The following is a 72,089-nucleotide window of genomic DNA, read 5'->3' as shown; positions in this document are numbered from 1 at the left end:
TCCCATCTGTGCTGCAAATGAGATTATAGCTCATATAGAAGTATACCTGGCCACAGGAGCAAATGTCTCCTCATAGTCTATTCCCTCCTTCTGAGAGAACTCCTTGGCCACAAACCTCACCTTATATTTCTCGATGCTACCATCTGCACCATGCTTTATCTTGAAGATCCAGCGCGATCCAACTACTGCTCTATTAGTTGGTCTAGGCACTACCTCCCATACATCATTTTGCATTATTGAGTTATATTCCTCAACCATAGCATCTCGCCATACCTGATGCTTTGTAGCTTCCTGATAGCTGGAAGGTTCACTATCTACCAACTGGCTGACTAATGCCACATAGTCATTGAACTTGGCTCGTTGTCTCCTCTGTCTTGTACTCTTCCTAGGAGCTCCCACAGACTCCTGAGTATCCCTTTGTATGTCTTGAACCTCATGGTTCCTACTGCCAACTGTAGAGGATGAAATATCAACCTCTATATCATCTAGATGCATATCCTACTACACCAGTTGCTCCATACTCTGTGAATCTTCACTACCTGAGTCTATGCTTGTACTAGTTACTGTACTTGAGCTTTGTTGTCCTTGACTTGGACTTGGAGCTTTCGTTGGCTGCTCACTCCGATCATCTGCTGGCAAATCTCTGGATCTTCTAAACGCCTTGTCCTCCATGAACTTGACATCGCGTCTGACAATAATTCTTCTGGTCCCTAGAATGAACATCCTATATGCCTTTGAAGTTTCACTATACCCAACAAAGTACCCCTTCTCTGCAGTCTGATCTAACTTGGTACGTGTGTCTCCAGGAATAAGGCAATATGCCAAACTCCCAAATATCCTAAAGTGACCAACATCTGGCTTCTTCCCCGTGAAAGCCTCCTCTGGTGTCATTTTCCCTAGTACCTTGTGTGGAACCCTATTCTGAATGTAGACTGCTGTACTACACGCTTCTGCCCATAAGTAGCGGGGCATGTCCTGGTCATGTAGCATAGCCCTTGCTGCCTCCGAAATAGAATGGTTCTTCCTCTCAGCAACTCGATTCTGCTGTGGATTGTAAGGAACAGTCCACTCTCTCTTGATTCCTTCTCTGGTACAAAAATCTTGGAAGTCATTTCCTTTGTACTCGCCTCCATTGTCTGACCGAAGAACCTTTATCTTCCTTCCTGTTGAGTTCTCCACAAGAGCCTTGAACTCTTGGAAGCGACTGAAAACCTCATCCTTGGTCTTCAAGAAGTATATCCAGGTCTTTCTAGAGAAATCATCAATAAAGGTAACATAATACTCATATCCTCTGAGAGACTTTGTCGACATTGGTCCACATACATCTGAATGTACTAGATCAAGAACACCCGTAGATCTGGTGTCACTCCTTGGAAAAGATGCTTTTGCAAACTTTCCCAACACACATCCCTTACATACATCATCATGCTCTGTGCTCACCTCTGGAACACCTGTCACCGTCTCACAAAGCAATCTAAGTGCTCCATGATGAATATGGCCCATCCTCCTATGCCATAGCTCTCCAAGATCTCTAGCGTTACTGCTTCTCATGAGTGCCTTAGGAGTATCAAACTGTAACCTATAAAGGCGACCACTCCTAACTCCAATAGATATAGGTGATTTCCAATCTTTATGCTTAATCAAAACATGCATCCCTCTAAAGAGAACATTATACCCTTTATCTTGAAGGACAGATACAGAAACCAAATTCATACCTAAGCCTGGCACATGCAACACATCATGAAGAGGAATTACCTTTCCATTCTCCCTCTGAAGCTGAACAGTCCCTTTCCCAACTGAGTTGAGCTTGGACAAGTTCCCCATAGAGATCTGGATTCTGGTGTTCTCCTCCTTGTAGCTGGAGAAGTATTCTTGAACTCCTGTCATATGAAATGACGCCCCACTGTCTATATACCAGACACTCTGTGAGGTTGAGCTAATCATACAAGCTATGAGTGCAAACTCATCCTCCAATCTACTAGAGAGCTCCTCTGCACTTGCTGAAGCTGCCACTTGGTTCTTTCCGTTCTTATCTTTCTTCCTTTGTGGGCAATCGCTGACATAGTGGCCAAACTCGTGACAACCAAAGCACTTGACCTTAGATAGGTCCTTCTTCTTCTTTTCAATTTGTGAATTTGCTCCTTTGCTAGATCCCTTCTTTGTTTTCCCCTTTCCCGCTAGGGCAACATTTTCTTGTTCTACCTCACTTTTCTGACTCTTATTGTTGGCTCCATTGACAAGGCTTAGTCTAAGCTCCTCCTGAGTGAAATCACTCCAAAGTCGATCCCAACTTGGTAAGGTGTCTCGTCCATTAATAACTTGAACAAAGACATCCCATTGCTTAGTAAACCCATTTAGGGCTATTCTTACTAGCTCGTCTTCATTTGGCTTATCTCCAACAGCTGCTAACTCGTCCTTGACAAGTCTAAGCCTGGTGAGGTAACTTGTAACATCTTCTCCCTTGTTCATCCGGGTATTCCTCAATTTTTCTCTGAGAATCAGCTTCCGGTTAGTGGTAGAATTCTGGTACAGATTCAGAATGGCGTCCTACATCTTCTTCGCTATATCTAACTCTGCGATATGTGGAACAACATGGTCCTTGACACCATCAAGGATTATCCTCCTCGCCTTGGCATCATCCTTCTTGTATGCTGCAAGTTGTACTGGATCTGTAGGTACAGCTACAGTACTGGTAACATATTCCTTGATACCATTCTCTTCCAACAATAAAGAAATTCTGGCTTTCCTGACACCAAAATTTGAGGCACCATCCAATATGTCCTGATCTCTCAAACCTGCTGAGGCCATCTCAAAGAAATAAAGGAAAACAATAACTCGAAAGAGGTCAAACTCAAATTTCTTTCCTTTGCTTAGGGTAAACCTTTTCTACCCTCAACAAAGCTCTGATACCATGTAGAAATTCTATTGCAGTCACTGATTATTAATCTCCTATCTCATAAAAATTATTTAACTGCTGAAAATAAATTTACAACTGAATATCAAAAAATAGCACAACTGCAACTTCACTAAAAATACGGAAAGAAATAAGCAACACAAGGACACAATATTTTTGGACAATCGTCCCTGGAAAAACCCCTAAGGGAAAACCAGTTCTACAGATGGAAAATATATTAATCTTCAGCAATATAAGAATTACAAAAGAATTCCTTGCCTCTTACTGGCAGAACTCCGACAAACTCCTAATATCTCCTGTTGATATCCTCCACTGCTATATCAACGCTATCACTGCGCCTCTTGCTAACACTGCAAGACTATTTGCTATCACTACAAATTCTTCTCAAGACTTCTTATTTTCCAAATGACCCATGACCCCTTTTTATACTACTCTATTGGAAAACCAACGGCCGAGATTAATTCAAACCAACGGCTGAGATTAAGACAACTCAATTAACCAATACCTAATTTTGGCTATGAGGTGTCACCTAAAAGAGCCACTATTAAATAACAATTGTTATTATCCTAACAACACTTGTTTGACAAAAACAACCATTTTCTAATTCTAGGTCAGGACGAACAGCTGTCCAAAACTACCCATAACTAATGCTGTTATTTCTGGGTAAGGATGAACAGCTGTCCAAGCTACCCATAATTAACATCAACATATTAAACGTTAATATGCATTAGATTGCACTTATTACTGGACGAATTGGTGCTCTAATAACCATTCGCCTAGACTTGTAAAAGTATAAAATATAAAATAAGTAAATAAATAAATAAAGTATTATTATTATTATTATTATTATTATTTGTCATGAATATTTGTTTGTAAAAGTAGTTAAATATATTATCATATGGTTGATAAGCATATAAGTTGTAAGAAAATATATATTTGTTTTTATAATATTTATTATTTGATTGAAAGGGTTATAATTATCTATATTTATCAATTATTGGAAGAATTTTTGTGCTATATCATATATAAATTAATGTCAATAAGATTAGATTAATATTCACTAATTTTAGATTGAAAAACCAACTGTTATTAAAAAATTTGTTTTAAGTTTTCTATTAGTATAAAATAGGTTTTGAAGGGGCCCTGAAACCCTTACAGTCACAGAACTACCATCGATTAATGGACTAGACTACTTGTAGCAAACAACAAATTTTAGAAAGGACCTAAAACCTTCTTGACTTACGGGCATCGAGAACGCAAAACTTAAAGATTGCACAAAGAATAAACAACAATACCGAGTAGCCACAAATAGTCAAACACCAGCCAAACTTCAAGATTGAAACATTACCAAACAAGCTGGCCCAAGAAGAGGGTTTAAATCAGCAAACAATAGACCTCAACAAACAAAAAGCAAGGGTTTTTTCAGGAACCCTCAGCCTACAAGAAGGGTTTTCCTAGGCTCCCATAACCTATAATAGAAACTCCATGCCACAAAAAACCATGAAGCGTAAGCCTAACCAAAAACAAACACTGACCAAACTAGGCCCTTGAAAACTGCTAGCATCCTACCAGTCCCCAAAATAAAAAAAAATAGGGGTTTTCCAGGCTCCCTCAACCTCGGGAGTGAGTTTTGCAAGTCTCCAACAAATTGTCAAGGCCCATACAACAACATCTCTTCCTGAAAGAATAATCTAGGACACATGGACACATGGTTTTAACAAGGCTCCCTTAACCTTAAATTTGAAGAAAAATAGTACTATGAAAATAATACCCTCCATTCTCTCCACCTTAATAGGAGAGTAAGGAAGGAAATCTGCATGAAGACCAGTCTTCACTCCTAAATAGTTAAGAGACAACACATCAACAACTTTCCAACAACCATTTTCAGTCTCAATCACAACATCCACCTTATCCTCAATAGAAGATAGGTCATCTCCAACACTATCCATCTTCACCTCTAAAGAAGATAGGGCCACCTCTTTAGGAAAAGATAGAGAAAACCAAAGAAAAAAGGACAAGTCAACCCAAGGGCCAACATGAATAGAAATAATCAAAACTGCCCATATAAAGGATGCACCAAATAGCACCCAGGGGACCACAACAAAGGTCTAACCTATATCAGAGAAAAGGTTACCATCCTCCGTGAAGCACATCAAGACCATAATCCTCAAAAAAAAAAAGACCTCAAAAAAAATAGGGCCACACAACCAGGTCGACAACATCTCCCAAAGTGATGGTAGAATTAGCAAAATAAACCCCAGACATAGCCCACCTGCTTTGCCCACGAACCAAGCCATCCATATGGAAGAAAATCGGGCTGAATAAGAGTGTGTTCGCAAAAGGAGAGCCACCATAGGTAACCCTAGTTGAGGAAATAATAGATGCCCTGAACATAGAAAGGAGACAAGAAAGAGAGCCCTCGCTAGTGAAGGAAAAAATGGAGCAGAGAAAGGGAAAGGGGAAGACCTCAACACATTCCCCACAACCCTCAACCCCATCAGAAACTTCGACAACCCCTTCACCAACAACATCCTTCTGAGCCCTAGCCCAAGGCACCCCCATCCAAACACTCCAACTGATGAAATGGCTAGACCGTAGAGCGCAACCCAAAATCCAAGCAAAACCCAAGGGAAATGATCCAACCATCATCATTATCATCGACTTCATCATCTCCGCCATCAAAATCCCCTTAAACCCTCTCTCCCGCCTCACCTTCCGCTCTCCTCATTTCAAAAATATTCTCATGCGTAAAAATAGTTTTATGTTATTCTTAAATAAATTAGAAATAATGTTCTTAGGAAATTTTTTATATTTTATTATAGAAATCATTATTGAATGTTCTACTACGTGAAAATTGATGTTGTGGGTCCATGGGATATGGTTTCATCGTGTTATACCCCTCATGGTATTGGTTCCATGTCCTTAGGCTATACAAACCAACCACATGATTGATATATTTTCACAGGTTTAGCAAGTAGGGAAGTTGATGCAGTCAAGGTAGGGAGATCCAATGAAGGACAACCCATCCTTGTAGCCTCACACAAAGACCATGCAAAATATACCGGTAATAGGTAATACAATGCTAGAAATAGAAAAAATAACAACCGGTAACAACACATAATACATAACTGATAAACAATATAAACAATATTTATAATAGGTTGAAGAATGACATATGCCACATGCTAGAGTGTAGCCAAAGATTACAAAACAATTCTTACAACTTAGATCTATGATCCACAGATCATCCTCTCAATAAATCATCATCTGGTAACAGCTTCCATTATTCTACACTGATCCAGACCTCAGCCATCCCAACTTCAGTCTCCTCAGACTAGAATATTACCAGAAACAATATACAAATCTAAGATCCACACATCTTCTGCTCGACAAATAGATCTTGGGTAAGAGTGTGCACTATTCTGCACTGATCCGAACTTCAACCATCCTGGCTTCCATCTCCCTAGACCAGAATCTCTCTGAAAACTACATCTTGGTCGATCTCGAACTTCAGTCTTTTATCTTCTATCTTCCCTCTTCTCAAATGATTCCTAAACTTCCATTTATACCATCCGCAAATAATAATAACTTGATCAAGTTGGCCCAAAGACCAATAAGTTTATGTAACGTGTAAACAATATAAAGTTGGCTCAAATCAATAAGAACAACATCCAATGCACAAAATATCACGTGGTTCTCCAGGAACATTGAAAAAGACATAAGAAACATAAATCAATGATCTGCAAGTCACGAGGATAAACTGCAACCCGATCCAAGCTCACTCAACATACTGCAAGACTAACCAGTAAGAACATATCAACCGAGCCAATACCAGAATCGACATCTCACCGGATTTAAATCTAAATGCCATGAAACTTGAACACAACAAAGACCACAAACTCAAGGGAATAAACCCCAAACCACAATGCTAAACTCTCAAACAAGAAGAAATGCCATGATCACCAAGCAATTCCACTGCTAACCACCCAATCAGCAAGAACTACACCGGTGCTCCTGCATCAAAAGTTTAATGCTGATATTTGTTATGAGTTAAATTTCATACATGGTCCTTGCAAATATTCAATGTAAAAAAATTATTAAGAATACTAGTTGTGAAATTTAATTGCATTATGATCATAAGTTGTGTCCTTATAAAGGATAAGCCCTGTCATAAAGATATAGACTAACTATATAGTGGAATAAATGGAATCATGTTGTAAATGTACATAGATAAAAGTGGATGGGACTATTTGATAAATGGGTCATAAGAGTAGTTAGATGAGTATCACACAACATGAAAATTGGAGAAAGAATTCATCACCCAAAATATAGAGAATAATACACAAAATAAACCACTAAATAGGATAGTATGAGAGGTATGAAAGATCTATTGTTAAAAAAAAACAACTATTTTCTTAAGGTACACCTTACTTATTATATTTTTACATGAAACATGATAGCATGATCAATGTTCTTTTCCACATGCATAACATAATTTCACTTATTCTATAGAATAATCAAACAAATTGAACAAATCCTATGTAGATTTACTCTAAACAAGCATTTATTTTAGCATAAGTGTCTATTCATTCGCATCATTAGGATAACAACACATTGCACACATATCAATCCAGAAGGACACCGTTGTCTAACCAAGTAACTAATAAGAAAATAGAATGATGGTATTAAGTCCACATGCATTGGGAGGGACCTTCCGTGCAAGTCCACAAGTTGCATACCTCTTATTTGTGTAAGAGGATTACCTTCCAAGAGATAGCCATCAATAATCACTAGGAAGGCTAGTTGATCATAGTTTTCCATACAACCCAAACTTAGTGCCATCCTCAAACTTTTCTTTGTTTCTTCTTCCTTATATAAGCTAAGACAAGGTCATCTTTCTCAAACTTTATGAGGAATCCCATCACAACAAAATGCCAACATTCAAAAACATGAAGGTCCTAGCTTAGTCACGAAGAGATAATAATATATAAAAATAAAATAATTTCAATTTTACTAATACAGTAAATAAATGTGCATAATGTAAATATTAAATAAAATTTAAGTGCAAGCATCATGTGAAAGAGTAAATTCACAAATAATATCTCAACTAATTTATATAAGATAAAATAAAAATTATTGGCCCACACAAGCAAGATAAAAAAATTACAAATAACCAAAAATAAAGTTCACAATCCCCAAAATTGCACGCATTACATAACTATGTCACTACCATCTAGCCGCCAGATAAGGAAGGATGGAAGTCACATCCATGATAATCACAATATTCAAAGTATATATACATTTATTGTATGAACACACAAATCTCTACATGGAATGGTAATGTGCCTATTTAAGAGGACAGAAATAGGCCACACACCACAAAACATAATTATAATAGTTCATTGTGTTTCCATTTGTTGTAGACACATGCCAAAACCCCACATGGCATGAAAATACACTTCATCAAAAATGGTAGTCTAGGTTGTATATTGGATAGCGAGGTGCCTCAAAAAAGAGAAACACCTAGCCACATGCTACATATCAACGTTTCTTGCAAAAAATGGGATTTTCATGCCATATTTCATAGTTAGAGGTTGACATGGCAAGGAAAATTCATACGCTACTAAACATATCCTAACATAGAAAACATAAGGTCATCTCTATAGATACACAAGTGTCCCCAGACCACTTTACAAATAATTGAAAAAGTATTAAAAAACAACTACCATCAAGAACACATTATTATTGTGTAGACTATGTGTGACATGACATCTATTTACATTAGGAAAAAATATATGCAAAATTAGAAATCATCATAGCATGGTATAATTACCATATCTAGAATAAAGATATATAAGAAATCAATGTAAGAGAAAACTTGTATTAAGAATCAAATAATAAATTCTAATAGTAAAATAAATAAAAAAATAGGATCTAATGGCATAATGAAATACCTAATGGTCAATTCTATAAGAAGTAGAGGGTTCCCTCTCTTACAAATGTATATGTGACAAGGATACTCCATGAAAATGTCTCAATATATCACCATAGCTTCCCAATTTTTTCCTCTTTTATTTAATTCCACACATATTGATTTGCTCCACAACAAGGTTGGCTTGTGATATGGTAAAAAACAAAGGAAAAACAAATGCATAGTTGCACCATACTTGTAGGTAAATGATCTATGAATCCGCTTGATTGCTACCAAGTGGGATTCTCTTGGGATTTTCAGGAATCGTGCAGCAATTCCCACTGCATGTGCAATGTTTGGTTTGCTATGTACTGCATAGTGCAATTTACCAGTCATTAATCGGTATTCCTTCTCATTCACCAACCCTGAGTCATCCTCTTTGGATAATTTGCAACTGGTCACCATTGGTGTACTAACTAGTTTGCTTTCTTCTATGCCAAAGGTCTTCAACACCTCTTTGACATATTTGGACTGACTGATAAAGATTCCATCTTTCATTTGTTGAATCTGTAGTCCAATGAATAACTTAATCTCCCCTATAAGTGACATCTCAAACTCCTTTTTCATCTCATCTGCAAAATCATGAATCATCTTGTCATCTCCTCCAAAGATTATGTCATCAACAAATACCTCACAGATCAAAATCTGATCTCCTTCTGACTTCAAGTAGATATTACTATCCTCACTTGTTCTCTCAAATCCAATCTTCACAAGATGGGAGTGCAAGCATTCATACCATGCTCTAGGTGCTTGCTTTAGTCCATACAAGGCCTTATGTAGCCTACACACCATGTCACTGTCTTCTGATATGACAAACCCATTTGGTTGATCTATAGACACCTCCTCTTCTAGTATTCCATTCAGGAATGCAGACTTTACATCCATTTGATATACTTTGAATCCTTTGAATGCTGCATATGCAAGAAGCATATGAACTCCTTCCAATTTGGCTACTGGAGCAAAGGTCTCTCCATAGTCTTCTCCTTCTTCTTGGGCATATCCTTTACACACCAATCTGGCTTTGTTTCTAGCCACTGATACATCTTCATTCAGCTTATTTCTGAAAACCCATTTGGTGCCAATGACATTTTTATGCTCCGGTCTAGGTACCAAAGACCATGTACCATTCTTTTCTATCTAGTCAAGTTCCTCTTCCATTGCCTTGATCCAGTCTTCATCTTTATGTGCCTCTCTGAATGTTTTAGGCTCAAATTCAGAGATCGTGCAAGAGTTTTCTCTGATCTTTCTTCTTGTAAGAATTCCTACATCCTTGTCTCCTATGATCTGCTTTGGATCATGATTTAGCTTTACATACCTAGGAATGATCTCTTTCCTCTTTCTTTTCTTCTTCATCCTCATCTTCATTAGCATCAGCATCCACAGGTGTAGGAGCACTATTACTGGTGCTTGACTGTTTTGCAACCGGTTCCCAGAAGGTTACTACTAGTTCATCTCCTACTTGCTCACTGTCGCTTTCCTCAAATTTCTCAGAGGTTTCATCAATTCTAACATTGATGCTTTCAACAATTCTCTGAGTCCTATTGTTGAAACATTTGAGAGCTTTTCTCTTTGTGGAATACCCTAGGGACATTCCCTCATCACATTTAGCATCAAACTTGCTCTGATGTTCACTCCTCTTGATATAATGTTTACTACCAAACACTCTGAAGTAGCTTACCACTGGTGTCTTACTAGTCCACTACTCATAAAGTGTTTTGTCCTTACCCTTTTTGATGAGTACCCAGTTCATTGTGTAGACTGCAGTGCTCACCGCTTCTCTCCAAAAGGTGTGAGCAACCTTTCCTTGGATCAACATAGTTCTAGCTTCTTCAACCACAGTCTGGTTGTTTCTCTCTGCTAGGCCATTCTGCTATGGAGTTCGGGGGGTAGACAATTGCATGTTGATGCCATTCTCTTCACAGTATTTCTTGAATTCACCGAAAGTGAATTCTCCTCCTCGATCAGTTCTTAAGCACTTAATCCTCTTACCACTTTCTTTTTATACAAGTGCTCTGAAAGCTTTGAAATTTCCAAAAGATTCATATTTGTCCTTCAAGAATGTGACCCACACCATTCTTGAGCAATCATCAGTAAGAATCATAAAATACCTATCTCCCTACACACTCTTAGTTTTCATAGGACCACACAAATCAGTATGCACAAGATAAAGTAAATTGTCTGCAGTGAAAGGTTTACCTTTGAAGGTTGAGGAAGACATTTTCCCCAGTTGACACTCTTTGCACAAAGGATTTTCCAGTTTGCTCAGCATAGGCAATCCTCTAACTGCCTTGCTCTTACTGGCCTTCACAATATTGTCAAAGTTTACATGGCAAAGTCTCCTATGCCATATCCAACTATCCTCAAACTTAGCCATAAGACATGTTCTGACATTAGCATTTAGCTGAAATAGGTTACCTTTGGTCTGCATACCGGTAGCCATCAGTTCACCATTCTTTCCCTTGATTTTGCACACTCCATTTCTGAATTCCAGAGTGAGTCCATTATCATTTGGTTGAGCAACACTCAAAAGGTTATGCCTGAGACCTTCTACCCAATACACATTACCGGCACTGCTTCTTCCATTCAACGAGATGGACCCTCTGCCTTTTACCATACATGGTGCATCATTACTAAAATGAACCACACCACCATCATAGTCTTCCAGAGATAGAAACTTACTCTGGTCACCAGTCATATGGTGAGATTAGCCACTATCAATAATCCACTCATTGGAATTATCAAAGCAGGAAACAAGAGCCTTCTTGTCTGACACATCTTCCTTGACCGCTACAAACACAATATCTTCATTTTCTTCATCTTCTAATTCCTCATTAGTGACACCTTCATCAACTGCTACAAAATAGTTTCTCTGGTTTCCTCCTTTGAACTTCTTGAACCTCTCTGGTTTATCCTTGTTGTCACCATTAGGTCAGTTTACAACAATATGTCCTATCCGGTTACAAGAAAAGAATTTCAAAGGAAGCTTACCTCTATATTTACTGGTTCCCTTGGGAAGTCTCTTGTCAAGAAGAGCTTCAAATTCCATCAGGATCTCCTCATCATCCATTTCTCTACTTTGTCTTGGTTCACCATTGGTACTAGCTTCTTTGCCTTTTCTAGATGGTGTAGCAGATGCTCTGAAGGCTGATTCAGTCTTCTAAATATTGCCATCATAATTATTTAGCTCATAAGTTGTTAACTTTGCAATGATGGAGTCTAGGGATACCTTTGTCTTGTCTATAGACCTCAACTCCTGAATAACAACAACCCTTGTTGCATAGACTGGTAATAAGGATCTCAAAACTTTGCTAACAACAGTGGAATCTTCCAGTTTACCACTTGCACTCTTGATATCTCCAACAATATTTTTGATTCTTATTCCATATTGTTGAATGGTCTCTCCTTCAACCATCCACATGTCTTCAAACTTTCCCCTAAGGCTTTCTTCCTTAGCTTGTTTCACATGCTCATCACCACCATAGATATTCTCAAGGGCATCCCATACTTCTTTGGGATTCTCTTTGTCGTGAACATCAATAAACTCAATGTCAAATAAACTGCTAATTAGGGCTTCCATGACTTGCCCATTCTCCTGAATCTCTCTCTTTTGATCATTGGTGAAAGTATCTGTAGGGATAACATAAGCATTCTCAACATAGCTCCAATGTTGAGCACCCATGCTTCTGATGTATATCTTCATTCCGTCCTTCCATATTTTAAAGTTGTCTTTGTTGAACTTTGGACCTTCCCTCTTCATCATTAGAGTAGGATCTTTACCTCAAGTGGTTAAGCTTACAACATAGAGGACCTAGAGGATGCTCTGATACCAATTGATGAATCAATGATGAACCGTTAGTACCAAACCAATACTGTGAGGGGGGATGAATCAGTACTGATAAAAACACTTATCCTTGAACTGGTTAGACTGATAACCCTGCACTTTGACTGGAAAGCAATAACACCGGTCTAAACCAGATTACTACCGGTTAAGCACAGTGAAAGACATAAACTAGTAACTCAGCTTTTCACACAATCGAACATCTTATTTCCACTTCACTTATATGCATACACTAGTAATACATCAACTGAAATGTAAAGACTTACTGGTTCAACATGCTTTACCGCTTTATAGAGAATAATAAAGCATCACACATAACACACATTATTTTCACATGGAAAGCCAACTAGGAAAAATAACGGTGGGGATGAATACCCACAAGCTGTTCTTTGAACCCTTTTGAAGTCTGCTTTATTAGGAGCCTAGTCCGATTAAAGACTTTACAAAAGGTTTTGTTAGGAACCGATCCTGCTAGGGATCACCCAGTTAAGGGATGGCTAACATACCCGGTTAAGGGTTAAACCCTATTAAAGGTTACCTTGTTAGAGGATTTTAAGAACTCAATTATTTTGAATCACCCTGTAAAAGTATTTATAGCAAGCTAGTTAAAGCTACCCTCTTAAGGGATTTTCCAACTGTTGAAGTGGTTAGAGGTCAACAAGTATTACAATGATCTAGTAACAACACTCAATGGCAATGCAGATCCGCTTTAGTCCCTTCCTTCTACACTCACACTCTATAGGTATCTATTCTAATATTTGGTCTGGCAAGAATCACGTATCCTTTCACTTAGATACACACACAATAATTGCCAACAACTTCAACATGAAAAACAACATCGATCTTATAGGAAACAAATAGGCCAGTAGCATAAACCCTAAAACCTAAACATTTAGGTTAAGTAAATCAGTCGGTTCAATCCCGACCGTTGATCATATTGCATTGCTTAGAACAGTCTTGAATAGATCTCAAGATGTCCTCCAATTGTTGTTCTTCATCGCTTCTTGGAGGCTAATAACCCATCACACATTCTCCACAGTTTACAAAGACTTTGCACATTCTCGAGGTAGATAGGATCAATCTCCTTCATGCAAGATCCTTCACGCACACAAGGCTGACGTGGCAACACAATTTTTTCTTCATTACAATTCTAACTCATCACATGATGTCATCTGTTGAATCGTACAAGCATAGAACACTTCAACCGGAAACCCATAAGATAAGACTACCAACCGGTAGTCATACCATATGAAACCTTGATACAAAACATTCCATATACCGGTTCACATTCCAACATATTAGTTTACTTGGACAAACATACTGCTTTACTTTTTCACATATACCGGTTCATATTTCAACATACCAGTTCACTTGGACAGCCATACTGCTTCACTTTTTCACATATACCGATTCTCTTGTAAGTGCTTACTTCACTATACCGGTTCACTCTTCATCATATTGACATCAATGACAACATACAATATCATCATGTCAACATACTCTGCACATATGCCAACACTAAATACATCATCCATGGATAGGTACATGAATCAAGTACAAGATATTTAGAAAGGAATAGTAGAACAAGCATGGGGTATTTAAATCCATAAGGAAGTAAACTTATACATATTATACAATAATTACAAGAAACTTTTAAAAAAAATTTCCCCAATTAATAATTAGAATTAATCCTTCTAATATATAAATGAAATTTATTTTAATTAAAATATGTCTATGTATCCAATAAAGTCAGTGATACATGAAAATAGAATACCAAATAATAAGTAGATCAATAAATTACCTAATTAAATCAACACATTAAATTTCTATTTTCTAGAGACTGCTTCACAATACAATAAACACATGACATAATTGTATTTTAATTAATATTGCACTAATATTGTAACAAGGTATAATAATTTTACTCATGGAATAATTAATTTCATTTACTACTGACACCAATATGAAGGGTTTGGTTAGTGAATCAATTCTTTACCCAAAGTTCTACCATGTGATCCACATAATTTGTGATAAAATTAAATTGTTAAAATGCTCAACTCTCAACAAGGAGAAAATTACCAATTAATTAATACTATAGGAACAAAGTTTTATATGTGCAAGCAACCAATAATCATACAAAATAGGCATTTAATACAACATGAATGTCTACTAATATAACATTTTGCACTCCTCGGGAATAATAATACATTTCAAAACTCCAATTTTGACTAGCTTAGCACTTCTAAAATGCATTACCTAATTTACAACTGCACATGCATATTATGAAATGTGAAATGTATCTTTTATTTTTAGGATTCATAGATGCAAGATTCACTAAGATATAAATCGCATTCATAAATAATTTAGTATGATTACCTTTTATAAGTGTTGGATGTTTGGAGGGATTGCTACAAATATGTGCTTTAGAGATATCTGAGAGATGTGTTGCCATTGATGTCAACATATTTCTCTATCTGTGATAATGTTATAGTGGAGGTCAATATGTGAGTTTGTTGAGCATGTGGATGATCAGTGTTTGTGGATTGTGTATAGATGGTTCAGTGCAATTATTTGAGGTTTGCATGAAGATTTGAGTGAGTTATGGTTATCTGTGTTGTGGATAGTTTTTCTATTGTTCAGTGCTGCCAGAGCGTTAGTAATTTGATCTATATTTCTCTACATTATAATTGTAGACACCTAAAATTGGCCTGTCTAATTAAATAAATATTTATTTATTTAATTAATTCATTAATCTTCTTCTAAGCATTTCCTCATTTAAATAAATACTTTTATTTATTTAATTGATCCCACTTCTTCTATTAATTAAATAAATCTTTATTTATTTAATTAAATCATTACCCTTTTCTACCTATGACACATTTCATTCATCTCTTAATTCCTATACTACCTACCCTCTCATTATTTTCTTATTTCTTTTACCTACCCGACAATCTATCTCTTACACCTCTTAATCTTATCCCTCCATTTCCTATAGTGTCTTCTATATAAGAGTACATGCTTTTCTCATTATCAATACTCCTATGCATTCTAATCTCCTAATAATTCTAAGCATTCTAAGCATCCTATTTAGATAATGAGCATTCTAATCAATTTTATGTAATCAAGCCTTTTTGCCATCAAGCTATCAACCACATTTCCGTTCTTTGTTGAGCTCTTTTGCACACATAAAATCTGAGAGCAAATATATCAAGCAAGATCAATGGAGATAGGAAGAATGGAGATTCAAATCCTATTGGACATGTGATGGTATAATCGTTATGATATTGTTGATTTGCATTGTCTTAGGTAAACTTCATATGTTATGGTGGATCTTTGTTGTTGTTAGGCTAGGGTTTTTGTGGTTGAATTCATTTAGTCTTTCAATATTGTTGTTTCCATTATCCACTTTTTACCATACACATTTTGGCACGCTCCATCGGATATGGATTTTTCTTAGATCTATGTTTTTTTTTGTAGGTTTTTCTAACCCTATATTGCTATTTTGTAAAACAATTTGGAGAATAACCTTGTGTAGCTAGGGTTTTGGACACAAGATTAAGATCTTGGAGAGATCTAATCTGATTTCACAAACATCTTGGAATTTTTGCACCAACTTGTGTTGGCGAGTCGAGGACAATATCAAGAGCTCACAATCCAAAATTTATATTTGCATTTTGTATGAATTTTTGGAGCATATTTGCATTTTGTATGAATTTTTTATGATTTATTCATAAAAAAATAATTTTGAGAGAAAATTGGAATTTTTCGGATTTTTTTTACATTTTTGGAAATTTCTCACAATTATACAGGGGTTATATTTTTTGTGATTTAAATTTTGATGCAAAACATTTCATAAAAAAAATGGATTTTTAAAAATTAGGGCGTTTCATTATTTTGATCAGATCTCATTAACAGCTTGGAATTTTGGCATAAATTTTTTTTTTCAGTCGAAAAAAGTATCAGAAGCGCTTAGTAAAAAAATCAGATTTTTGGGAGCATATTCAAATTTTCTATGAATTTTTCATGCATTTTCATAATAAATTAATTCTGAGAGCTAATGAGCAAATATTTATGATTTTCTTACAATTTTCAAAATTTCTTAAAATTATACACAGGATTTTTTCTTTGTGATTTTAATTTTGATGCAAAATATTTCATAAAAAATCAAATCTTTAAAAATTAGGGTTTTGCATTATTGTGATCATATCTCACAAAATTCTTGGAATTTTTGTAGGAATTTTTTATTCAAGTTTGGAAGGCTTTCAAGAGTTTCCAATAAAAAATTTAGATTTTTTAGATGAATTTTGCATTTTATATGAATTTTTTATGAATTTTCATAAAAAATAAATTTTTGGAGCAAATTAGAATTGTTTTTGGATTTTCTTACATTTGTGGAAATGTCTTGAAATTTTTTAGGTGGTATGGTTTTTATGATGTAAAATAACTCGTGGAAAATTATATCTTTGTATGTATCAAAAAAATGTCTTGTCGACGGCCCCTATTTCACAAATTCTTTTGGATCTAAAATTTACCTAGCTTGTGTGCTTGCAGAAGAGGTATTATTTCAAAACTACTAATAATATTGGTGCAGGAACTTTGGCAAAAATTTGATTTTAAAATTCCTTTCTTTGTTTTCATAGACTAGCAAACACTTCAATTGGTGCACTAAAATTGAACCAACGTCTTTTGTGTCTTGAGAAATAGGCTCTTTGTGTTTAATCTTTAGAGGGCCTCCCTCCCCATGTGGTCACTAGGACTACTAGTGATGAGGGAATGACCCAAGTGGTAGCGAGGAAAACCCACCTCTTCCAAACCACTATAAATATCTATATCCATGGTGAAAGCCATGGATAATGTGTGCTGATTAGTTCATACCAATACTATGTCTCCCCATAAACCTGTTTGATCAAATTTATTTGATCAATAGTAGGGCGTAACCCCTACTAGCTAGGAGCCTTTTGTATTTACAGAGCTGAAAGTGCCACATGTGTGGCTACAAGAGAGGATACCCATACTAGCACCTTTTTGTTTTAGAAAGCCAAAATCCTTCTAGTTGTTGGGGCAAGAGGTTGGACCTCTGGAGCGGCCCACACACATACAATTCTTAGTAGAGATACAAAGTTCATCACGGGGAGTTTTCATGGGAATTGGTGCTTGGCTGCCACAAACTACTGAGTGTCGAGGGTGGAGCTAGTGGGGTCAAGCATCTAAGTATCCGCTTTGAATAGCATAGCCTCAAGGGAAACCCCATGTGGGATCAACAACTATTGTCCTAGCCAACCATAAGAACTGTGCTTGTCTTCTTCTAAACGTTCAAGCATTCAAGATCAAACATCAAAACATTACATGTCTTTTGTGTCTTGAAGTGTATGCAAAAAATTTGTACATCAAACAACACACATTCTTTTGAGTCATTTTGAGTCCAAACACCTACAAACATAGAGTCCTCATCAACATTGTGTCCTCTTGTCACAAAAACAACTTCACAAATTGGAAAAATTGCACTCAGATTTTAGAAACTGTGTTTGATAGAAACGCATATGTGTCCTGTAACTGCATCTATGTAGGACAGAAATGCGTATGTGTTATCATAGCAAACTGCATTTATAAAATTCTTAGAAATGTGTCTGTGCAGTATCTGGTCAAGTCTGTGTTGGGGAACCACGTTTATGTTCAGTATTGGGAAAGTTTACAGTCTAGCAAACATGAGCAATCAGTTTCAGAATTCTTGAGCTTCCTAGTTTATTTCTCTGGGTTTTCATCTAACATTCAGCCTATTTTTGGGTCTCACAAAGTTCATCATTATTTTACACCTTTCGTTACATACACATTTGTCTAAAATTGAGTCAAAAGGTCAGTTTCTTGTCCCCATCTTACTTTGTCAACATAATACATACAACAACATTTTGCTAAGTGGTCCCTCATCAAGGTCTATCACCTTTGGGTCTCATTTTGTCTTACTTGGAGTCAAGGTCAACTTACCTCATCAAGAGATGTATCATCTCTTTGGAAGCCAAACCTAATCTACTACATACATACTTGGTCTTACACTTTAGACATTGCGAGTACACTTCAAATTCATTTACATTCCATCCAATTCTTGGTCTTCCATACTCTTTCCACTTTCATCTAGTCTCACACATCTTGTTCAAGACCTAGTTCATGGTTGAAACTCATTCCCAAAAAACTAGGAGGGAAGCTAAAGAGGCTCAAGAGTCTCCAAACATGAGTGGATATGAGTATGACAATGATATCTTTTTCAATTCTGATCATACCACATTACCTGACATGAACATCTATAGAAATATTTAGAATGTTGAGAACATGGATGATACAAACAACAATGATGCACAAAATGATAATGTTGACAACATTTTAGTACATTCAGTGGAGGTGGAGGAAACTATCATGGATCTCCATTTTAATAGATTGGTAGAAGAGATCATGAGAAGAAATGGACAATATTTCCTACAAGTGATGGCACAAAGTGGAGCTAAGATACCTCTTGATTTTGACATGTCCCAAATAGTGGAAAATCAACCTACTTAAGAAAATCAACTCAACATGGATCAAAGGAGACCTAATATTCGAGGTACTAGGGGACAATATTTCATGCCTGTATCGCCATCATCCTTGTTTCAAAAACCTGAGATCTCAAATACACATGGTCAAGCTTATGATAATCATGAAAGAACATCTCATGAACAACTCTATCTATGCAGACCTTTATGGAAATCTTATGTGGATAAATACACTCAATTGCATAGCAATGCTAAGGACCAGCCTCAAAAGCAATTGGATATTCAGAGGCATGCTCAAAATTTGGACACAAGAAAACCCCATGTCAAATTTGGGGGCAATACACAAGAGCAAACTCATGACATGCCTTATGACCCTATATCAAGTGGTTCCTACATGCATTATCATTATAGACCTCCTCCATATGAACATGTTTATGATCAATACCATCCTTATATGCAGTATCCTCCTCCTCCACCTGGTGGCTAAGGCATGGGATATGGTCCAAGAAGTCGGTCTCCACCCAAAATCAATTTGGAACAACAGATAAAGGACTTACAAAAAAAGATTGAGGACATCAATACATCAAAACCAGCATACACAATGAGAGATATATGTCCCTATCCATTTCTTAAAATAATTCCAATGCCTCCATTTCCTGCACATTTTGTAATGCCAAAGTTTGATAAGTACAGAGGCAAAGAAGACACTAAGGCACATATAAGATAGTTTTTCACAACTTGCATTGAGGTAGCGGTAGAAGAAACATACTTGATGAGATTGTTCCCACAAAGATTAGGTGAACAAACTATGGAATGGTTCTCCCAAATTCCACTGGGAATTAAGTCATGGGGTGATCTAGCAGAATCTTTCATACAACATTTATCATATAACATAGACACAAATATATCAGTTACCACTTTGTGCAACATTACACAGAAAGATGGGGAGTCATTTTCATCATTCTTACAAAGAAGGAGGAATTTAGCTAGTAGATGCTCTTACAAAATTCCACAAAAACAAATGGTAGAGATGTTTACACAAAATGTCAATAGAGAAATTGGTTATGACTTGAGGAAAGCTTGTTTTTCCACTTTCAAGGATGTCATTGAGAAAGGCTTAGCAACAAAGGAAGTCTTAATTGAGTAAGGAATCATCAAGATATTCAAAGAAAATAAAGAATATTTTAAAGGAAAGGACAAGCCACGATTTTGGAACAAGAGTAAGAACACAGTAAATGATGGCATTGTTGATGCTAACACAGTGAGACCAAAAATCATTCTTTTGGGATCAAGTTCTTCTAGAAACAACCAAGTAAATACTCAAGCAACTTCAAAAATAGGAAGGAAATACACCCCATTGGGAGAACAACTTGGGTCAACTTTTAGGAAGATAGTGGCAAACAAGATAATAACAATTCCAGACAATCCTCCATATGAACCAAAAGTCAATCCAAATTGGTGGAATGATGATGAGTATTGCAAATATCACAAGAGAAAGGGACATAAAATAGAAAATTGCCATCGCTTGAGGAACATTATACAAGATCTTATTGATAGAGGTGACATTAAGATCGAGGGACATACATCAAATCAAGAACATGAGATGTTTAAGGAACCATTCCCTAAACATGACAAGGGAAAAGCCAAAGCCACAAATGAGCAAGCTAACTATACCAAAGTGTCCTATGATTATGATTCAACCGTTAATCACATTTTGATGGACAATTATGTCTCTACTATTATCATAAAGACAAAACACCTGAAAGTTCTACCCAAAGAACTAAAGTTGTCCTAAAAGGAATTGGACCTTCTTCTAAATCTACCTCTGAATGTAATGTCACAACTGGTCAAGGTAAGGTCACCCTGCAAGGTGCTCTAGCTAAAACCACCATTTCCTCATCTACCAAACCTAAGTAAGACCTACTAGAATAGTTAGGGAAGACACCCATGCTTATCTCAATCCTAGAACTATTTCATATCTCTCCTTCGCATAAAGACATACTCCACAAAGTCCTAAGAGAAACCTCTATAGCCACTGATCTGAACATGCACCAGTTTTAAGCCATGGTGGGATACCTTTCTATTCCACATTCCCTTACATTCACCAGAGTTGACGACGCCTTCATAAGCCAACCACATAATGCACCTTTACACAATGAAGATTTCCTACACAAACATCGAATAAAATGAGTCTTGATAGATGGAGGAGTAGGTTTGAACATTTGTACATTGAACACTCTTAAGAAAATGGGATATTCTGAAAAGGCTATGAATTCTACACATGCAATCACCATTAAGGCATATGATTATGAAGAGCGCTCATCCAAGGGCACAATCACCTTACCTCTTAGAGTAGGATCAGTTATAAAGGATGTGGTTTTTCAAGTCCTTGATCTAGAGATCACATAGAACATGTTGCTAGGATGTCCATGGATTCATGAGATGAGTGCAGTCCCATCTACATATCATCGATGTATAAAGTTCCCACACAATGGAGTTGAACTGACCTTCAAAGCTGATCCAAACCCATTCATATGTTGTAACAATCTACAACCTAGATCATAAATAACAATCCTAGTCAATCAAGAAGCTATTCCTTCATCAGCATATGTTGATCCAAAATCCTTGAAAGATTCTACATCAAAACAAGTAGAGAACAACAAAAAGTTCAAGATTAAAGACATGGGATGTGCTGAGTATATCTTTCATGTTGATCAACTCCCACTATCTCCTAAGGTATTCAGTCGACAGAAACAATCTATAAACAATTTGCAAGGAATTGGGTGTGAACCACATAGTGTTGTGGATACTAAGTCTGAATGCAAATCTCCTCTAGTGGTGCAAGCAACTCTTGATATCAATAGCCCTAAGAGTGGTTCGAACAAAGAATATATTGAACGTATCATTAGCCCTCTTGATAAATCACATAGCTTTACCATTTCATCCATTCATTCCATTTCCACTCCTCTCCCAGACTTGGATCAACAAGAACCAGAAAATCCCTTACTAATTGGGGATAAAAAATTAATGTTTGAAAAGAAAAATATAAAAGTTGAAAATAAAGAAAAGTCCTTTAGTCCAAATCCAAATCAAAAGCTATTGGACTTTGAAAAAATCAAGTTCAAGGATAAAAATCCTATGAAAGAAAAAGAGCAAGAGATGATCTCCCCTAATACCAAAATAACATGGGTCAAAAGTTCTACAATTTTAAGTCAAAAAGCATACTTGTTGATCCTAAGTCTCCATCATGCCATCCTACTTTCATTTCTTTTCTCAATCATAAGCCTTCATAACTCATCCACTTGTTCTACACATCCACTCCATTTTGGTGATACATCACATCAATGGACCTTTAATGGAGCTTCCTCGAAGGACATTGTTATTAGGGACACCCAAACTTCTTTAGGTGACACACATATGAGCTTGTGGAGTCCATAGCTAATAATTCTATCTAAATTCCTTTACCATGGAAGATAGTCACTCAAGCTACACATCATTCAGTCAAGAAATGTCGCATCTATAACCACAAGGTAAAGCCTCACACATTTGAGATGGGTGACTTAGTTCTCAAAGAAAATCCTAAGAATCAACAAGATAGATAGAAGAAGGGAAAGTTTGAACCAAATTGTCTTGGTCCTTATGTCATCCCAATAGTCTATGGATCAGGTGCATATCATCTCTCAACATCAGATGGAGAACCTTTGGAGAATCCAATCAACAACATGTACCTTTGCAAGTTTTACACATATCTCTTCAGAATATCCTAGTTCAAAAATACAAAAAAATAAAAGAAAATATCAAAAATATAAAAAAATCATAAAAATAAAAAATCGTTACTTGGTGAAAACCTAGCAAATAGGTGCCTTGTGACACAATTTTTTTTTCAAAAAATCGAAAAAGAGTAAAGAGAAATAAATTCGTCCAACGGTGAAAACCACTTGGGTGGTGCCCTGAGCAAGTACCATGGTGAAAACTAGGTTACCAACACCATGTGTAGAGACATTGCTCCTTCGTCCTTTAGGATTCAATCTCATCCTTTCACTTTTCACACACTCATAGCATATCCATCCATAATTAACATACCCATTCCCATCATGGCTTGTTATTGATCTACCCAAGATTGGTTAGCCATTCATAATAATCCTTTCATTTTCACCCCTTTCCATCTATAATAAACCAACTCCTATATATTGCTAAGGCAAATTCTAAGTCTAGTGATGGGTGTGGAACTAAGAGAGTCACACATTCTGAGGAGTATAGTTTTCTCCAATTTTCTTCAGTCTAACCGTGCATAATCCACAATAAAGCAACACTTGCATCACAGCTCCGCAATAAAGTTTCATCTTCTCCACAATAAAGTATCAATTTCATGGATTCAGTCAGTTTCATATTAGATGTCAACAACAACAATGTGCTTCAACAAATCAAATCTATTAGCAGACTCAAACAACATTATGGTTCAGTGCTATCTATCCTTTTTCTGAAAGTACACATTGTGACCAAAATCAAATAGACTTATACAAGTAACAAGAGACACTAAACTTGAGGACTACAGTAGATGTTGGTGTCGAGTCTTGGTTTTCTTTTGATTTTATCTTATGGTGACATGTCTTTTAACTTTTTCGGGATGTCTCTGGCTAGAGATTATATATCCAGGATGTCTTTGACTAGAAAGGTGAGGATGGGATATGATTCACCTACTATTGTTTTTCTGTCTGTGGATTGTCTCTTAGTAATGCTATGACTTTTCCAAGGATATGAGGACACTGTGAGTCTAGTATGAACTAGGGCATTCCTTGTTTGTGATTGTCTGATCTCCATGTAAATGGGTACAATGACTTTCTAGGTCAAACCTATATCTCAATTATCATAACCTATTTGCCATAATAAAGCCCAATGATAATAAAGTAAAAGAAGCTCTTTCACTTCCATATCTTCTATCTTCAATCCACCTTTCTTGATTGACCTGCGTCGTCCTTCCTGAGTCCGTGTAGCCTGCTATCACATGACTGGGTATAAGGACACGCCAAAAATATTTGCATTTCATATAGTTTGCATCTGCATCATCACATGTTAGCATATCTCATTTCATACATACACATAGATATCAAAATTGCATCATATCCTACACACAACACATGTTAGCACATTTTATATTCTCATCATGTAAATAGTTCTTTGCATTATCATATTCATCTACATTTCATATATTCACATTTGCATCATGCATGACATTTAAAAACATAAAATAACAAAAAAATATTGCATTTCATCACGTACTTATTTGCATCCATATCATAAGCATCATATAGAAACATGCATCACATAGAAGCAACATCACATAGGTACACATACATATAGCTTCCACAAGGATGAATCATCTGATATATATATCTGAAAAATCATAAGTGTCATGATACAATGATTTCATAAACATATGGCTACAATCACTTGAAAATGTCTACATCATCATACAAAAATGGTACAAAAATTGATACATAGGGAGCCCTCTAAGGCTAAGGTGAAATCCCTTCCTCGGAGCCCTGGAATTCCCTACCCCAGGATCATCTTTCCTGCCCCCTCTATCTAGTGGTGGTAGAGGACCCATGACCCCACCACTAGACACCTATCTCTTGTCTCCCGTCTGTCCCTCCACTGGTCGTCATAGTCTGTGATGGTCTCTGGAAGCACCTATCCCGCTGATTTGGTGACACAACTCCATAACACAAATCTCTCCTATAGGCTATCTCCTCCCCTACTCATAGAACATAGGCATATCTGGCCCTAGTGTCCTCTATTGCCTTTCGCCCTTCCCTTAGTGCCTCCTTAGCCTCTGTGTAGTGCTGAATAGCCTGATCTCTCTCCCACTCAGTGTCCCTCAGCTATCTTCTGAGCCTAGCCCCATCCCTCTCTAGATCCTGAATCTCATCTGCTTGTCCCTGGTAGATCTCTCTCAAGGATAGTATCTCATCCTCCTCCTCTCCTCCCTCCTCTCTTGTCCATCTAGTTTCTCCTGTGGCTGCTCCTATGGTTGTCCTTGTCCCTGTCCGGGAACCTGTGCTGCTGGCACCTGTAAAGGTAGTCCACCTCTACCTCTGACTACATGAGCATGTCTCTCCTTTGAACTACCCTCCTCTTTTCTACTACACCTCACCTTCGTCATATGCCTCTGCCTCCACCATCCCCACTATCATCTCCACCATCCCCACTGTCACCCTCTATTAGGTCCCCTAGATCCATCAAATGTGGAAATGGATGATCTACCAAATATGCCCTATACTCAACATCCATCCCTCTATCCTCCACATCTGCCCAAATATCCCAACGCATGGGAACCATCTCCTACATCTATGCCACTTCCTGATCATAAGATAGTACCAGACCTAAATGTGCCTGATCTCTCACTATCCGCACATACATCTCTGAGCCATGTGGCATCGGTTGTATCTCCCAAACTTCCTACATACTCTTTTTATCAACTGTCACTCAAAAAAATATGGTGTCCACCTAATCAAATACTTACTTCTGAACAGATATGGTAGCTCCACCGCATCATCCTCCCACTCGTCACAATCTCGATAAGGCCTCCATACCAAACTATCTACCTCATCGATCACTCAGTGCCAATACTCTAGCCTCCCAATCTATGGCTAGGAAGTAATCATATCATACAGATGTACATAACCGCGCCCATGTCCCCTGCCTCTAAAATGTATCAGCCATGTAACTAGAATATTCTCATATGCCCATACCTATAGTAATGTCACTCCGCACCCCAATCCTACTGATCTATGATACACAAAATGATGCATCTCATAATACAAGTGTGCAAGTAGACACTACCCCCATGCAAACATGGTGTGCTCAGTTACCAATGTCTCCAAAGTCCTCCACCATCCCACAACCATCCCTCATGTCACCTTGTCTGAACAAAGGAACCCACTGATAACTCTTGCCAGCACTATCGGTAGAGCCAGTCCTATAGTTGTCATGGTGTCCTAGGCCACATGTCCTTACCTCATCTTAAGTCCTGGATCCTAGAACACTCATCTCAAAGCCTCCCTGTCTCCCTCTTGATCGTAAGGAACCAACTTGCCATCGTTCGATATCTACAATATCTTGTACACATCCTCTAAAGTTATTGTCATCTCACCCATCAACAAATGAAATGTGCATGTCTCTGAATGCCATCTCTCGGCTAATGTAGTTAGCAACCCCATGTTTGCCTAAAAATGAAGCATATACATAATTTATCATAATCCCATGGCCTCAACTGCTTCTCTATCCTCTAATGTCAACTCGGGTTGTAATCCCTGAGTTAAAGGGTATCTCTCTCGTGACTCTAGCATAGGTAGGTCCTCTTGCAATCAAGAAAATCAACTATTTCAATCCTAGTAGTACTCCCTGTTCATCACAAAGTACTGCTTTTTTACCATAGTGCTTATATTTATCATATGGTGCTCTAACCTAGTAGTACTCCATGTTTATGACAAAGTGCTACTTTAATCTTATCTTTTAGAGAACCTACTTGAGTGTATCCTCTTGAGCAGCTTATCCAATTGACAATGTATGTTCTATCACAAAATTGTCAATTTCAACGTAATCCAATTGAGAACATATGTTCTATCACAAAATTGTCAATTTCTATGGTACTCCCTATTCATCACTAAGTGCCTCGCTCTATCCTATCCAAGGGCCTCTGCTTGAGTGTATATTCTTGAGTAGTTTCCTAATTGACAGCATATGTTCTATTACAAAATTGCCAATCCTAGCCCTATATGTTATCATAGTCTTTCCTAGAGGACTTGTTTGAGTGTATCGTCTCAACAACTTATCTAATCGACAATGTATGCTTATCACAAAACTGTCGATTTTACCTTGAAGACATAAATGCACATTAATGACACAAATGCACTTAAATACTACACAAATGTTCCTACAATTCACAGATGCACCTAGATTACATAGACATGACTCTGTCATGCATATACATGCCTGCCTTGCACAGACATTTCTACATTTTGTAAACTCGCTCGCATTTGTCATAGATTCCTTTCAAATCAAAGATGTGTTTAGACCAAACACAAATGTGCCTAACCTACCTAGACGCGCCTGACACCAACACAAACGCGCCTTAACGTGTTTTTTCCTGCCTAACTAGTTTCTAAGACATACCTAATATGCATTTATTGACCTACCTAACATGCATTTATGACCAAAATTAATGCAACAAGGTACAAGGAGGTTTTGTCATACTCATTGGCTCTCCTGCATCTGTTGGCCTCTAATATCAGTGAATGTGATCGAATTTGTGCACCAATGCCATCGTTTCTGACTGCTGAGTGCTCTCTGCTTTCTCTGCACTCTGATCTCTTAGGTGTGTGGATGACAATGAGGATGTTTTCCCTCATAGTCTATCTTATAGAATACCCTAACCCTAGTCTCCCATGTCAGTCTTCTTTATCCCTTGACTCTGTCACTCTATCCTATCTTGTCCATCCTTTTTAGCCTTTCTTTCTTATCAAGAGATTGTCTGCGATCTTTTTAGACATATTCATCCAATCTCTCGAGGGGGCATATCATTCCCATCTTGGGGCAACTTTGTATCAGTTCATCTTATCTTGTTTGAAACAATGCGACAATATGCATTGTCTCAAATAGGGGCAAAATGTAGACACCTAAATTGTCATGTCTAATTAAATAAATATTTTTATTTATTTAATTATTTAAGCCTAATTCTTCTATTAATTAAATAAATCTTTATTTATTTAATTAATTCATTAATCTTCTTTTAAGTCTTTCTTCATTTAAATAAATACTTTTGTTTATTTAAATTATCCTTTTTCCTAAATTAAATAAATAATTTTATTTATTTAATTGAGCCCACTTCTTCTATTAATTAAATAAATATTTTTTTTAATTAATTCATTAGCCTTTTCTACCTATGACACATTTCATTCATCTCTTAATTCTTGCACTACCTACCCTCTCATTATTTTCTTTTCTTTTACCTACCCTTTAATCTGAGCTGACCATCTATCTTTTACACCTCTTAATCTTATCCCTCTATTTCCTACAGTGTCTTCTATATAAGAGTATGCTTCTCTCATTATCAATCCTCATACGCATTCTAACCTCCTAAGCATTCTAAGCATCCTATTTTGCTAATGAGCATTCTAATCAATGTTATGCAATCAAGCCTTTTTGCCATCAAGCTATCAACCATATTTCTATTCATTGTTGAGCTCTTGTGCACACATAAAATCTGAGAGAAAATATATCAAGAAAGATTAATGGAGATAAGAAGAATAGAGATTCAAACCCTATTCGACATATGATGGTATAGTCTTTGTGATTTTGTTGATTCAAATTGTCTTAGGTAATCTTCATATGTTATGGTTGATCTTTGTTGTTGTTTGGCTAGGGTTTTGTGGTTGAATTCAGTTAGTCTTCCAATATTGTTGTTTCCATTATCCACTTTTCACCATACACAATAATATCTTGATCTACAGATTTAGAGAAATGTTTGGGACATTTTTGTGTGTCTTTAATTCAAGTGGTCCATGGTTTACAGCTCCACAAATGATTTTTCCATGTTGACAATCATTGCAGTTAGTGTTCTTGAAGTTCAATATAATGGTGACATGGTTCTAGTAATTTAGTTATTACAGATGTTGTGGTGGTGATTCATGAGTTTTTGGATTGTGTTCCTTTTGTATTGGTGGTCTACATTGATCATTGTGCGCAGAATTGATGATTTTCTCCGATGTGTTGGTGTTCTTCATTGTTTTTGGCCGACTAGATGCTTGTAATGTGTTGTGGATGTTCAATGCATAATTATTGTAGGTGTTTCATATTTGAGGCATGTGATATGGGTTTGTGCTACGTCTTAACCAATATTGCTTGGTCCGCATGTAATTTTTTTGTGTGTGTGATCTATTTTTGTAATTAAGTGAAGTGTGTTTAGCCAACCTTGGTAAGGTTGATGTCATGTATAACTAGATGTAATATCTTTGTAATTACATAAGTGTATGGATGAGAATAATATGTGTATGAGTGAATAACGCATACATCTTTCAGAGGCAAAGAACAAGTGTGAGAGATGAAGTTGTTATTGCTTAGCTGAAACTATAACCAGGCATTAGGAGATGCTATTTATTCAGTTCATGATCTTTCGGGTGTGATTTGAATACATGTTTGTAAGATAGTAAGCCTTCCCTGTGTTTTATCCCTTTGTTGTTTTTGAGTTGTGAGCTCTAGGCAGTGTTCTTGAATGCATGTGCATTCCCCATTGTAATATTTTATATACTTCTAACAGAGTATCATCATATTGTGGCTAGGTTCGCACCATGCTTTTTCCCTTGACTAGGTTTTCCACATCAAAAATTTGTGTTATGTGTGTTCTGGATGTGTTGTCAATTTATGCTTTCATGGTTAATAATTAGATTTGAGAGTTACTTTAATTTTTGCAAGTTTGTGAGACAATTGATTCGCCTTCCTTCTTATTTTTCTACCCAAAATCAAAGTTATTTCATCAATTGGTACTAGAGTGGGTTCCTCTGGAGAATCTTAACCACCCAAGGTGATCCAAGATGACATCTTATAAGAAGGATAGTCTAAGATTTGATTGTACTAACTACTCTCTTTGGAAGAATTGCAAGGAATATCACCTAATATGCATTGGCAAATCTTACTAGACTATTACAAAGAACAAGTATATTGTTCCTGCAAATAGACCCACGAGTCCAGATGAGATAAAGGAAGATAACTATAATATTGGAGCTAAGGAAGCATTGCTAAGTACCTTGATAGATTCCGAAATGACAAATGTTATGAAATTATAGACTGCACATGAGATCTAGAAGAAGTTGGAAACCCTATATGAAGGTGACAGGTATGTGAAGATTTCTAAGTTGCAAAGCTTTAAAGGAAAGTATGAGATGTTGAGGATGGTAGAAGATGAGAATATTACTTATTTTATGTAGAAGGTGAATGGACATGTGTGCAATATCAGATGTGCTAGTGAAAAGTTGGAAGAATTAGATATTATTGCTAAAGTGCTTAGATCCTTACCTGCATCCTACGAACATAAATTTGTTGCTATTGAGGAGATCTAGACCGTGGCTAATGTGATCACTAGAGATATGTTGACTGATAAGTTATCAACCTTTGAATTGAGTGAGTTTGGTGACTTTGGTCCTAAGGTAGAATATGCATTCAAAGCCATTATTTTCGAAAAGGATTAGCAGAGATATGATTCGGGAGAAATTTGTTCAAGGTGGATGTCAAGATATGAGAAGAAATGAAGGAAATTGAAGAAGAAGAGCAAGAGCTTGAGGATCTTGAAGCATTAATTGCCATGATATTACCTAAAGAGGCTAGTAAGTATGAAGGAAAGTTGACTCATGAATGTTTTTCATGTAATAAGATAGGATATTTTTCATCAAGGTGTCCGGAAAGAGTTCCTAAGAAAAATTTTAAGCCTAAATTTAAGAAGAGATGTTATTATGTTGTCGATGAAGGTATGACGGATGTTGAATCAGATAAAGGAAATACACATGACAATGAATGGGTGTTTATTGCTATCAAGGAAGATGATCCAATACCTACTGATTCTGCTAGTTGTATGAATGTGGAAAGAGCTTTGGATGCACAGGTTCAAGATAAAGATGAATGGGTGATTGAAAATGGATGCTCTCATCATATGACAGGTGATAAGAGTAATTTTGTGAGCTTGGAGAATTATGAAGGTGGACTTGTGAAGTTTGGAGATAATAAAGCTCACATAATCTATGCTAGAGGTTCTATTTATCTTTATGGTAAGCACAATACTAATCATGTATTGTATGTAGAAGGCCTAAAGAATAATATTTTGAGTGTTGGATAGATGGTTGACAAGGGTTATGATCTTTAGTTCAAGAATGCAAAGTGTAGAATCTTGGGTAACTTCAAAATTAAGATTACATCAGATACAAAGACTAAAGGTAAAATTTTTCACTTCAATAGCTCTAGTAAAAGATGTTTGATTCCTCAAATTGATGAAAGTTGGTTGTCACATAGAAGGATGTATTATGTGAATTTTGATAATAATGTTAAGATAAGTTCCACTCGGGCTGTGAGAGATATTACTAAGTTAATGAAACCTGCTAACCCTATGTGCAAGGAATGTTAGTTAGGGAAACAAACCGGAATATCTTTCAAGAGGAAGAAGCATTTTTCTAATGGATTATTAGATCTTTTGAATACCGATTTGAGTGGACCTTCTAAGATGAGTTAGAAGCTTACAAGGAGAAATATATTTCATGTTGTTGATCAATGATTATTCAAGGATGATGTGGGTTATATTCTTAAGGTAGAAATCAAAAGCTTTAGATAAGTTCAATATTTTCAAAGCTATGGTTGAGACTGATATAGGTTTGAATATGATGTGTCTAACATTTGATAGAGGTGGACAATTCATTTCCGGTAAGTTTAATGCATTATGTGAAGAGCATGGGATAAGAAGTCAATTGTCTGCTCTTGGAACCCCTCAACAAAATGGAGTATGAGAAAAGAGGAACATAACCATTCAGGGATTTTGTAGGACATTAATGTTGCAAGTAAATGTTTTGCATGCCCATTGGAGAGAAGTTATGAGTACTATAGTCTACACTCTTAATTGGGTGCATATCAAAGGTGATATCGATAAGACTCCTTATGAACTGTGGTTTGGTCATGCTCCTATAGTTAAATATTTCAAAATTTTTGGAAGTAAATGTTATATCAGAAAACATGAAGATTGAGGGAAGTTTGATGCTAGATGTGATGAAGGAATATTTCTTGGTTATTCTAATAAGAGCAAGACCTATCGGTATTATAACAAGAGATTGAGGAAGATAGTTGAGAGTGCTAATATCAGAGTTGACGAAAGTGATGAGAAACAAATTAAATCTTGCGGATATGATTCAGATGATCAAGATGGAAATTAAATCTAGATAATCAAGGTGAAGGAACTAGTGCAAGTGTAGAAGGAAGAGCTCAAGAGTTAGAAAATTGGAAAATCCTAAGACTCCTAGGTATGTAAGATTGAATCATTCAGAAAATCAGATCATAGGAGATATAAATAAAGGCATTCAGACTAGAAGAAGAATTGCAGAAGATCAAGTTAAATATTGTTTTATTTCTAAGATTAAACATAAAGATGTGAACGAATCATGTAAAGGTGTGTTGGAAATTGACACTCATTCGAGGATTTCAGATGATGTCTGATAGTTGCATATTTGTTTATGGTTGTCATTGATGGCAACTCTTCATGGTGATTTGATCCAATAGTCGTGATTCATATTATCTGGAAGCTGGAGTTAACTGGTAGGCAACTAACTGGTAAAACATGGTATTTCAATATTGTTCTGATCCAGAATGATTTTTGATGATTGCGTTGCTTTTGGTGATTGTTTTTTGTAATCTCGATGATTAGGAAGACCTTTAGGAAGCATGTGATTATAACCTTTTGGTCTGATGCTATGTTTTGTTCAAGATTGAATCCGACTTGGAGATACATGTTACACTTCTTGAAGCTGACTTGCTTTTGTGGTAAGACCAGATATATAAGATCGATTTGGCAATTGATTTTCAGTATGTTAGAGTTATGATGATCTTTTTTGATGCGATTGAGCACAGTTTCATGTGTGCACTTTTCTTTCAAACCAACTGGTAGCTAAGTGAGATGAAAACAGAGTATTTAGCAGACCGAAGACAGTGAGAGATTCAGTACTTAACCGAAACTCATTATTGGATAGTCAGATACTAATTGAGAGTTCATTTCATTGTACTTTCTCATTGTAAACAAATTGTAAGTTAGTGAGACTTCCTTAAAGATTCTAGCCTTCCAAGCAACTATATTTGAGCAGTGTGCTTGAATGCAAGTGCATTGCCCATCTATGTAATATTTATGTACTCCTGGCCATAGTATATGAAATATTGTAGGTTCCAGCCCCATCGCGGGGTAAAAGTACAAAGTTGTGTCACACTTTTATAAAGGAAATGACCAATGTTGATTCAACTTTTTAAATTAAATCAATAGAAAGTGAAATATATGTTTTGAATTTTGAAATGATGTAAATTAATAAAAAATTTATTCTTATGTATATTTTAAGTTTGTAATTTTAACAAAAATTTAAAAAACTATTTGAATATAGTTTTTCATAAAATAAACACTATAATTTAGTTGCTGAAAAAATGTTGAAATTGAAGTTACACAAGCCACAACACTTTATTTAGTAAAATTTAATTTTTGTCTTGAATTTTTTTATGTATATTGATAACTTGAAACTTTAGTGCATGGATATATTGTTTACTATTTTTTATAAATATATATTTTCCAATAAATTTGAAAAGTTGTGTGTGCTGAAATATAACTGTTTACGATTCCCACCACTTTTTTTCTTAATTATTTATCCAAATCAGAAAAGAATTATATCATCTTGACATATTCTTTTCTCTACTGCATCAAAAAAAATTCAATTTTTTTCAATAAATTTAAGTGTTTTACCTTGACAAGATAATCAACCTTATATTTTAGTGTTGATAACCTACTTTCAATAAAAATAAAATATAAAACATGAAAAACTATTTAAAATATTAAAAGATATATATTTTGGAAAATTCACTTATAGATCTATAAAAGGGTATTTTTACATTTAAAAAAATATATATTTATAAGAGTAGGAGTTGTTGAAACATCGAGTTTTAATTTTTTTTGTAATTAGACCAAAAGTACTATAAAATATACATTTAGTAGACACTTCCAATTGGAAAATTTATGGCCTATATATAACTTAGCTATAATGAATCTATATAGACCATATGTTTGACTAAAATTAATTTTTAGTTAAAATTACTTAAATTCAATTGCGCTGATGAGTTAGCCTGAAACATGACATAGTTTTGTGCTTTTACCTCGCAGTTTTTCCCTTTATGGGTTTCCACGTAAAAATTTTGGTGTTGTTTATTTGTGTATTCATCGTCACATGTTTATGTTCTTTTATATTATGCATTGCTAATGGGTGGATAAAGAATAAGTTTGTGGTTTTTACTTCTGGTAGATCATTGATTCACCACCCCTTCTTAGTGATCTCCGATTCCAACAATTGGTATCAAAGCCTAGTTCCTCTAGGGAAGCTTAACCGCTTAAGGAAGATCTAGGAGATTGATTCTATGGATTCTGGTTTTCATAGAAAACTCAATGTGGCACTTGAGGATCTTAATGCAACTAGAAGTAAGGTCTGTACCTTGAAGAAGAACTCGAATGGTGCTGATGAATTCATTAGTGACCTGAAGGATCACGCAGGTATATGCAGAGAAAAGAGGAAGGAATTAATGGACAAATTGAAGAAGAAAGAAGATCAGATCATGGAATTCCAGGACAAAGTTGATGAGGTTAACAAGAATGAGAAAAAGAAAGTTTCTTTGAAGAATGAGATGCAATCCATTATGATAAGAGTGACTAAGGAGATTGAGGACCGGAAGAAGAATGAAGAGAATCTAGCACAATCATTGAAGAAAAGAGTTGATGAATGCTTCAGGCTTACCTATGAGAATTGACACAATCAAGGAACAATGGTCAAGACTTTAAAGACAGGTTGGTACCTTGAGGTATGAACTTTCTACTGCTAATGAATACAAAGACAAATTCAAAGCTAGTTCAACTAAGGTTTGATGAGATGCTAGAAAGTCAGAGACATGGAAAGGATATGCGAGGTCTAGGATTTGAGAAAGGTGAATCCTCTGGATCTAGACAAGGCGATAAAAAACCTTATCAGAAGAAGAGCAAGAATCCTCTCGTAAAACAACCTAATGCCCATAAATTCAATGGTAGATGTTTTACTTGCAATAATTTTGGTCATATGGAGAGTCAGTGTAGAAGTAGGATGAATAATGGAATGATGAACTACATGAATAATGTTCCTACCTTTACCAGTCAGTGTTTCATATGCAATAACTTTGGACAAATGTCAAATGTGTGTAGATAAGTAATAAATAAATTTCATAACAAAAGATGATATGCTTGTGGAATGTTTGGACATATTTCTGAACAGTTCAGGGCAAGATAGAATCAGATGAACTTCAGACCTATGAAGAATAATGTTGTTTGGCGAGCATGCAACAAAAGCTGTCACATTGCAAAGTACTGCAGAAGAAAGAACAATGCTCTGGTAGACAAGGATGAATCAGATTAGAAAGGTAAATAGAAAGTAGAAGAAATAAAGGAGAAGCATGAGAAGATGTGGGTAAGAAAGGATGAATCCACAACTAACAACGAGTCTACACTTGAATCCGGTGTAGGATCTTCAACTGGTAACTAGGGATTTATGCCTTAGGGGGATCTTTTCATGCAGATTCTAAGAACCCCCTCTTTGGTGTTCTGCAATCAATTTTAGAAGATTGCATAAGGATTGAATTACACGTGTAGATGATATCCAGAATTTTCTGAAGGATCTTGTGCTCTGGTATGAAATTTCATGAAGATCATGATAATCGGTTGCTACATTTATTACAGTGATAAATTAGGTTTTTGAAGGATAAAAGTGCATTTCAAGACTTCATTTGTCACAATGTGATCAAGCGAGTAAGAGAAGAAGCAAGAGAAAAGCAACTTGGAGATCTTAATACCAATTTCAGCCACTTCTAAGTGAATTCTAGTGCCCGGTTGTGAAGCAAGGTATCTATTAGTTCATATTTTCTGTTTTCACAAACCCTAGGATTTGAAATGGCTTCAGTTTTTGGTATTGTGACTCCTCTGGTGGTTGAAATTAAGGATAGGGCTCATTCAATCTTCAAGAAATGTTCATTTAAATCAGTCAAGGATGATCCAAAAGGAGCATTCTTATCTATGCCCTACGACATGATGCACAATGAATATATTAGGGCCTACATTCACTGTGACCTGAAAGAGCTTGGGAATGTAGATATATTGGACCTCTATATCAATAATTTGGCCAACAGTTTTGGAAATCTCAAACCCGAATATAAGGTGCTGCAGGATAAGGGTTTCTCACAGTTCATGCATTTTCTACTATTTCATTAGGCAGAATGGATTCACTACATCCTTAGTTGTGTCCATGATGAATTTGTCTAGCTTGATAGTCCTCACAAAATCACCAAGCAAGCAATCCATAGTGTAACACATTTAGCTAAAACTGATCATGTACCCAGTCTAAGAAAGGTATCAAATGAGACTTGTTAGTTCTGATACTAAATGAAAAGTACAGATGCCAATAGCTAACAAGATGAGAGGGGGGGTGAATCATACAAACTTAAACTTCCATAAAATCAACAGATTCAACCTCGGTAACTTATACTTCAGTAACTTAACCAAAAAATGTTAAACATACAAACTTATGAACACATAATCATCATAACACTCATAACACCAAATTTAACGTGGAAACCCAAATAGGGAAAAACCATTGTGGGATTTCAAACCCACTAAGAAATATACTCTTCTACAGTATGCTCGGTTAAAAGCAAATCCTATTAAAGATTACAAACACATTGCTAAATGTCACCCGGTTAAGGGATTTCCCTCAGATCTATTAGGATCTTCACTTTGGTAGAAGTGACCTTGTTAAAGGAATTCAAACACTCACTTAGAATGTTACCTTGCTAGAGGGTTTACAAATAAGACTGTTAAGTCCACTCGGTTAAGAGATTTTCTGTCACTTACAAAATAACAGTAATAAAAATCTATCTGCAACTTCACATCTAAAATGCTAAAGAAGATTCTTATTCGCTCAAAACAATCTAGTTGTAGGACTTATCTTGTCCCTCTACTGGGCTCTCTACTCTATTATTCAAATAGGTCTTGAAGCTTCTATGCTCGGTAATCACTATGTAGCATTCCTGTGCTTACACTTGCCCGCATACATTGTTTATTAACAATTCCTTATTTATAAACAATTGCTAACCGCTAAATCTCCTTCATCACATTTCCCATGATCAATCTTAGCCATCATATCTTCAAACTTGACCAGGTTCAATGTATCCTTCTGATCTGAAAATGTTTTACCTTGCCTCGGGACTTGTAGTCCTCTCTTGGAACTTACACAAGGTTAATGCAGTTCAATCTGTGCTGTAGATCTTTCTGCCGATTTTCCTTTGCCATAGATCCTTAACAAGCTTCATGCACGACATACCAATCATTTATACATCTCCAGCTAATCATTGTCCTTCATTAAATAATGCTTTTATCCATCCAATGCCTACTGTCATAACTCGGTTACAACTCAGTAAATACTAAACTTTACTCGATAGACATTTCGTCTTCATTAACCGATATCAATAACCTTAGGGTTTACCGACTAGGTTCCTTGCTCGGTGACATAGTATAGTATTAACCTTACAATCAACAACATATGTAGGATATGAAAACAATCTAAACATCATGATCTCATCATTGTCTAACTTGGTAATAGTTTCCCATTGAATAACTTATTCCTCCTCTTTATTCATGACATTCTTTCTGTGTCTTTTACCGACATCTTAATTCTTTTCTAATTAATCTTCTCAAGATATGGCAACATCATACTGAATCAGATAATCAATTTCTTGACATCAATGACAAAATAATATTATAAAGATAGTTATCATCATTCTTCAGTTATATCAATAATCTTCAACAACCTTCTCAATATCCTTATTGAATATCAACAATCTTTCTTACTATAATGCCAACAATCTCCCTCTTTGGCATTGATGGCAAAACCAATAATTAAATGGTAATACCAATAAGATATTCAAATTGTTTTGGATTCAGATACCAACAAGATATTCAAATTGATTCGGATTCAGATACTAATAAGATATTCAAATTGATTCGGATTTAGATTGTTGTTAGACTTCTCCATTTATCTTTGAGTTGTTAAAATCTTCTGAAGTCTTCTCCCTTTTTCACTAGGCTTCTGAGCTGTTGACTTGCATTTAGTCTTTTCTGTGTTACAATAATCTCCCCATGTCATTAGTCTTTTGTTATTTCCATCATTCAGGGCTTTACCATTTTGTCAACCATTTGGTCTTCCAACCATTTATAGTCTTCTCCCCCTTTGACAACAATGCCAAAAAGTAAAATAACTAAATCATGATTTCTTCCTCTGTGAAGTGATTTGCCTTGCTGTGTAACATCTTAGTCTCGGTCAGATCAACTTGTCTCTATTCATGTTTTACTGTACACCTTTAGAAAAACCTTCTAAAGTGCATAAATCAGCATCAATCCATACATAATATTTTGTAGATTCATCAAATTGATGCTTTCACCAAACTTAGTCAGTGAGTAGAAGATAGGGATAGGACCCCTAACTTGCTTTTGAGATACTCAAAAGTGTCCCTTGGCAATGGCTTTGTAAAGATATCTACTAATTGCTCCTTTGAACTGATATATTCCAGCACAACTTTCTTCTCTTGAACTTCTTCTCTGAGATAATGATACTTTATAGATATATGTTTTGTCTTAGAGTGCATTACTAGATTCTTTGAAATGTTAATGGCATTAGTATTATCATAGAATATAGTTACTGACTCAGTAACTTTCTCATTTATACCTTCCAGCACTTGTTTGATTCATGCTATATTGGTACAATTCAATGCTATAGCAACATATTCAACTTCTATTGTAGACTGAGAAATACATCCTTGTTTCTTGCTAAGCCAACTTACCAGTCTTTCTCCCAAAAAGAAAGCTCCACCACTTGTGCTTTTTTTGTCATCTATGTTGCCTGCCCAATCAGCATCAGTATAAACTTTTAAATCAAAATTATTCCTCTTTTCATATACTAAGCCATAATCTTCAATGCCTCTCAGGTATCTAAAAATTCTCCTGATTGTTGTCATATGGGTTTCCTTAGGATCTACAGAGAATCTTGCTACAATACCTACTACATGTGCTATATCTAGTCTACTATGCACAACATATTGCAATTTTCCAATCATAGATTAGTAAAGTGTCTCATCAATAGATGTAGATTCATCATTCTTTCATAATTTACAATTAGTAGTCATAGGAGTACTTACTGGTTTAGAATCCTCCATTCCAAATTTCTTCAAGATTTCCTTTATGTACTTGGATTGAGTAATGAAAATATCATCTTTCATTTGTAGTATTTGTAAACCTATAAAATACTTTATCTCACCGATTAGTGACATCTCAAATTCTTTGCACATTTCATTTCCAAAGTTCTTGCATACGGAGTCATTACCACAAAATATAATGTCATCAACAAATATGGCTGAGATCAGTATTCCATTGTCCTCATCTTTCTTCATGTACATATTGTTGTTTTCACTTGTCCTTATAAAACCAATCTTGATTAAATAAGAGTGCAGTCTTTCATACCATGCTCTAGGTGCATGTTTTAGACCATATAAGGCTTTGTTCAGTTTGCATACCTGATCTTTACTCCTGTCTTCAACAAATCCTTCAGGTTGTTCAATGAAAACTTCTTCTTCTAGTATACCATTCAAAAATTCTGATTTAACATCCATTTGATATACCTTGAAATTTTTGAAAGAAACATATGCCAACAATGTTCTTACTCCCTCAAGTCTAGCCATAGGTGCAAAAGTCTCACCATAATCTATTCTTTCTTCTTGAGCATAACCTTTGCAAACTAGTCTTGTTTTGTTGTGAATGACCTCACCTTTTTCATTTAGCTTGTTTTTGAAAATCCACTTAGTACCGATTACATTTTTGTCCTTTGTTCTTGGGATTAGTGTCCATGTGTTATTTTTCTTGGTTTGATCAATCTCTTCTGTCATAGCATTTACCCAATCTTCACTATTAAATGCCTCTTTCACTATTCTTGGTTCAAATTCAGAAATTAGACATGTGTTCTGTCTTAGTTTGTTTCTTGTCATCACTGGATCATCTTTATCTCTTATAATCTGATGTGATGCATGATGTCTTCTGGCATATTTGGCTAATATAGGCTCGATAGGTTCTATATGATCTTCTTCATCACTCTATAACTGGACATTATCTTCATTTTCTTCAACAACTTTCTTGGTAGGACTTCTCGGTTGAACATAAACAAATTCTTCATAATCTTCTGGTTCTTTGGAATTTCCTTCATCATTTCTTTCTGTAAATTCATCAATTTTTACATTTGCACTTTCCACTATTTTGTTAGATGATTTGATCAGACATTTAAATGCTTTACTTCTAGAAGAATAACCAAGAAATGTTCCTTCTTCACTTTTCTGATCAAACTTTCCATTTCTGTCATCTTTGTGAACATAGCATCTACTTCCAAAGATTTTAAAGTAACTTACATTAGGTTTCTTGTCATACCAGATCTCATATGGTGTCTTCATAGTTCCTTTCTTCAGTTGAACTCAGTTCAGGGTGTAAATTGCAGTGTCGATTGCTTCTCTCCAAAATGTTTGGGGTACCCTCTTTTCTATCATCAGGGTTCTTGCACAATCCACAATTGATCTGTTTCTTCTCTCGGCTATCCCATTTTGCTAAGGTGTTCTCCATGAAGATACTTTCCTCTTTATACCATGATTATTACAGAAAAGTTAAATTCATCAGAAGTTAATTCTCCTCCTCTATCAGATCTAAGACATTTCAATTGTCTTCCTGTTTCATTTTCAACTCTTGCCTTGTACCATTTAAACATTTGAAAAGCTTCTGATTTTGTTTTAAAAACATAACTGATATCATCCTTGAGTAATCATCCACAAATAATATGAAATATTTATCACCATAATAACTTTGAACTTTCATAGGACCACAAAGATCAGTGTGTACTAGATCTAAAACTCCTTTAGAAGTGTACGACTTACTTGTAAAGCTTGATCTTGTCATCTTACCCATCTGGCATCCTCGACACATAGCATTCTCTAGTTTTTCAAGACTCGCTAGACCTCGTACTCGGTGCTTCTTACTTATTTTGATCAGATTATCAAAATTTACATGACAAAACCTTTTATGCCATAACCAGGTATCATCTATCTTTGCATAAAGACACTTGTTCTGAGTTGAGTCAAGATGAAATGTATTTCCTTTTGTTTGTGTTCCAGTAGCAGCTAACTTTCCATGCTTGTCATGAACTTTGACAATTCGTTTCTGAAATTCTATTCAGTATCCTATATTGTTTAGCTGTGCTACACTCAACAAATTGTATTTAAAACCTTCAACCCAGTATACATCATCACATTTAGCATTGTCAAGAAGTGTTATAGATCCTTTACCTTTCACCAGACATGGGGCATCATTACCAAATCTTACATAGCCTCCATCATAGTCTTCTAATTTAACAAACTTGTGTTTATCACCTGTCATATGATGTGAGCATCCACTGTCTATGATCCAAGAATCATTATTGTTTATGTGAGATATTAGGGCCTTTTCTTCATACCTTTCTTCATCAGATCCATCTTTAATAGCCACATAAACAACTTCCTTAGTATCAATTTCATCAAATTTGTCATTGTTGGATTCCTTGTCTGCTACTAGACATGTCTTTCTATCTCTCCTTCTGAAGTCTCAGTGTCCTTTGTATTGGTTATCTTTTTGCCTATTATCTTGGTAATCTCTCTTTTCACTAGATTCTTTGTCAGGGCAGTTAGAAGCCATATGTCCTATTTTATCACAATTGAAACATTTTAAAGGTAGCTTTCCTTTATACTTACCTTTTCCTCTTGGTAACCGTCTAGCTAATAATGCTTCAATTCTTCTTGCTTCTTGATTTCCTCATACAGTTTGTGCACTTTTTCCATGTTCATGCAAAATCTTTCACTTGCTCCACTGTGATCCCCTTCAGAGTACTTACTCATTCTATCATTGTAATCATCAGATTCACCAATATGAAAAGAACTGAATGCAGATTCTACTTTATTTACTAAAGAGCCACTGTTATCAAAATTACTTAACTCAAATGCATGTAGCTTACCAATAGTAGCATCTAAAGAAACTAGCATGTTAGGTACAGACCTCAATTCATTGAGTGCAGAGACTCGAATAGCATAAGCTGGTAGAAGGGTTCTCAACAACTTACTTGTTATATCATTTTCTTCAATAGTTCCACCTGCTCCTTTAATTTGATTGACAATCTCCTTTAGTCTTGTACTGTATTGGGTTATGTTCTCACCTTCATTCATCCTCATGGATTCAAGTTGTCCTCTTAGACTATTTACTTTTTCTCTTTGAACATGTTCATCACCTCCATACACAGATATGAGCTTAGTCCACATTGCTTTTGCATCATTACAACCTTCTAGATCATTAAACTCTGAGTTGGTCAATGCTGATGTTATCTCAATCATAGCTTGAATATGTTCTTGCTTTACCTTAATCTCTTCCAAGGTCATAGGGCTGGTGCTTGGGGCAATGTAATCATTCTCCAGATAATATGTTGCATATTCTCCAATTCCTGATAAATGTAGCTTCATCCTTTTCTACAATGTGGAGAAACTTGACTTGTTCAACTTCGGTGCATCCCTTTTATACATCTTCGGATCTTTGCCTCAAGTACCTTTAAACTTTTTCTTCTGGAGTCCAAAGCTTTGATACCAATTGTTAGTTCTGATACTAAATGAAAATTATAGAAGCCAATAGCTAACAAGATGAGAGGGGGGGTGAATCATACAAACTTAAACTTCCATAAAATCAATAGATTCAACCTCGGTAACTTATACTTCAGCAACTTAACCAAAAAATGTTAAACATGCAAACTTATGAACACATAATCATCATAACACTCATAACACCAGATTTAACATGGAAACCTAAATAGGGAAAAACCACTATGGGAATTCGGACCAACTAAGAAATATACTCTCCTAGAGTATGCTTGGTTAAAAGAAAATCATGTTAAAGATTACAAACACATTGCTAGATGTGACCCGGTTAAGGGATTTCCCTAAGATTTGTTAGGATCTTCACTTTGTTAGAAGTGACCTTGTTAAAGGATTTCAAACACTCACTTAGAATGTTACCTTGCTAGAGGGTTTACAAATAAGACTGCTAAGTCCACTTGGTTAAGAGATTTTCTGTCACTTACAAAATAAGAGTAATAAAAATCTATCTACAACTTCACATCTAAAATGCTAAAGCGGATTCTTATTTGCCCAAAACAATCTAGTCGTAGGACTTATCTTGTCCCTCTACTGGGCTCTCTACTCTAGTAATCAAATAGTTTTCAAGCTTTTGTGCTTGGTAATCACTATGTAGCATTCCTGTGCTTACACTTGCCTACATGCATTGTTTATTAACAATTCCTTATTTATAAACAATTGCTAACCGCTAAATCTCCTTGATCACATTTCCCATTATCAATCTTAGCCATCAGATCTTCAAACTTGACCAGGTTCAATGTATCCTTCCTATCTGAAAATGTTTTACCTTGCCTCAGGACTTGTAGTCCTCTCTTGGAACTTGTACAAGATTAATGCGGTTCAATCTGTGCTGTAGATCTTCCTGTTGATTTTCCTTTGCCATAGATTCTTAACAAACTTCATGCACAGCACACCAATCATTTATACATCTCCAGCTAATCATTGGCCTTCATTAAATAATGCTTTTATCCATCCAATGCGTACTGTCATAACTCAGTTGCAACTCGGTAAATACTAAAATTTACTCGGTAGACATTTCATCTTCATTAACCGATATCGATAACCTTAGGGTTTACCGACTAGGTTCCTTAGGGTTTACCGACTAGGTTCCTTTCTCGGTGACATAGTATAGTATTAACCTTACAATCAAAAACATATGTAGGATATCAAAACAATCTAAATATCATGATCTCATCATTGTCTAAGTCGGTAATAGTTTCCCATTGAATAACTTATTCCTCCTCTTTATTCATCACATTCTTTCTATGTCTTTTACCGACATCTTAATTCTCTTCTAATCAATCTTCTCAAGATATGGCAACATCATACTAAATTAGATAATCAATTTCTTGACATCAATGACAAAACAATGTTATAAAGATAGTTATCATCCTTCTTTAGTTATATCAATAATCTTCAACAACCTTCTCAATATCCTTATTGAATATCAACAATATTTCTTATTGTAATGCCAACAACACTGTCATAGCTACCATTGAATCCAAATTTGATAACAGAGCCATGACTGTGAATGATACTTTTGAGAATGATGTCAAGCTTGCTTCAATGGTAGTCGGATACAAGGTTTACAATTATAACTGGTACAACTTTGTCTCCAGTAGTGCTATCTACTTTGCCTACCAGATGCTCAAGGATGATAAGAGGTATTATCTATACATTGCACTTCTGAATGAATTATTAAGAAATTTGAAGAAAATTAAGAATGATAAAGAGCATACTTTTAGATACGGTACACTCCTTATTTGCCTGACACTTTAATTTCTAATGAAATACCCAATATGAATGACAAGGTCCAATGGGCCTATGATAGACTAGTGTCCATGCAAATCAAGGAAGGTCTATGGGGAATTGGTGATGCAACCATGAGGATATCTTCCCTCTAGGGATATTTTAAAACCTTTCAAGTAGCAATGAAAAATAGGGAAAGGATTTCGAAGGAGGTAGTTGAAAAATATGAGAAAACCATCTTCTTCATGGTTGTTAAGGATCAATGTCTGGCGGAAGTATTGGAGCCCCAGATAGTCTAGATCATGCCCATGGGGTATGAAACTGACTATGGAACACTTGAGGCATATGCTCAACATCTTTTGAATCAATCGGTAGATCCCAAGGAAGGGAGATTTGACACATTCAAAGAGAAGGACCTTAGTTTGCACATGTAGTTGACTGCTCCTTCTTGGTAGAGAAAAGTAGTTCTAAGATGGCGAAGCTACTCAAATAGGTTTAACCAAGGAGGAGGTGAGGAAAGAAAGAGAAAAATATGCTCAAAAGGAGGCCCGAGAGGAAACCAAGAAACCCAAAGTAGATCTAGTTCCCTCCAAGGAAAGACCTAAGGCAACTAAGTCTGCTCCTGCTTCGATGGCATAGCCTGCTAAACCAAGCCCATCTGTAAAAGGTGTGATAAAGAAAAAAGAAAAACCCAAAAGAACATATGTTGTAGTATCTCCAGTGGCCTTAGAAACTGAGTCCAAGGAAGAGGCAAGAAGAGATAAGAAAAAGGGATAATTTGCCAGACTCGTGAGAAAACCTCAATCTGGTGGAGCACAACAAATAAAAAAGACCAAGTTAGATCCTCTTCCTACCATAAGACCACAAAGAGATAGATAGGTCAAAAGTCAGCTTGACAAAGACCTAGAATCTAGCAATATACAAGGTAAGTATACAATCATTCCTCCATTATCAACAGAACAGTTGATAGACGAAATCTTAGTGGATGGAAATTCAAAGAATCTTGAAGCAAAGTTTTAAATTTTGGATGATGGTGACCAAAGGAAAATTGAGGAAGTAGTAGTATTATATCTACATAATTTTAGTAAGGCATTAATTGAGTTAGAAAAGTCTATTCCAAAGAACTTGTACAGTTTAATAGATGCTAGAAGAATGAATGAAAGCAAACTTGATAGAGAAATCAAGGAGAGAGAGCTTGTAAATAGATGTACTTGTATTAATCATAGTGAAGTCAATAGATTAATTGAAGAAGAAAACAATAAGGAATGTAGATTAAGAATAAAATTAATAGATTAATGATTCGCAATATCGAGGAGGTGAGAAAAGAGATAGGAAATATGGAAAAAGGATTATTCAAAATGACCCTTTGTACAAAGATGCATTTAGACCATCTTAGCTAAAAGATAAGCAAGGTGATTCTGGAAGTCAAAAGGTTGACACTCGGTCTGTAGATCAACCGAAAGACCAAGGAAATACCACAATTGATGTTGAGACCGATGACAATCCTCTGGTGATAGATAGCTTTGCAACCCTTGTGAATCAATAGACTGATATTGGAGACAAGGGAGAAAAGAAGGATGTTGTGTCTGGAGAAGATGAGGTAACTAAGGTGGACAAAGGTAAAGGCATAGCTGATCTAACAATTGCCACTCCTCTGGTAGCACAGATCCTACCTCAAATTCTGATCAATCTTGATGCCTCAGTTGATCTTATGAACATGTCTCCTGCAGAAAAGCTTATGCTTGTTGTTGCAGTGCAATCTCAAGCTAGTCAAGATCTGGTAAAATAAGAAAATGAAGACAAAAAGATAATTTTGATGTCCACAGATGTTTTGTAGAAGGTGGCTTCCAATGTATAGTTAGATTCAAATAACAACCCCTCCAATAAATTATTATAGTTGATTAACAATGTAAATAGCAATTTTGATTCTTTGGAGAAGGTGGGTACTCAGAAATATTTGGACAGATTTAAGGAAGTTATAAAATAACCATTCTTGAAAATGGTTGAAGATGATAGGGTAACATTGAATAAGAGATTGCAAACTATTTCTTACACATTGTCAGAAGCTAGTAAATTGTATAAATCTTGTCTTCTTTTGCCTAAATTCACTATTGATATTGATAAATAAATAAGTGGCTACCAAGGCAAACTTTCTAGTATCTCACAATCTTTTGACCCTAATGTAACATTAACTAGAAGTATTGAAGGATAGATTATAGCCTCGAAAGATTAGATCTCAGCCCTTCATGCAGATAAGGTGAAAGTTTCAATGAAAGTGGGTGAACTCTAGAACCTGATTGTCATCTGGTTAGATACCATGCTAAGTAATAAGGAAGACTATATGAAGTAAATGGCTCGGCCTATACCATTAGATTTAAGAGAATTAGAAATTCATGCTATAGTATTTAATGAATTTATCACAATTTTGGATAACCTGAAGAGTGAGTGGGATTCTCACCTAGGATTTTTGAAGACTACTTATGTTGACCTCTTCAAGTATTTGTAAAATGTTTTGTCATTTGTATATCAATTTTGGGCAGCACTCCATCTTTGGCATTGCTTTCAAAGGGGGAGAGATGAGGTGAAAAATGTACAGACTAATTGTGTATATAGTGTACAATTCGGTGATGTAGATTCTTAATATAAGAGAGAGCTTCAAAATTATTTTATTCTTTCATTTGGTGTACAGGTTTCAAGACAGCCATTTTTAAGAGGTGTTGTTGTCAATGCCAAAGGGGGATATTGTTGGCCATTGACACTCATTCGATGATTTCAAATGATATTTGATAATTGAATATTTGTTTAGGGTTGTCATTGGTGGCAAATCTTCATGGTGATTCAATCTGGTAGTCTTGATTCATCTTATCCAAAAGCTAGAGTTAATCGATAGGTAAGTAACTGGTAAAATAGGGTATTTAGGTAATTTTTTTATCCGAAATGATTTTCGATGATTGTGGTGTTTTTGGTGATTGTTTTTGTGATCTCGCTGACTGGGAAGACCTTTAGGAAGCATGTGATTATAATATTTTGGTCCGATAGTATGTTTTGTTCAAGATTGAAGCTGATTTGGAGCTACATGTTACTCTTTTTGAAGCCGACTTGAAGGAGGTCTATTTTGTGGTAAGACCAGATATATAAGATCGATTTTGTGATTGATTTTTGGTATGTTAGAGTTATGGTAATACATTTTGGTGTGATTGATCTTCACATGTGCACTTTTCTATCAGACCAACTAGTAGCTAACTAAGACAAAAACATAATAACTTCCCTGAAGGTTGTAACCTTCCAGGCAACCATATTTGAGTAGTGAGCTCTAGGCAGTGTGCCTGAATGCAAGTGCATTCCCCATCCATTCAATATTTATGCACTCCTAGCCATACTATATAAATATTGTGGGTTACAGCCCCATCGTGGTTTTTCCCTTTTCGGGTTTCCACATAAATTGTGGTGTTGTAGATTTGTGTATTCATTGTCGCATGTTTATGTTATTTTCTACTATGCATTTCTAATCGGTGGATAAAGAATAAGTTTGTGGTTTTAACTTTTAGTAGATCACTGATTCACCTCCTCTCTCAATGATCTCTGATTCCAATAGGATGAACATTGGATAAAAGCAATGGAAGAAGAACTGAATCATATTGAAAAGAACAACACATGGATTCTTGTTCCTAGACCGAAGGACAAAAATGTAATTGGAACTAAATGGGTCTTCCAGAATAAATTGAATGAGCAAGGTGAAGTTGTTAGAAACAAAGCTAGACTTATATGTAAAGGATATTCTCTAATGGAAGGAATTGATTTTCAGGAGAATTTTGCTCGAGTAGTAAGGATTTTAGTTGTTAGATTTTTTCTTTCTTATGTTTCTTATAAAGTTTTCAAATTCTATCAGATGGATGTCAAATGAGCATTTCTTAATGGTGAATTGGAAGAAGAGGTGTATAGAGAGAAACTAGATGGATTTATATTGATTAATTAGAGGGATATGGTGTGCTAGTTGAAGAAAGCATTGTATGGATTGAAGCAAGCGCCAAGAGAATGGTATGCCATATTTGATAGTTACCTTTTGAAGCTTGGATTTAACAAAGGTACTGAAGATAGTTTGTGCAAAGAGTTTCCTAATGAAATGCATAATTAGTTTGAGATTTCTAAGATTAGAGAAATGAAATTCTTTGTAGGATTGCAAATTACATAGTTTTAAAAAGGAATTTTTATATCATAGTCAAAGTATGTTAAGGAATTGTTGAAGAAGTATGGTGATTGTATCTAAGTTGACTAATGATGATGATTCCCCTAAAGAAAATCAGACCATATATAGATGTATGTTTGGTGGATTGTTATATTTGACTTAGAATAAACTGGATATCATGAATGTTATCTCTCTTGTTGCTAGATTTCAAGTTGATCCTAAGGAATCTCATGTTGTTGTTGTTAAAATAATCTTTAGATACTTGAAAGAACCATTGATTCTGGTCTATGGTACCCTAAAGATGATGATTTACTTTGAGTTATTTTACTAATGTCTATTGGGCAGGATATGTTGATGATGAGAAGAGTACTAGTGGTGGTTTATTTTACTTAGGAAAAAGGTTGGTTTCTTGGTTGAGTAAAAAATAGAATTCAATTTCTTTATCTATTGTGAGACAAAATATATTCCTACTACTAACAATTGTACTTAGGTTATATGGATGAAGCAGATGTTGAAATATATGCTAGTTGTGTATGTAGACACCCAAAATTGTCATGTCTAATTAAATAAATATTTTATTTATTTAATTATCTAAGCCTAATTCTTCTATTGATTAAATAAATCCTGATTTATTTAATTAATTCATTTATCCTCTTCTAGCCTTATTTCTCATTTAAATAAATACATTTATTTATTTAAATTATCCTCTTCCTAAATTAAATAAATATCTTATTTATTTAATTATCCCACTTCTACTATTAATTAAATAAATCTTTATTTATTTAATTAATTCATTATCTTTTTCTACACATGACACATGTCATTCATCTCTTAATTCCTACACTACCTACCTCTTTCATTATTTTGGTATTTCTTATACCTACCCTCTAATCCTAGCCGACCTCCTTTTACACCTCTCAATCTTAACCCTCCATTTCATATTGTGTCTTCTATTTAAGGAGATGCCTTCTTCATTATCAAACCCTAATCACTCATGCTAATGATCTTTCATGCAACTTGCTACACTACGATCCTACTTGCAACCACATTCCGTTCTTTGTTGAGCTCTTGTGCATATAAAATCTGAGAGCAAATATATCAAGCAAGATCAATGGAGATAGGAAGAATGGAGATCAAAAACCCTATTGGACATGTGATGGTATAATCTTTGTGATTTCTTGTGATTTGCATTGTCTTAGGTAATCTTCATATGTTATGGTGGATCTTTGTTGATTGTTAGGCTAGGGTTTTGTGGTTCAATCCATTTAGTCTTTCAATCTTGTTATTATTGTTATCCATTTTCACCATATACAGAAGAGGTTCCACACAACATATTCCTGGCTCAATCATTAACAGAGTCCGAAAGATCAAAATTCATAAGCTTCTTCAAAGAACAACAAATCAACTTTGCATGGTCATATGCTGATATGCCTGGACTGGATCCGGATTTAATAATGCATCATTTGACAGTCAAACCGGGGGCAAAGCTAGTGAAACAGAAATTAAGGAAAATGCATCCACAAGTGGCATTACTAGTCAAAGCAGAGCTTGAGAAATTACTCGATGTCGGATTCATACGCCCAATCGATTACCCCGAATGGATCTCCAATTTGGTACCTGTCAGTAAACCAGATCGCAGCATCAGAATATGTACAGATTTCAGAGACATCAACAAAGCTTGTCCAAAGGATGACTTCCCATTACCAAACATTGACCTGATTGTTGATCTCACAGCAGGTCATGAAATGCTATCATTAATGGATGGATTTTCTGGTTATAGTCAAATCAGGATTGCACCCGAGGATCAACATAAAACATCATTCACTTGTCCGTGGGGAACTTTCTGTTGGAATGTCATGCCCTTTGGGCTGAAAAATGCAGGTGCTACATATCAAAGAGCTATGACTACTATCTTTCATGATCTCATGCATGTAACTGTGGAAGATTATGTTGACGACCTCTTGGTTAAATCAATAGACAGAAATACACACTTGGACATACTTTCAGTTGCCTTTGATCGGTTAGAAAAATACAAAGTAAGATTAAACCCCAAGAAATGTGTCTTTGGAGTAACCTCCGGGAAACTCGTAGGATTCATCGTATCCAAAAGAGGAATTGAAGCGGATCCAACAAAAGTCAAAGCTATCTTGGAAATGCAACCACCAAGAAATATCAGTCAACTTCGATCCTTACAAGGCAGACTCCAGTCCATACGAAGATTCATAGCACAACTGGCGGATAAGTGCAATCCTTTTCAACACCTGCTACATAAAAACATCAAATTCAAATGGGATGATAACTGTCAACAGGCTTTTCAGACGCTCAAAGACTATCTCCTAAATCCGCCAGTTCTGATGCCACCAGTTCCAGATCAACCACTGTTATTATACATTTCAGCTACTCCAACAGCACTGGGGGCACTCTTAGCACAACAAATAGCTGACGGCAAGGAAAAAGTAGTATACTATATCAGTCGCACATTGGTGGGATACGAGCTAAACTACACACCTATCGAGCGTGCATGTCTCGCTGTGGTCTTTGCTTCACAAAAATTATGACATTATATGCTTACTCATAAGACTAAGTTGATTGCAAGAATTGATCCATTAAAGTACCTTCTCAACAAAGCTACACTTACTGGGCGACTGGCCAAGTGGGTAATGATCCTGAGTGAATTCGACATCAAGTATGTAGACAGAAAAGCAATAAAAGGACAAGCCATCGTAGATCAATTAGCAGATGCTCCCATGATAGATGATGCTCCTCTAAATTCAGAATTTCCAGATGAATCCATTCTAACAATATCACATGCAAAGCCATGGCAATTATACTTTGATGGTTCATACACACAGCATGGGGCAGGAGCTGGTATTCTCTTTATAACTCCTCAAGGCGATTCTATACCAAAATCATACCACTTATCATTTCCTTGCACCAACAATATAGCGGAATATGAGGCATTAACAACAGGATTATGAATTGCAGTTCAGTGGAAGATCCAAGAACTTAGTGTTTTTGGGGATTCTCAACTTGTTATCTGTCAAGCAACTGATGATTACCAAACAAAAGATGAAAAATTACTGCCTTATAAACAAATGGTGGATGATCTAAAACAGCACTTTACAAAGATAGACTTTGAGCAGATACCAAGAGAGCAGAATCGCGCGCAGATGCCATGGCTACAATTGCTTCATTGATTGATTTACCTCCAAACGAGACCCGCTATGAGTTCTTGGTGGATAACCTTTTGGTCCCCTCATATGAGATCATGCCTACTAAGATGATATGCGTTGTTGGTCCTGAATCCCAGTTATATGGTTCCATATTAACATACCTTCGCGACAATACCTTACCTCCTGATCTATCAAACAACCAACGCCGCACTTTCATTTGCCAATCCTCTCGATACGTCATTCTAGCTGATATCCTATACCGACGAGGTCTAGATGGCACTCTTCTTAGATGTTTAGAAAGCGACGAAGCTCAGATTGCGTTACGTGAAGTGCATGAAGGGATATGTGGTCCGCATACTAGTGGTCCTACCTTGGCCAAGAAACTCATTAGGACTGGATATTACTGGCCCAATATGGAAAAAGACTCATATCAGTTTGTCAAGAAATGTAAGCAATGTCAAATTCATGGAGACCTCATACATGTGCCGGCACAAGAACTACAACCACTTGCATCTCCTTGGCCCTTTTGTCAGTGGGGACTCGATCTCATAGGCAAGATTCACCCTCCTTCTTCCAATGGTCATAAATTCATTATCACTGCCACAAAGTATTTTACAAAATGGATTGAAGCCGTGCCTCTCACACAAGTCACTAGAAAACAAATTGCTACCTTCATCCTGAACTACATCATTTGCCGATATGGTATTCCTAAGTCCATTATTACTGATAATGGGCGTCCCTTCAAAAATCAGGATGTTCGCAAACTCTGTGACCGCTTCCATATTTCCCATCGTTTCTCCACACCATATTACCCCCAAGGTAATGGCCAAGCTAAGGCGTCTAATAAAACAATCCTTAAAATCCTCAAGAAGACAGTCGACGACGCTGGCCGTAATTGGCATTTCCAACTCAATCCTGCACTTTGGGCCTACCACACAAGTGTCTGCACACCTACAGGAGCTACACCATATTCACTTGTCTACGGCGCTGAAGTCATCTTGCCTATTGAGGTCGAGTTACCCTCTTTATGGGTCTCTTTGCAAAACATCATCACTGATGAAGACTACAGGGTCTCTCGCTTACAAGAACTAGAACTGTTGGATGAACGGAGACAAATTGCTTTTAATCATCTCAAGGCTTACCAACAACGGATGAGTCGCAGCTACAATCACAAAGTCAAGCCTCGCACATTTGAGGTAGGTGACTTGGTTCTCAGAGAAAACCCCAAGAATCAGCAAGACAGAGAGAAGAAGGGCAAGTTTGAACCAAACTAGCTAGGTCCTTACATCGTTACAGCAGTCTATGGCTCTGGGGCATATCAACTCTCTACTATAGAAGGTGAACCCTTGGAGGATCCTATCAACAGCATGCATCTTCGTAGGTTCTACACATAGCTTGTCGGAATATCCTAATTCAAAAATACAAAAAAAATTATAAAACAAAAAAATCGTTACTTGGTGAAAACCTGGCAAACAGGCGCCTTATGACACAAAAAACATTGAAAAATCAAAAAAAGTAAAGAGAAATAATTTTGTCCAACGGTGAAAACCACTTCGGTGGCGCCCTGGGCAAGTACCATGGTGAAAACTGGGTCACCAGCGCTATGTGTAGAGACATTGCTCCTCCCTCCTTCAGGATTCTCTTCCATCATTTCACTTTGCACACACTCACGACCTATTCATTCATAATAAACTTACCCATTCCCATCATGGCTTGTTATTGATCTACCTAAGATTGGCTAGCCATCCATAATAAATCAGATCCTATCTGTGGCTAAGGCAAATCCTACGTCTAGTAATGGGTATGGAACTGAGAACATCACATGATTCGAGGAGTACAGTCTCTTCTAGCTTTCTTCAGTCTATTCGCGCACAATCCGCAATAAAACAACATTTGCATCACAGATCCGCAATAAAGTTTCGTCTTCTCCGCAATAAAGTATCAGTTTCATGGATTCAGTCAGTTTCAGATGAGACAGCAGCAACAATGGGCTTCAACAAATCAAATCTTTCAACAGACTCAGACAACATATGGTTCAGTGCTATCTATCCTTTTTGTGAAAGTGAACATTGTGACCACAATCAAAAAAGACTTATACAAGTGACAAGAGACACTAAAATTGAGGACTACAGTGGATGTTGGTGTCGAGTCTTGGTTTTCTTTTGATTTCATCTTTTTTGGTGACATGTCTTTTAGCTTTTCCAGGATGTCTTTGACTAGAGATTCTATCTCTAGGATGTCTTTGACTAGAAAGGCAAGGATGGGGTATCGTCACCTATTTGCATTTGCTATCTGTGGATTGTCTCTTAGTAATGCTATGACTCATCCAAGGATATGAGGACACGGTGAGTCTAGTATGAACTGGGGCATTCCTTGTTTGTGACTATCTTATCTCCATGCAAACAGGTACAATGACTTTCTGGGTCGAACATATGCCTCGATTGTCATAACCTATTTTGCCATAATAAAGCTCAATGATGATAACGCACAAGAAGCTCTTTCACTTTCATATCTTCTGTCTTTCATCCCCTGTTTCTTGATTGACTTCCATCATCCTTCTCGAGTCCGTGTAGCCTGCTATCACATGACTGAGTATAATGACACACCAAAAACATTTGCATTTCATGTAGTTGCACCTGCATTACCGCATATAAGCATTTCATACATACATATACATATCACAACTGCATCACATCCTGCATACAACACATGTTAGTGCATCTTACATTTCCATCATGTAAATAATCATTTGCATTATCATATTCATTTGCATTACATACATTCACATTTGCATTAGCATCACATATAGAATCATAAAAGAACAAAAATATTGCATTGCATCATATAAGCATCCATATCATAAAACAAGCATCACATAAGAACATCTCATCACATAAGGTACACATGCACATAGCTGCCGCAAAAATGGTGAATCATCTCTCATATATAATCAAATGTGTCATGATACAATGATGTCAAAAGAATCATATGGCTACAAAATCACCCACAGGTGTCTACAATACAAAAATGGTACATATACTGATACAAAGGGGAGCCCTCTATGGCTATGATGAACTCCCTCCCTCGGAGCCACCTGGCCTCGACGGATGCTGAGCTATAGAAGGACCCGCTCCAGGATCACCCTGCCTATCTGGTGGTGGTGGAGGACCCATGACCCCACCACTAGATGCCTATCTCCTCCGGCTCCCTCCCGTAGCCGTCGCTGTCTGCGATGGTCTATGGAAGCTCCTCGCCCACTGATCTACTGGCACGGCACCATAATACAGGTCCCTCCAGTAGGCGATCTCCTCTCCGGCTCGCAGCACATATGCATAGCCTACTCCTGTGTCCTCCGCCGCCTGCCTCCCTGCCCTCAGCGCTGTCTCAGCCTCAGTATATCGCTGGATAGCCTGGTCCCTCTCCCGCTCAGTGTCCCTGAGCCTGATCCTGAGGTGATCCCTCTCCCTCTCCAACTCCTGGATCTCATCTGCCTGGCCCTAGCAGATCTCCCTCAGCTCTAGCAGCTCATCCTCCTCGGGATCCCCACCCTCAGCCTCTGCCTGTGGCTCTCCCTCTGCGGGTGCCTGTACCTGTGCCTCCCCCTGTACCTGTCTCGGTGCCTGAACTGGTACCTGTCTCTGTGCATGCCTGGGAACCTGCACCTGTCCCTGTCCCTGCACCTGTCCCTGTCTAGGTCCCTGTGCTCTAGGACCCTATGCTGCTGGTACCTGCAAGGGCACTCCACCACGACCCCTCACCACCGCCTGGGCTGGTCCCTCCTGTCCTCCCTCCCTCCGAGGTGCTACCCTCCTCTCCCCCACTACTCCTCTCCACCTTCGTCGGCCCCTACCTCCATCTCCTCCACCATCATCATCATCATCCCCTCCAACCTCTCCCTCCAGCAGCTCTCCCGGATCTATCAACCGTGGAAACGGATGCTCTGCCCAATATGCAGAGTACTCTGCATCCATGCCTGCATCCTCAACCTCCGGCCACATATCCCAGGGTAGTGGCATCATCTCTATCAGCTGTGTGACGGCCTGATCATATGATAACAATGGCCCGAACTATGCCTGATCCCTGACTGTACGGGCATACATACCCGAGCCTCGTGGCATCCTCTGGATCCTGCCAAACTGCCTGCCAACCCTGTCTACCAGCTGTCTCTCCAAAATGTAGGGCGTCCGCCCAATCAGATATCTGCTCCTGAAGGTATAAGGCAGCTCCACTGCGTCATCCTCCCACTCCTCGCACCCCAGGTACGGCCTCTAGATGACCATATCAATGTCATCTATCACACGCCTCCAGTGCTCTAACCTACCAATCCGAGGCTGTGAGGTGATCATATCATACAAGTGAACAAAGCTCCGCCCATGCCCTCTGCCTCTGAAGTGGATCGGTCGTGTGATCGGCAGATGCTCATATGCCCACACCTGTAGCAGTGTCACTCCGCAACCCAAGCCAACTGATCCATGGTAAACGAATTGGTGTAGCTCATAATACAGATGTGCCAGGACACATGGACCCCATGCATACCTGGTGTGCTCGGTCACCAATATCTCTAGCGCTCCTCCCCAGCCCACTGCCAACCCCCGTGTCGCCCTGTCCGGACACAAGAACCCATTGATAACTCCTCCAATCATAGCTGGCAAGGCTAAACCTGTCGCGGTCATGGTATCCCATGCCACGTGCCCTGCTCTCATCTCCAGCCCGGGATCCTGGAATACCCGTCTCAGCGCCTCTCTGTCTCCATCTCGATCGTATGGGATCAGCTCTCCATCGATCGGTATGTTCAAAATCCTGTATACATCCTCGAGGGTCACTGTCATCTCCCCCATCGGCAAGTGAAAAGTGCAAGTCTCGGAGTGCCATCTCTCCGCTAGTGCAGTCAGCAAACCCATGTTTGCCCGAAACTCAGGCACATACAGTACATGTCTGAGGCCCATCTCCTCAATCGTAGCTCGATCCTGAAATGACAACTTTGGTCGCAGTCTCTGTGTAGACGGGAATCTCTCCCGTGACTCTAACATCGGCAGATACTCCTGCAGTCACACAATCAATCATGTCAGTTATCGTGGCATTCACTGTTCATCACAAAATGCTACTTGCTATCTAAATGCATATGGTTATCTATTCTAGTGACACTCACTGTTCATCACAAAGTGTTACTCACATTTAGCACTCCTTGTTCATCACAAAGTGCTGCTCATCCTTTGGGTACTCCCTGTTCATCACAAAGTACTCTATCTTGGTGCTCACTGTTCATCACAAAGTGCCTTGATCTATCCTAGTCTTCCTAGAGGACCTGCTTGAGTGTATCCTCTCAGCAGCTTATCCAATCAACAGTGTATTTTCATCACAGAACTGCCGATTTGACCTAGAAGACCAAAACCATGCATTTTGACACACAAACGCGCTTTAAACTCATAAACGCGCTTCTTGACTGCACAAACGCGCTTCTGCAACACAGACGCACTTTTTGGAGACAAACGTGCCTACATCTTGCACAAACGCGATTCTAGAACCTAAACGCCCCTACAGGACATAAACGCCTCTAAAATTCACAAACGCGCCCGCAATTAACGCAAACGCGGTCCCAGACGTAAACGCGCCTGGAACCGACACAGACATGCCTGTTGGACACAGACGCGCCTGGCACCGACACAGATGCGATTGCGCGTTTTTTTGCATTTTTTTGGTACCCTATTCCTAGCGCATTTATTGCTACCTACTGAGCATTAATGACAAAAAATTGAAATGCGTGAAAGTACGAGGAGGTTTGGTGGTAGTTACCGGCTCTCCTGCCTCTGCTGGCCTCTGAAATCGGCGAACGCGGTCGAATCTATGCATGGAAGCCATCGCTACTGACTGCTGCTGCTCTTTTCTCGCTCTGCACTATGATCTCGTAAGGGTGTGGATGACAATGAGGATGTCTTTTGCCCGTGGTCTATCTTATAGCCTACCCTATCCCTCACCTTCATTTCCCGAGTCAGTCTTCCTCATCCCATGACTTTGTCACTTTATTCGGTCAATCCATTCTAGCCTATCTTTCTTATCGAGAGATTGTCTGCAATCTTTCCAGACTTTTTCATCCAATCTCTCGAGGGGGCATATCATTCCCATTCTGGGGCAACTCTGTATCAGTTCGTTTTATCTTCTTTGAAACAACGTGACAAGCCGCATTGTCTCAAAGAGGGGCAAAATGTAGACACCCAAAATTGTCATGTCTAATTAAATAAATATTTTATTTATTTAATTATCTAAGCCTAATTCTTCTATTGATTAAATAAATCCTGATTTATTTAATTAATTCATTTATCCTCTTCTAGCCTTATTTCTCATTTAAATAAATACATTTATTTATTTAAATTATCCTCTTCCTAAATTAAATAAATATCTTATTTATTTAATTATCCCACTTCTACTATTAATTAAATAAATCTTTATTTATTTAATTAATTCATTATCTTTTTCTACACATGACACATGTCATTCATCTCTTAATTCCTACACTACCTACCTCTTTCATTATTTTGGTATTTCTTATACCTACCCTCTAATCCTAGCTGACCTCCTTTTACACCTCTCAATCTTAACCCTCCATTTCATATTGTGTCTTCTATTTAAAGAGATGCCTTCTTCATTATCAAACCCTAATCACTCATGCTAATGATCTTTCATGCAACTTGCTACACTACTATCCTACTTGCAACCACATTCCATTCTTTGTTGAGCTCTTGTGCATATAAAATTTGAGAGCAAATATATCAAGCAAGATCAATGGAGATAGGAAGAATGGAGATCAAAAACCCTATTGGACATGTGATGGTATAATCTTTGTGATTTCTTGTGATTTACATTGTCTTAGGTAATCTTCATATGTTATGGTGGATCTTTGTTGATTGTTAGGCTAGGGTTTTGTGGTTGAATCCATTTAGTCTTTCAATCTTGTTATTATTGTTATCCATTTTCACCATATACAGTGTATGATGAGCCTATTGCTATTTACTATGACAATTCAAGTGTAATTAACATTTCTAATAATCCAGTGTTGCATTACAACACTAAGCATATATTTATCAAGTTGAACACTTTTTGAGAGATAAGGTAAATGAGAAGGAAGTCACATTAGAGTATGTGCCTACAAAGGAACAAATTGCAAACATCATTATGAAGCCTTTGCCTAAAGATAATTTTGAGTACCTCAGAGGGAAGTTAGGGGTGATTCCCCCTCTTGATTAGAACTAAGCTGCATTGGTATACATCAGTTTGGTGTATTTCACAGTCATATCCTATGATCTGGATTGATGAGTGGAGGCTGCTACTTAGGGGGTGTAGTCAGTGAGATAGTTTTGAGTTTCTATGGTACAAATATGTGTTTTTTTCATTAATGTTAAAGGGGGAGAAATTCCTGTGAAAAATGTGTATTGATTTCAAGGGGAGAGAATATATGTAAGAGGAAATGTGTAATTTGAGAGAGTTGTCGATTCCTTTATCATTGATTATTTTTCACATCATATGTTGCCATCAATGCCAAAGGGGGAGATTGTTGGATGTTTGGAGGGATTGCTACAAATATGTGGTTCAGATATATCTGAGAGATGTCTCATCATTGATGTCAACATATTTCTCTGTCTGTGACAGTGTTATAGTGGAGGTCAGTATGTGAATTTTTCCAACATGTGGATGATCAGTTTTTGTAGATTAAAGGGTTTGTAGAGGATTGTGTATAGATGGTTCAGTGCAATTTTTTGAGGTCTGCATGAAGATTTGATTGAGTTATGGTTATCTATGTTGTAGTTGGTTTTTCTCTTATGTAGTGATACCAAAGTGTCAGTAATTTGATATGTGGATTTGGTGCAATGTTTGGGATGTTGATGTGTGCCTTCAATTCAAGTGGTTCATGGTTTAGAGCTCCACAAGTGATTTTTCCAAGTTGTCAGTCATTACAGCTAGTGTTCTTGAAGTACAGTCTAATGATGATATGATTATAGTAATTTGAGTTGTTGCAGATGTTGCGGTGGTGATTCATGATGCTTGTGGATGTTTCTCGATCATGTGCCTTTTGTGTTGGTAGTCTGCATTGATTGTTGTGTGCGTAATTGATGGTTTTCTCTGATATGGTGGTGTTCTTAATTGTTTTCGCTGACCAGATGCTTGTAGGGTGTTGCGGATGTTCGATGCATAATTCTTGGAGGTGTTTTCTATTTGAGACATATGATATGGGTTTGTTCTATGTCTTAGTCGATATTGCTTGGTGAACATGTGATTTGTTAGCATGTGTGATTTATTTTTGTAATATGGTGAAGTGTGTTGAGCCGACCTTAGTGAAGTTGATGTCATGTATAAATAAATATAATATCTTTGTAATTGTGCCAGTGTATAGTTGAGAATCAGATGTGTATGAGTGAATAACACATACATCTTTTAGAGGTAGAAAAGAAGTGTGAGGGGAAATTGTTATGTTCTTAATCAAAACTATAACTAGGAATTAGGAAATGTTATTTCTTCATTTCATGATCTTCTGGATGTGATCCGAATGTGTTTGTAAGACAATGAGTCTTCCCTAGGTTGTAGCCCTTTGTTGTTTTTGAGCAGTGAGCTCTAGGTAGTGTGCTTGAATTCATGTGCATTCCCCATTGTAATATTTCATATTCTTATAATAGAGTATCATCATATTGTGGGTAGGTTCCCAGTGTGGCTTTTCCCTTGACTAATTTTTTCACATCAAAAATCTTGTTGTTATGTGTTTTCTTGATGTGTTGTTGATTTATACTTTCATGCTTAATAATAAGATCTAAGAATAAGTTTAATGTGTGCAAGTATGTGAGACAACTTATTCACCCCCCTCTTAGTTGTGTTCCTTGAATAAGAGTTATTTCATCAATAAGAACTCATTACACCTATTTTTTAATTTAATACAATAACATTATCAAATTTGCACAGGAATCATAGAAGAAGAATGCAATTTGGGTACCTAAGTCATTCAACTAATCATTTATTCTAATTAAAAATAATTCTCTTGCACATCTATAAGATCGACTTACATTTATTATATGATTTTAAATTAATACCATGGAATGATTATGTATACGAAAACATAATGAATAACCACACGAAAAAGAGGGAAATACCATTTTTCAATCATAATAAGTTTTGTTTAAAGGGGAAAAACTAGTTTGACATGGACCAGAAACCCAAAGTCAACAATAGAACAATCTTAAACAACCACCCGAGGCTCAGTAGACAAACAGATGCCAACTAGCCCACCAAAAACTGGGGCAAAGTAGTCTAATAACAAAAAATAGACAAAGCATAGGTAAATAAAACTACATTAATTTTCCTAATTTTTCATTCTTCTAAATGATCTCTTCATTGATAATCATAACTTTCTTACTAATGTTATCAATAGGAGTCCTACCCTTATCTTTATTATGGAGACTCGTAGTAGGACCTTATTGGGGCATCTCATTCACATCCAAGTGCTCATCCATGTCCTCCAACGAAGCTCTATGATTTTTATGTATACCTGCATCCACTACCTTAGCCTTCTTGACCAACTTCCTGCTGCCAGATGGGGAATTTCTCTAAGAGATAGCATGAAGAACTTTTGCCTGCTCATTAAGTCTACAAGCACCCTCACTAGTATTGTCCATGGTTTCCTTACTCACTACCACCACCGCACTCAGAATCTACTTAATCTTGTGATAATCATCTTCTAGGGCCTTAATACACCATTCATGATCATTCTTGAGGTCTTTGATACCACTGTCTAGGGACATCGCATTAGCTAGAATATTGTCCAAGTTCCTGCTAACCAAATTAGCCTTTGAATTAATAATATCGATCTCCTGAAAGATCAAGGAGAACAAGGCATTTTGATTATCTTGTAAATTCCTTAGATTGATATTAAAAATCGAGTTTTTCAGGGACTAAGGATCACATCTCCTTAGGGGTATCCCCACTAGCATCAGTAGCTGTAAAAGAATTAACACCTTGAACCTCCACATGCCCATCCAAATCAATCTGAGAGGCCTTTATTCTCTTAGTGACATTGATCATCAGGGGCCCAGATATTTTGGATTTACCCTTACCCTTAACAATCAACATAGAAACCTTAGTCAGCCTTTTTCCCTTCACATCAATACTAGGGTCCACCAAATTAGGAACATATTTAGGGTCATCATCCTCATCAGATAAAACATTACCTTTTCTGCCAATGGGGTTACGGATTTTAGAAATGGATGACAAGGGGCCCTGTTTATCAAAAATATGGAAGACTTCATCCCCATTAGAATCCACCTCCTCGTAAGAAGAGGTGTCCCCATAAAGGATAGGAGCATTCTTCTAAAATTCAATACTTGTTTTAGTCACATGTTCCATAATTAACAAGATTAAGCCCTCATGGAGAATAGGGGAGGAAGCCCTTTTCTCGTGAGTTCTAATACTATGATTTAAAGACAAGGCCAAGTAAAAGGGTAAAGAAATGGACTTTTGATGATGGAAATTATTCTGAATAGCGAAATGATAGCTAAATAAGCTAACAAATTTACCATCTAGGGTGAGATATAGCATAATGACATCCACAATCACCTGCCATGGCTTCGATAGAGAAGTTATATATGCCACCCACCATCAGTATTCTTCATCACTTTCTCCCTCTCTTTCAGCAAGAAAAAAATATGCATAGCCTCGGTCTCACATTTCTTCTCTCTATAGAATTTCGTTCTATCAATCAAGTTGTTGGATACCTTAGACACAAGCTCCTCATTACACTCTAGCTCTATTCTATAGACACTAATCTCACCATCCTTCCACCCTTTAATAAAGGTCTCAGTGACAAGGGCATATGTGGCATGCAGAGTCTTGACATAGCCAGTCAATCCTCACATTAAGCGCTCATCCCAAACAACAAGCTTAATTCGCCATTTTCATAAACCCTAGGTTCTAGATGATTCTTATCTCCCCCCATCCTACAAAAATTCCTAATCACACTAGGCTACAAAAAAACCAAGTTCAAGATAAACCAGATGAAAAGGATTACAAAAACTTATAGAAAGTTTGACTTCCCCCTCATAAATGATGCCCTACCTAGGGCACTAAGATGCTCATTATTCTCCATCATTTCTAAGGACCCCTTGCACTTCACATGTATTAGAATCATTGGAGATCCAGTGGAATCTGGTCATAAATGTTTTATACTTTTCTACTTTATAAACCAACCTTAATGTTGGATAAATTATCCACCACCTTATTACCTTTGTGGTACACGTGAAATTTTAAATTTATCTATCTCTAAGGAGCATTTAGCAATCTTCAATAATATGTTTAATCAACCAACTGGGGGAGGAGGAACCCATTAAATAGTTAATGATGTTTAGGTAGTCACATTCCAACCAAAACTTTCTCAATCCTTTCTCTTTAGCCAATTTGATCCTGGCATAGGTTGTAAAAGCCTCAACAAAGTGGTTTGTCTGGGTACCCAAAGGGAGGGCCACCACTGAGACCACCCTATCATTGTTATCACGTACCACTCCCCCACATCCTAGAGGCCAGGGATTCCCCTTCATCACCCCATTTGTATTGATTTTAACCCATCCAAATAGAGGAGGGCGTCACTTAATCCCATCTTTGGAGAATTTTAACTTAAACAATGGCTTGGAGATATACCAATTAAGCTTCCATCTATAAGCAATTTGCACATCAAACTTTAAGGGAGAGAGGGAACCATCAACTTTAACATGATCACAGATAACTTGAAATTTTTCTGAGATGGCTAGATGAATTTTATTAGCAACAACATTAGCATGACAGGCTTTATCCCTGAGGATCAAATTGTTCCTTTCTTTTCAAAGGTCCCACACAATATGGGATAGCATGAGGTTCCAAATGCAGGCAATAGAGTGATTAGGAGAGGGAGAAGACCACTAAGTTTGACACTCCACAAAAGAATTGGGAAAACCCAATCCAAAGACCACAAATTATAAAAGAAGGCCCAAACCTCCTAGGCAAAGGCACAACTAAACAAGATATTAAAAGCATCCTCTACATCATTCAAGAACATATAATAGTGGTTGGGAATGGCCAAACCTCTTTTAAAAATATTATAAATGGTCACAAATTTGTAATGAGTAGCCAAAAGAAGATGTTGATTTTGGGAATAATCCTCTGATTCCAATTCAGCCCCTAGAAAGGCTTGGGAGAAAGATCTCTGGTTTGTAGCCTAAATACTAAATAAATAGAGGAGTTACCAGCCAAAGACTGAGACCAAGTTAAGAGATCCTCTGACCTAGATATAGGAATATGCACAAAGCTTAGCGAATCTTGAAGAATCCACAGAGAAGGATCTGCCATAGTTAGGTCTACCCACTTGTGGTTGTGAATGTAATCTGCCACCCATTTGCCAAACTTCCTAGTACAAGCCTCCTAAAAATGACCGATCACAGGATCATCTACCAGCGGAGTGCCACCATACTACCAATCATACCAAAATAGAATTTTAATTCCATTTCCCAAAGACCAATGAAGACCTTGAGAAAGAAAAGACTTGGAACTTGAGATGAACTTCCAAAGGATAGAGAAAGAGGCCATAGGTCTCTCATCAACTGACATATCTTGAGTATGCGAGTAATTATTTAAATATGTTCCATGTATGATTTTGGTCCAATCATTATCTTCTTTCTAACTCCTCCAAAGTTGTTTCATCAAAAGAGCCGAATTGAACTCCTTCAACTTTCAAATAGCCATACCTCCCATATTCTTAGGTTAAAAAACTTGGTCCCATGAGATCAGATGCAACCTCTTCTTAACTTTCATCCCTTATCGTAGGAAATTTATTTGTATCTACTCAAGCCCAACCTGGAACCTTTTTGGGATTCTTAAAAAGGCTCAGAGCATAAACATAAATATTTTGAAGGGAATCCTTGATCAGATGAACCTTCCCCACCTAGGATAAGAGAGCCCCCTTCCAGCCAACAATATTGGTTTGAAATCTGTCAATTACTTTACCCCAAAATTCATTAGGAACTTTAGAATCACAACGCGACAAACCAAGATATGTCGATGATAAAGAATCAATTTAACATCCAAGGATTTGGAAAATTCTTTGTTTTCTCCTCTCAAGGTGTTTAGGAAGAAAATAGAGCTCTTTTGGAGGCTAACCATTTGACCTGAATAATTCTCATACAACTGTAATTTTCTCTTAATGTTTTTGGCTTTAGAAATGGAACTTTCCACAATAAGGACAGTGTCGTCAAATAATTGTCGATGAGAATAGGTCAGCTTATTAGAAGATGGGATCAAGCCTTTCAAAAACCCACATCTGACCTGTATCTAGATGTATCTACCTAATGCCTCAGCCATGATAATAAACAAAAAAGGTGATAGGGGGTCAGTGTCCCTTGAATCTCGTGACAAGGAAAAGAGGCCAGTAGGAGAGCCATTAAGAATCACCACGAAATAGCTAAGAAACAATATTAGTGAAGGGCTCATCCAAACCAAAAGAAGATAAAACTCTCAGCAAGAAGCTCCAACTCACTCTATCATAAGCCTTGAGAAGGTCCAGTTTGAGAAAGAACCATGCCTTCTTATTCATCGAGAGAGGGAATATATTCATGTAGAGTCATAATCAAGTCTATAATTTGCCTTCTAGGCACAAAACCATTTTGTTGACTAAAGATAAGTGAAGGAAGAAAGGGCTTGATTAACATCATAATGATTTTAGTGAAAATGTTATAAACAGTATTACAAAGACTAATAGGTCTAAAATCGATCAAGGAATTATGCCCTGGCTTCTTGGGGATAAGAACAATAAAAGAAACATTTAATTCTTTCAACAAATATTTGGACCCAAAAAAATCATTGGTAGAAGCCACCACATCCTTCACAACAATATCCCAATAATATTGAAAGAACATAGGAAAGTCATCCGAACGTGGAGATTTTTTACGCTTGAAAAATGAAAACAACCTCTTGAACCTCTCTACCATAGGGAATATGAGAAATAGACTTGTTCATATCCAGGGACACTAAGGAAGGAATTTCCCAAAGGAGGTCCTGTTGATCATCCAAGTCAAGGTCACAATATTGAGTGAGAAGATTATAGAAAAAAACCATGACCCCTTGCATCATCTCCTCATCCTTACAAAGAGTCCCCCCATTATAGTTGATGGAGTGAATCCAGTTAGAGGATCTATGGTTCAAAGTTAACATATGATTTTTTTTGTATTTATGTCTTCACTTTTAAGCCAAATAGATCTAGATATTTGGTTCCAAAAATCCTCCTCTTTAGCAATGATATCATGCAGTTTAGACAAGATATCAATCTCCTGATCAACAAGATTTGAGAGCGCACCTTGATATTGAATTTGCATCTGAATATCATCAAACTCCAACTTAGGAGCCTCTTTATTTCTAAATATATGGCCAAAGGAGGTTTAATTCCATTTCTGTACATTCATTTAACGACCCCAATCTTCTTACAAATCTTGAACATGTTTTAAGATCTGGATCCAAAGTTAACATCTTTCCAAACCTAAAGGGGAAGTTCTTTTTTCTATAAGCTTTGTCCATTACAAAAGAGATAGGGAACTGATAAGACTCGATCTTGTACAGGGATGAAAGTTTTCAATTACAATTGTTTAGCCAGAATGGTGAAATAAGGGCCCTATCCAAAGTAACTTGGATGAGATCATCCCCGAATCTCCTATTTGACTAAGTAAAAGAAGCACCATGTAAATATAGGTAAAGTAAACCATACAGATTAATAAAATCCAGAAGATCCTCTTTGCTATCTAAAGCAATGGGAGTACCTCCCCTTTTGTCATAACTATACAAAGGTGGTTTAAAGTCTCCCATAACAATCCACCTATCAGTAGAAAAATTGGCTCTAAGAGCATAAATATTCTCCCACAAATTCATTCTAACCACTTTGTGATTAGGGGCATAAACATTCAAAATCACCCATGAGGAGCCATCATTTAAGGGCACAAATTTCATAGAAATATGTTTAGCCAAAGAGAAAAGAATCTTACCTTTCACCAAATGAGGATTCCAAGAGATGACCAACCCTCCTGAAGCACCATCCGAATCAAAAAAGTGCATACCCGCATCCTTATACACAACAACTTTAAGATCAACAACCTTACTTTGGAGCATCTTTATTTATTGAATAAGATAGATGTCAGGTTTATATTCCCTTATTAAGCTAGATAAAAGGGTGTGCTTGTGGGGATGATTCATCCCTTGAATGTTCCAAGATATAATCTTAATTTAGATGGAGTGGGGGAACCAGACATACCCATCTCCAACAGAGTTCTTTGAAGACCATCTATAATTTCTGCTTGACTTACCCTCCCCCTGGACTAGATAAGGGAGGGTGTAGCTACTCATTTTGAAGTCGTACCACAATCTTCCTTAAGTTTGATTCTTGTGTTAATACCCAGAGTTTGGGAGTTGTTTTTCTTTCTATTTGTGGCCTTAACCATTGTAAAAGGGGCCTCTGACTCACCATCACAAATATCATCCCCATTCATTCTATCATTTATAACCACACATCTTCTTTGCAGGTGAAAAGAATCATCATAAAAAATTCTCCTTAAAACAAATTGTTGAGGTTGCATTTGAGGGTCCTCTGAAAAGTTAACCATCAGCCCAAAACTGCATCCATCACTAGCCATATGATTAGTAGACACCATCATGTCTGATCCCTTATTCCTAATTAACTTTCTATCCTCACCCTTATGGTTATCCAACCTTTCTAGTATCCCCTGAGGATCTCGATCAATATTTCCTTCCACACCACTACCCCCATCTTTAGGTCTTTTCAATGCCTTGGGCATTCCTTGACATCCCAAAGGGCTTGCCTTGGGTCCTTCCACATAAGTTTCCTTATCTGCTATCCCCAAAGGCAAAAAAGATGCTTGGGTTCTTTTTCCTCCAAATCTTCGTAGATTTCTTAGGTTTCATTGTACAAGCCTTTTCCCAGTGGCTAGCCTTCTTGCAATGAAAATAGACAAAGGGTATAGATTCAAACTCCAAAGCCTAAGACCATTCACCCAGCCTTGAGTTCAATAAAACCTCCCTGAGAAGAACTATAGATTAAAGACTATTGACACAAATTTGTGCATAAACAAGTCACTTTTAGGAATCCATCATAGTAGGTTGCTATCCCTCTAAACAAAATTTCATCCTAGAACTCAAGGGGGAGATCTAGGAGCCTAACCTAGACTAGAGAAGCATCACAAACACTATGTAGGGGGGAAAATCCAGGCTCCCCCCATTTATGGGTGAGGAAAGCCTTACCTAAAATCTAAGGGCCACCCGCCAACACCACCACCAAGTCCTCTTCACAGGTGAAGGTAAAGGGAAATAAACCCTTAGCCATAGCAAGGACATCAATATGACCCTTATTTTTCCATTTCTGAAGATCGAACACAGTCTATATTGGGTCTCAAACCAACAAACTTCCCAACCAGAGAACATCCTATAGAGGCAATGCCCTTATCCACCAAATTATCCACGATCGAAACAAAACATTGACCTGAATAAGGATGCACCGAATGAGCCACCAAAGAGATAGACTTCCTTGAGCTGAAAAGGTCGGTCCACTTTTGATTCTCCTCTTGAGGACCCCCACCACTAGCAAAAGGACCCACCTGCCTTCTGTCCACAGGTGCCATCTTGGAAGGGGTCCTGAAAGACCCCAAAAGAATGGGGGAGGGGGGGGGAATCAGACTCCCTAGAACTGTCCACAAAACCATCCTTCGAAACTCATGTGACACCTCCGATTGACTTGGAGAAAGTTCTCACCTTCACCAAATTCAAACTCACACCTCCTCTCACATTTTCCTCTCCTATCCTCACTCTAAGTGATTACCCCAATCATAATAAGTTACAAATAACTTGAGGATTCTTTAAAAAATCATAATTACTTCACTACTATTTTGCCATGTTAGATATACACATAATTTCATCAATAAAAATTTCATATTTCTTAAGAAATAATGCATCAACTACTTGAGAGTACACAATACTAAATCAAATTTACATAAATAATTATTATTTCCCTTAATTAATAATTTTGTAACAAAAAAAATAGAATAAGGTTACTAAAAAAAATTTACAACCTTTAGAAGATCATTTCAAAAATCAACTACAACAAGGAGATTAGGAAAAAGAACCGAATTTATAGAAACAAGGACCCATTGATAAATGCATAGGCCTAGATAACCCTCCAAAAAAGTCTCCTTAATAAATAATGAAAGAGAAGCTTTCGAAACATGCATGATTCCCATAACCAAAATACATAGCAAGTTCCTACACATGATTGGGAAAAACGAGACAACATATAAGAGTGGTCACTCTCAACTTTAGGCGTTTCTCAACCAAGGTAACCATTTCATTTTTTTTTAGTACAATAATTAGTAGGAGGGATCCTTCCTCCATAAACAGAAGGAACAAGTTTGTTCACAACCCTCAAAAAAGTCATGCTCAGACATGTAAAGGAAGAATTCTAAAAACTATTTCACACAAACAACCACTTGAGGACACACATATCAAGAGCACATCAAATAAATATATCAATAATGCAACATGAGCTTTGATACCATGCATTATTCCCCAAGCTACATACCATGAAAAAAATTAATGAATTTCTTTTAAAGAACTATTAGAAATCTAAAACATATGAATATCTAATATCTTTCTATGAGAGAGAAAATATATAAATTATATTTTAAATAAAGCAAGTTCAAGCTCATGATCCAAGTGATAAAAAAATGCCAATATGCAAGATTATATTAGAATCTCAAAGAAAAGTTGTAGAAGAATGATTGTATGCATCAATATACATGTATGCAAAACTATGTAATAAAATAGAATAGATAGATTCCAAAAGTAAGATAGGTAGTTATTTTATATAGAACAAGGGAGAGGATGGGGGTGGAAAATCAAACCAACTCAGTGTGACCACCAAATAGTCTAAAAATAGTAATTTCTCTACCGTTTAAGAATTATTCCACCCTTTATTGATTAAATAAACTCATTCCATGTCTTGAAACGTGTAGTGTCATTGTTAAAACACTTTTTTGGTGATGTGACCACCAATGTTCAAATCCCTGTCGAGCCATTGAGCTTGCATGCCTTGTCCTTTCACTAGGCCTTTGTGATCTTGGGTTTGATTAAGTAAAGTTTAGGGATGAGGTCCCTCATTTGTGGCCTTACCTTTTCATAGCTTTGTGTGAAAATAATTTCACATGGATTCAGAGGGAATGCCATGCTAGCGTCACTAATTACATTAAAATGTTTTGCAGACATAGTTTAAAAATAAAATAAAATTAAACTCACTATATGAATTTAAGAAATTTTAATAAAAGTTCTAGAAAAACATCATACTAAGGAAAGAAAAATATCCCATTAGAAAAATATAAAAAAGTACATGAACACCCTCCCATTAGAGTGGCTTAGGTGGGTGAAATGAGGATGTTGGGTCTCAAAAAGTGAATCCGTATAAGGTATCCATGTACATAGAAAAATCCATATGAAAGAGAGAACCCCCCACAATAAGGAAGTACACCTCCCCCCATGAATGGAGAGATAAAATAAGTGGAAGGATAAAGAATCCCCCTATAATGTGTAGTCCATGGTAGATTCTCTAAACAAAATGTAGAAGCATTGAAGACTATTGTAACATTTCCATAGATGTATCTTGTGTTCTTTTCGTTTTGACATTAATGTCAAACCTTAGTGTAGTATTTTCATTGATGTATTTGCATGCTAAGATGCTATAGTGAATTCCATGGTTGGATGTCAACACTCTATTTGGTATTGATGTCTATTCTTAGTCTTTTTTGGTCTCATTTATGATATTTTGTGATAATGGTGATGTGTTAAAGAGTAGTGATGGTGTTGAAGTTCATGATTGGATGACATGCCTTGTTTGATTTTAGTAGAGATGATATCATATTAAGTTAATGATTAGAAGTATTAGGATGAGGATTATAATATTTTGTGATGTTGATGGTATTGTACATGTCACAAATTAGTTTTCCATATCTCTTCTTACTCCTAAGTGATAAAAATGGTACTACAAGCATGTTGTACACTTTATGGTATGGTGAAGTATGAAAATGTTGAAAATTGATTTACAAACTATCTAGGAGAATGTTCTGCATTTTTCTATTCTTGAAGCTATCCTCTTGTGGTTTGAGAGTCATCCTTTATGCGTTGGGGACATTGTGTTCCTATCTTTTTAGGTCTCTAGTGTTACCACAGATGTTTTAAATGGTAACAATAGTATGTTGGCAGTTTGGTTTCTTGTGAGGGATTTTCCAAAAGATGCTCTACATTTCGAGCCACATTTTTGTTTATTTTTATGCATCCTAGGAGATGTTCTTATATTATCTGTGCAATGTCTTATTTCATATTTTAGGTGATTAAGTGTTCCATAGGTATGTTTGACAATGTTCTATCTCATGAATGTGCTTTTTAGCCTATCAAGTATAAAGAACTTTGTATCTCTTTAGTTGTGCCAATTTTTTTTGGTATGATAACATGAAAGAAGTGTATGGGAATGTTGTTAAATATTCATAGAATGTCTCTATGAGGTCCACAAGATAGTGGTTCATCCTTTTGAAGCCTTAGTTTATCTAAAGTTGATTTTTAAGGGTTTTTTTATGGTTGTTCGAAAGACAAGGCCTACTCTTTTGCTTGTTTTATGCATTTGGCTACCACATCAGTATTGCAGGTTGTGATGAGGGTTCTCCAGGGAATGATATGTCCCAATATAATCCTTATTTTGTGAATTCATTTGGAATTTACATTTTCCAGTCAGTTGGTAAAATGGTACATGTTTCATCTACATGTTACCTTGTTGCTAACTAATGAAGATGTGTTCTAGTATATTTGTTGATGTTTAGGGCTGCATGGAAATATGTAATAAGTTTCTTTAGGTCCACTTGATCTCTTATCTTGGATCACTTTTATTGCAATATACTTTTGAGGTTGACTTGTTGGAGTCATTTCTAGTCTTGAGATTGTTTTAGTCAACCGAATTGGAAGTGTTTCCTTGCCTGCAGAGGATGTAGATAGAAAACAAAATTAGTTGTGAGTGTGTGGATTATCTTAGATGAAAAGTATAAAGTAATACAA

This window comes from Cryptomeria japonica, chromosome 5 (assembly GCF_030272615.1).
Source record: "Cryptomeria japonica chromosome 5, Sugi_1.0, whole genome shotgun sequence".
Taxonomy (NCBI): Eukaryota; Viridiplantae; Streptophyta; class Pinopsida; order Cupressales; family Cupressaceae; genus Cryptomeria; species Cryptomeria japonica.
This window is presented reverse-complemented; position numbering follows the sequence as displayed.